This window comes from Callospermophilus lateralis, chromosome 13 (assembly GCF_048772815.1).
Source record: "Callospermophilus lateralis isolate mCalLat2 chromosome 13, mCalLat2.hap1, whole genome shotgun sequence".
In the NCBI taxonomy this organism is placed as follows: Eukaryota; Metazoa; Chordata; class Mammalia; order Rodentia; family Sciuridae; genus Callospermophilus; species Callospermophilus lateralis.
The window spans coordinates 50,641,907-50,703,930 of record NC_135317.1 but is presented as its reverse complement, the minus strand read 5'-3'; the positions used below and the strand labels follow the sequence as shown (position 1 = coordinate 50,703,930).

At 39.8% G+C, this 62,024-nt stretch overlaps 2 protein-coding genes and 2 pseudogenes across 5 annotated transcripts; 2 read left to right on the top strand and 2 right to left on the bottom strand.

Annotated features, from left to right (window-relative positions):
• Positions 1 to 3,476: 3,476 nt before the first annotated feature.
• On the bottom strand, positions 3,477 to 3,728 carry LOC143379307 (small ribosomal subunit protein eS27 pseudogene; annotated as a pseudogene).
• A 3,538-nt stretch (positions 3,729 to 7,266) lies between these two features.
• LOC143379304 (protein MCM10 homolog) lies at positions 7,267 to 34,617 on the top strand. Its single transcript, XM_076831822.1, has 20 exons — positions 7,267 to 7,295; positions 9,054 to 9,131; positions 12,556 to 12,894; positions 13,799 to 13,903; positions 14,043 to 14,177; positions 15,871 to 16,057; positions 17,213 to 17,378; positions 19,446 to 19,613; positions 21,225 to 21,341; positions 22,168 to 22,367; positions 23,742 to 23,842; positions 24,467 to 24,577; positions 24,657 to 24,774; positions 27,351 to 27,579; positions 28,792 to 28,936; positions 29,726 to 29,844; positions 31,592 to 31,705; positions 32,252 to 32,397; positions 33,865 to 33,907; positions 34,369 to 34,617. The coding sequence occupies exons 2-20, from the start codon at positions 9,125 to 9,127 to the stop codon at positions 34,450 to 34,452; spliced, it is 2,634 nt and encodes an 877-aa protein (XP_076687937.1). The 5' UTR covers positions 7,267 to 7,295; positions 9,054 to 9,124; the 3' UTR covers positions 34,453 to 34,617.
• A 4,192-nt stretch (positions 34,618 to 38,809) lies between these two features.
• Positions 38,810 to 38,985, top strand: LOC143412057 (small ribosomal subunit protein eS27-like pseudogene; annotated as a pseudogene).
• A 6,495-nt stretch (positions 38,986 to 45,480) lies between these two features.
• LOC143379619 (putative cartilage matrix-associated protein) lies at positions 45,481 to 54,406 on the bottom strand. Of its 4 annotated transcripts, XM_076832248.1 has the most exons (5): positions 54,349 to 54,406; positions 53,900 to 53,965; positions 53,703 to 53,798; positions 49,432 to 49,530; positions 45,481 to 45,578 (listed from the first exon to the last, which is right to left on the bottom strand). In XM_076832248.1, the coding sequence occupies exons 1-5, from the start codon at positions 54,404 to 54,406 to the stop codon at positions 45,481 to 45,483; spliced, it is 417 nt and encodes a 138-aa protein (XP_076688363.1). The 4 variants fall into 4 exon arrangements, with proteins under 4 accessions (XP_076688363.1, XP_076688365.1, XP_076688364.1 ...); XM_076832250.1 differs by lacking the exon at positions 49,432 to 49,530; XM_076832249.1 differs by lacking the exon at positions 53,900 to 53,965.
• Between the last annotated feature and the right edge of the window lie 7,618 nt (positions 54,407 to 62,024).

Below are 62,024 nucleotides of genomic sequence, written 5' to 3'. Positions count from 1 at the left end.
AAAATCAAACTTACTGTGCCATTATTAAATCAGTGGTGGAAATCTGATATGACAGCTAGTTGCAGCTTTTAAGTGCAACCGGAATCAAGTATATGGACCAATCTTCATATGCTTTAATGAAACAACAAAAAATACCCAAATTACTTTGCTATGAAAGGCAGATGAAATATAAATATAAATTTAGCATTTTCTTTGGCATCCTTTGACTTACGTGGTTCATGGCTTAAAAATTATTGAGATAAATTATGTACTCTTCTCAGGAAAATGTTTTTCATTGTTGAGTGATTTTTTTTTAGCTAAGTAATTAGAAATGTAAAGTATATAATACAAGAAGTACGGATTCCAGAACTCTTAGTGAATTTTCTGTAGCCATTTTGTCTTTTAAATATATGGATCAAGGGTAAAAGTTATTTCATATCTCTCTCTCTCTCTCTCTCTCTCTCTCTCTCTCTCACACACACACACACACACACACAATTATTTATCCAGCAAAACCAAGGAAGAAATATGTTGAATATTCTTATGGATTAATTGGAACACTGAACTTTCTCTCTCTTTTTTTTGGGGGGGGGGTGGTTGTACTGTACAGGGGTGCTCTACCACCAATCCTTTTTTATTTTGAGACAGGGTCTAAGTTTCTAAGGTTGGCCTTAACCTTGGGATTATAAATGCACCATCACACTTGGCAACTAGACATTTTATTGTTTTCCCTTTGCAAAACATCAGTTGAGGTAATAAGATAGAGGGTCCTGCCCTGTTGTTTAAAGTAACTGCTGCATTGGTTGAAGGGAAATAAACATCTATTTGAGCAACAAATAGAATATTCTGTTATGAAAATTAAGGCGATTGGTTTTCTTCTTTCTCAGAAGGGCCACACATCTTTAAGTAGAGGGTCTCTGCTGAGCAAGCATAGCATTTCTCTCAGTACAGCATCTTTGTCCAGTCACTGGACAAATTCAAGTCTGAGATAAGACTGTAGAAAATTCTATACCACAGAGGATGGGAGATGTGAAGTAGATATAAACTGATGCATACAGGGAGGTAGAGGGATGCAGGGCATGGAAACCAGGCTCTTACTTCTAATAGGTCTCATTTTGTATAGCATTCCCTCCTCCTGGGTCAAGGACAGAAGAACTGGTTTCATTATTTGGCTCATTAATTAGGTAAATATACTCAAAGATAATACACCTCTACTCTGTCTACTTAGAGAACTCAACTATGTTCACTAGCCAATACCCCACACTGTATTTGAAACCTTTTAAGTTAAGAGGTTAAACTTAAAAGGTTTCAAATACAGTTTGGGGTATTGGCTATATATCTCCCTGGCTTCAGTCACAAATTTAAAGAACCTGCTGAAATTCACACCACATCTCTGCCTATCCAAAACCAGCTTCTAGTGTATTTCTATCGTTCTGCCAGTATCCCAGGTAGTAACACCCTGACCATTGTCCTCTCCTTTTCCTACCACAGGTGCTTTCCTCTGGTCAGTTACCAAAGCAGATAGGTTTACCTTCATATGCTCCCCATTTGTCTCTGTATTCTCATAGCTATGACTGTCACAACCTTCTAACAAGTTCTCTGCCCCTAGTGTCTTGCATTTTCAATTCCTGAGCACCCATCTTTAATAGGTTTAATCTTCTGAAACAACTCCTTACGGAGTAATGAGAATATAACTTAGTACACGTTTAATGCTTCCATTTACCAGGCACATTGTGTATATTTTCAAGTCTTTCCATTTAAATATCTTCAAATGTCCTATGGAATAACAATTACCATCCCTACTGAACAGAGAAGTAAGTGGAGTCACTGAAGAGTAACTTATCCAAAGTTGCATAATAGTATGTGGCAGTTAAAATCATGCAATCTTCAAGGCTGCAGTCTGAGTACTTAGCCATATCTTTCTTCTGTATATCCACCTTCCTCTTCCATTTGCTCAAACATGTCTTTTTATTATGTATAAAATAAAGGTTTTGGGGGCTGGGTTGTGGCTCAGTGATAGAGCACTTGCCTAGTATGTGTGAGGCACTGGGTTCGATCCTCAGCACCATAAAAAAATAAAAAAGTAAGGATATTGCATCCATGTATAACTAAAAATATTTATGAAAAAGGTTTTGACCTGTGTCCATCATCCTCTAGATAATTAGTTTCTACATACTTCCTTTAATGTTTCTGCCTCCTTTTCTCTATATGTTCCAGCCCCTCTAGCAAAACTGGTAGTCACCTGTTGTTATTTGTCTCTTATGCATTGTCATATCTCCCATATTACACTGTTAAAATCTGGAATAGGAACCACGTGTTTGTCTAACACTTTTCTACATAAGGCAGTGGACTATTATGGCTGTTTTGTGTGAAAACGTACTGGATATTCTCATGTGATCCTCCCTAAAATCTTCTAATCCAGACATTGCCCCAAATGGTCAGTAACTTGTTAAGAAAAAAATGTGCTATTTGGTTTTTCCTTTCCATAAACATTGTGCTCCAATAGCAGTAGCGAGAGAAAATAGAGGATGATGTAGGAAGATGAGTAAGACATGATTCCCTTCTCTCCACATGCTCACGTTATAGTAGGAAGAAAAAGATACAAACAATTAGGGAGCACCATGGCAAGTTCTATGAACAAGACCAGTCTGGAGCTCAAGGAAATACCAAATAGGAATGTTTAGTCCAGGGGATCCAGAGGAGCTCCACAGAGGAGCGATGCTTGACCAGAGCTTAGATGGATGAGTAGAAGTTGACCAGGTAGTTGATGTTGACCCAGTGGTTGAAATCATTCCAAGCAGAGGGATTTACATGTACAATGGCTCTGAGGCATGCCAGTACCTGGAATACTTGAGGAAGAAGGAATAGTTCAGTGTACCTGGAAAAAAAGACTACTTTAGTGGTGAAAGACAGAGTTCAGATTATTGGAAAATTGGGTGGAAGTTGAGTCTATAAGTTTGAAATTTATAGGAACTGAGAGGTGACTGATAGATTTTTTTTCAGGGAAAAGCGATGCCAAGATTGTTTTATAAATGGAGGCAACAAGAGAAATGGACAGGAAACACGTGTGAGACTGGAAATGGATCAGCAATAGCTAAAGATGAAAGATGATGAGAGACTAAAGAGTGAGGATGCAGGGGAGAGAAAAGGTTCAGGAGATATGAGCTAGAGCCTGTGTAACTGGACACAGAGAATGAGAACTTCGGCAGCATAATGGACTCATGGCATTTGTGCCCTTTGGAGACTAACCTTTCTCTTTTGTTTCCCTTTCTTGTTTTGTGATATATTTTAAAAGGCCCTCTCTGTGATTCTGATACACTCTAACCAGTGCTATAGAAAGATATTACAGAGGCTGAACAGAGAAATGTCCAGTCCTATGTTGCATTTCTTATTCAACAGATATGAGGCCCAAGCATGTGATATCTTTTTTCTTTTTTTTTAATATCCAAAATGTGTTTATTGGTATGTTTTCCCAATCATCTTGATTCAGGCTGCTTTTAGTGCTGCTTCCTTCTGAAGGAACATCCTTCTGTAAGTCTTACTTTCCCTCCTGTAGGCTGGCAGAGAACAGTGGAGCAGCCAACACACAAAACTACTCTTTGTGCATGGCTAAAAGCTGTGATGATTTTATAGCATCCTGGGCATTTCACATCCATGAAATAGGAATTGGGGCTCTGCACCAGGCACCACTTCTTGTGTTTCCTCTTCTCTTCTGGAGAGGGATGAAGGAGATTTTTTGCGAGAAGCATGTTCTGGTGGGGAGGTCATCACCGCCGGAAAGGCAAGCATATGATTTCCAATGAGTTCCCAGGTAATACTGATGCTGCTGGTCCAGGGACCAGACTTTAAGAAGCACTGCTTTATAGCACTGACAATGGCCATTTCCTTCCTAAAAATCTCCTTTCTTGGCATTCTATGCCATCATTTTTCTGCAGACCCACCTCTTATACTGGGAAAACCTGGGGACAAGAATATAAACTGAGGCCTATATATTCTATGTGTACTGTTTTAAAATTTATGGTTAAAACTAACCATCTCCTAGGGTTTCACACTGAATTATGGCCCATGAACATTGGGCCTTAGGCCTCCCAACCTTGTTTTGTGCTGCATTTGATGGCCTCTTTCACAAGCAACAAGACACCCAGCCTGCTATTCAAGCTTCCTGCACCCCTACCTCATACACTATCTTAGACAAAAGGATTGGCCCTTGGAAGGACAACCAGAGGCTGAGGCCCAAGTAAGGCCCTTGACACAGGCTTAGATCAATTGATTGGAAATTCCAGGAGCCTAGGACATAAAGCTTTGACTACAGGGGGTTGCCCATGATGCTGGTGGTATATTCCCTTGGTCCTGGGGCTCATCTCCCTGTGGGAAAGGGTACAGCTGGAAGAAGGATGGGAGAGAACAGGGGCATGTGAAGGTCATGGTCAGGGTGCCCTATGGCCTTGAGATAAGAGTAGTTCAATTTTTTTGGTTTGTTTTTTCTCTTTTATAGTAATGAAGGTTGAGCCTAGAGGCACTCTACCACTTAGCTACATCCCCAACCCTTTTTATTTTGAGACAGGTTCTCACTAAGTTGCTTAGGCTGGCCTTGAACTTGGGCTATTCCTGCCTCAGCCTCCCAAATTGCTAAGATTACAGTCATGCACTATCACACCCAAATAGGACCATGAACTTTCCTAACCATTCTGGCTGCTCCTGCTCAGTTTCTGTCTTTGGTTGCTCCTATTTACCTCTGCTTCTTGCCCCTCAAATTCTTGTTCTCCCCAGGATTCTTACCTTCTACACCTGAGGCTCTTAATCTGAGAGGTGTCTATGGATGAACTTCAGTAAAATATGTGAACCCATGAAAAAGTATGCAAAATCTTCAGATTCTGAGTGTATATTTTTCCAAGACGAAAAATCAAATCACTTTCAGTATTTTCTCAAAGGGGTTTGTGATATCAAACACCTCCCAAAAAGATTAAGAACCCCTGTAATAGAGACTCTGTTTAGATTTCATTTTTAGGTATTTTTTTATGATTCTCAAAACTATTGTTCATGGGCCTCTGTTTTTATTCTAAGGAGACATCAACCTCTCCCAAGAACCTCAGACTGGAGATTAAGTTGACTATTTGGCCTTTCTTAATCAGTATCTTAGATACATCTCATTATGAAATTGAAAACTGAATCTATTGTCTCCCCTAAACATGTTATGTTTTTCCTATGTCCCCTATTTCATTGCATTGCCTCAGAAAACACCCAGTTGCATAAATCCAAAATCTATCAGTCATCCTCACCCTCTCTTTCTTTAATATCCCCACTTTCAATGGGTCCAAAATCTACTCTAATTTTTTCTCAAAATCAATCCCATCTCTTTCCTCAAAATTGCCACTATACCAAATTCCATAAGAATGACTTGATCCCTCACTCCAAGAAGATTTGAGGGCTTAAAGATTGGTACTGTTTCCTACTCCTTGCATAGCATGGGATGCAAAGAGGACCTAAAAGTCAAGGTGAAGAAACCAACTTTAGACTACCAATCAGAATTGGTCAAGGATTTTCTACACCATAACTAAAACTAAATCAATGATGAACTTTTATAATTAGATGCAGTGATACATTTAAGCACCTTTCTTCAATTTGATTTTTTGTAGTCTCTTCAATACTGTGAAATTTTCAGCACTCACAGTTCTCAAAAGGTATTGCTCCCAGGTTGAGCTCATAAAAGGAGCATTAATACATGGAGGAAAAAAATCCATGTAGATGATGTCGGGATTGTTTGTTTTTCATCTTAAAGCTGGTTTTAATTGTTCTAAAATGAAGGTAGATGCAGTGGACAAAATAACATCTTATATGAAAAGCTTTGGGGGAATTGTTGGGAAAAGGTATAATGGCAGCTATACCCCAAAAAAACCCCAACATGGCGCCTGAGGAGCTTCTCTTCCTGCCTCTCCCTTTCCTGCAGGCGCCAATTTCAAATCTCACTGGCAGGAAACCTTAGCCCCAATAAGAACTAATTTCGTGGGCTCCAGAACTGACATCTGGAAGAACTTACCAATAAACGAGTGACCGGTCATTTACCTAAGCCCTGTCACCTCTCCTTAGATCTATATAAGCCCACAGCCTTTTGTAATAAAGTGGAACTCTCCCCAGCAAAGTGTCTTGCATGGAGGAATTCTTTCAGGAATACCATGCCTGAATAGTGTCCTCAAGAGAAAAAAAAAGACATGATCATTTTGGTCCATTAAAAACTTGTCTGCTCGGAAGTCTTTGAACTTATGTAGAAGATAAGTCGCACTTAGAAACTGTATTCTTAATATTAGGTACAAATACTATTTTTTAAATTTTTTTTAGTTGTCAATGAACTTAATTTTTTTTATTTTATGCCATTATACGTGTCCTCTTTTTTTGCATTACAATTCTTAATACACATACATACCACAATGCGGTGCTGAGAATCGAACCCAGCCTCACACATGCTAAGCAAGTGCTCTACCACTGAGACCAAATACAACCCCAGCCCCGGACACTATTTTTAGAAGCAACTACACCAAGAGGTCTGAATTTACTACAGAGTGTTCTGTGAAAAATATGGCCTCTTGCCAAGTTATTGTGACACCAGTTACAATTCTCAAAACCTGTGGACCGAGAACTGGTCTGGGAATAGTGGTTTGTAAGTCAAGGAATGTCATCTAGATTTCCCACATTTTACAAATGGTGAAAGGAAACCTAAAAATAAAAGTATTTCCCGAAGGTTGCAGTCAAAAATAGAATTTTTTGTTCATGAGTTCAAATATCAACTGGACACAAGGCCAGCAAAGCTAAGTGAGATAATCAACCAGCTTTTTCGACCTCTATCTACTTACCCCACAGGAAATTTGTGAGCGCAGCAGTAAACGTTTGGCAAATGTCGGGGCTTCTCTGCGGCAATTCTTAGCCTCCACCTCGTGGAAACGAGAAAATGCAGTTATGAAGAACTACATCATTCAGTTCTTACAAAGGTGAAGAACTGAGTTTGGACCGCGAATAAAAATATTGTAAAGGCATCCTGACGCTGGGGGGCGCCAGACTCTGTTTTACAGGGTCCATCGAAGCACTTCACGGAAGTTTCGGTGCCCTCAACAAAGAGGGCGCCCGGTGACGTAGGCAAGTCAGATTGCTCTGCGCCGGGGCCGCGTTTCCTTCGCTCCCCTGGTATTCGCCTAGGAGAGCTCTAGCGTAGCCAATCAGTACGGTTCCGCAGCCGCATGCGTCTGACGTCAGAAGCAGGGGCTGGCCCGAGTTTTAATTTTTGGCGGGTTCCGCGGTAGACTGGGTCTCGTAGCCGGCGCCCGGTGAGAAACGCGGGTTTTGGGCGTGCGGGTGGCCCTCGCGCGTCTGTGGGAGGATTTGGAGGAGTCTGAGCATGAGAGGCGCAGAACCCTGGGCGCTCGGGTGGGCGAGGTCCGGGATCGGGCTGCAGCGGGGGCGAGCTGCTGAGCACCAGCCTGGGGCGGGTGCACTAAGGGTGCGGCACGGCCGGGAAGGCGCCTGGGCTCCGGGTCTCCTACTTAAGAAATCAGTTTTGTTTTGTTTTTTAAAGAGTAATCTTTAAAAATACTTGCCAAATGAATGCCTTTTGTTCATTATTGATTCGTTTCTTTGTTTGTCTAATCAGTAACTTAATTTCCTAACCAGTATTGAAAGCGTGCATTTGCCGGCCTCCGGACACACGATGTCTACCCTTAGGAGGAGGCTTGCGGTCTAAGGAGGAAAAATAGATAACAAACAAGTTCACGGTGATGGATGATGTGCCATAAGATAGTCGAAAGGATATCTTCCTTTCCTCTATGATGAGAAGAATACAGAAGGAAGCTTAGCAGATAGGCTGCTCTGGAAAGACTTAGAAAAATGGAGAGTTAAGTGAGGATGAGAAGCTCTGGTGGAGCTTTCCAAACAAAAGTGCCTGAGGCCTGAAAGCAGGCTAGTCTGGCTGGAGCATAGTTTGGGAGGTGGGTAGAGTTGGATGGGCTATATACAGAAAAGATGAGGAAGTAGAAATACAAGGTGAGACAGTATCCATTGCCTCGCAGGCTTTGTAAATTTAGTTTTTAAGTGCAATGAAAAACCATTAAAGAATTTCAGTTAAGGAAATACTATGATCTTGTATGTGTTCCTAAAAGTTTACTAGGGAAAGATTACGGTGACTGTTTTATGGAAAACAGATTGTAGGAAGCAAAGAAACCAATATAGGAAGCTAACATAATAGTCCAGATAAAAGATTAATGGTGGCTCATATTAGGGTTTTGTCAGTGAGGTTGGAGAGAACTGAAAGATTTGAGCTATAGTTTGGCGATAAAACCCATAATACTTGTTGAATGGCCCTGGATATGAGAGTGAATGAGTATGTTCTGAGAGAAGGCGCGGGCTGGTTATAGCAGTAAACCAAGTTTGCTCCTAACTCTCCACTGGATTCCCTGGTGAATAACATCCTACATTACACACGATGGGGTCCATGGAAATGTTTGTTCAATAAATAAAAAGAAAACACCATGATCAATATCTTGACATTGCACTTGTGAAAGTGACATATATGTAAGTTAAGTCTAAATAGCCTTGCAATTTAATAAGTCACTTTAAATGAAAAACTGGAGAGCACACAGAATGATATATTTTTATCTTCAAAAGCTCCTCTGTGCTTTGCTAACTAGTATTGAATTAAAATTCTGACAAAGGCTGGAACTAAGTAGTTACACACTAAGCTACTATGAATAAAGTCAGCATCGTTTGCATTATAATAATATGGGATACCAGCCCTAATATTTAGACCAGCCTCAATAATTCTCATTCATAGTCTGTCTCATTTCTACCACCTTGTATTACAAACTACTCTACATTTCACCAATGAATGATTTCTGTAATCATAGTGTGAAGACAAGTAAAAGAATATTGTTTACGTGTAAAGAGGAGATCGTGTTGGCTGGGGGCAGAGAAAAGATGAGAAATTGTCAGATTCTAGATGAATTCTAAGGTTATAGCCCATGGGATTTTTTGGATATGCACTGTTAGACCAAAAAGAATCAAAGATGACTTCTTGTGTTGATTTCACACAGCCAAGATTCTACAGTACTATCCTCTTGGCCATCTAATCCTCCTTCAGTTCCTGGTCACAACTTTTGACAGCATGGATGGTAAGACCTGGTTATTTTCTTAATTTCTCTTTGTTTCGTGGAAAACCACTCTTTCCTGCATGGACTTGTTATTCTATTTACAAAATAGTGAAAATGCTTTCCTACTCTGAGCATAATATTATTTCAGTGGTTCAAAAGAGATCTCATTTTAGTCTCTGAATGTTATTTGTTTTCACCAGGTGAGATTTTTCTTTTCCCTCTGGCAACTGTGATTGTCTTTCATAATACTGCTTGCTGAGGTACTTAAAATGTGGCAAGCATTTGCTAAGATCCTTACATATATTAATTTACTTAATTTTCACAGCCACTGTATTGTATAGATAAGAAGTCGGGGATGTTTAGTAACTTATCACAGGTCAAACTGTCAGATCAGGGATTTGAACCAGGAAGTCAGACCTCAGGAGCTTGCATTTGATGTGGAAATATGTTGAAATCGTTTTAGTCTTAGTCTAGATCTGACTTAAAATTCTGACTGTCCTTTCTTCTTTTGAGGGTGATGATAGTGGGGGATTGAACCCAGAGTTGCTTAACCACTGAACCACATCCCCAGGGTACCTCCCACCTCCAAGGACAGCATCTCTCAAAGTTAAAACTTATGTACAGTCTTTTCTGTTGTTGTTTCAATGTTGGAGATTGAACCCAGGTCCTTGTATATACTAGGCAAGCACTGTCCCACTGAGCTACATCCCCAACTCCTTTTTTTTTTTTTTTTTTTTAAAGAGAGAGAGAGAAAGAGAATTTTAATATTTTATTTTTTAGTTTTTGGCGGACACAACATCTTTCTTTGTATGTGGTGCTGAGGATCGAACCCAGGCTGCACGCATGCCAGGCGAGCACACTACCACTTGAGCCACATCCCCAGCCCTACATCCCCAACTCTTAACAGTCCTTTCTAACTTTCATTTTTTCATGGATGTGTACACAGTACTCGTCAGTAAAGAGATATTTCTTTTATTTGCAAAGCTTAGCCTGAAGCAGCATAAAAATGACTATGTTGATTATAAAGGGATCTTGACAAATAAAATGCATTATTTTTCTGGTTGCATATTTGAGGTCATTGTTTGAAACTAGATTTTTTTAAAAATTCAAGATTGTTATACTTTTTAAAGAAAAAAAGATTATAAAACTGAATGTAGAAATTCATTACCCTGTGATATACATGAAACTCATTGCACTATGGTATGATGATAGTTTCTTGTTTTCCTAAAATCATTAAAATTCCTGTAGAATAGTTTATATAACACAAACCATAACTTTTTCTATGAGGAGGTCATGAAAATAAGAGGTGCTTGGATATGTGCTGAGAAATCATAGTATCCAATAGGAAAAACTAATTTGGTTGGCATGGCTTCACAATTTGGCCAAAGTAAAGAGAATAAAAAGTTTACTGGTACTGGGGATACACTGTTGAACATTGTTCCTGCTTACATTTTCATCGAGGGAGTAAGATAATAACAAATTAAAAGTTAAAAACAACAACAACAAACTATCTTACCAGAGTCTTGAGAATGACTTTGTCTGCTGATAAAAATGCTCAGAAGAAAAAGAAAAATTGTTGATGCAGGAGAGTTAGTAATTGTAGAGTGACATTCTTGAAGCTGAAGGAAAGGGAACTAGTATATAAACAGGAGAATTTGCTATAAGTAGGACTGCACACTATCCATTGTCAGGAGGTAAGCGAGAACATAGTTCAGATTTGGTAGTGAAAAATGAGGAAGCTAGTTACTTCTGTTTATTCTGAAAAATATAAATCAAGGTCATCATCCAAGAGTAAAGAGAGGTGGGGGTATAGGTGGTTTGAGGAAGGGCTGTGTGAAGTAGGGAAAGGAAAAGGAAATGTATTAGGGAAGCATTTTTTTGAACATTGTTGAATGCCTGTTTGATATTGCTGGCATAAATTTAAAAGTAGGCCAATTAGCATGATAGCATGTCTTTTCCCAGTAATATTGACCAGGTAGCGTGCTGGCATAGAGGTGGTAGTTGGTTGGACTTATTCATGGTTAAGATTTTGTCAGGGAACTTGAGAACATGTGAGAGAAGCGTGGGAATTAAGAGTCTTTGGGGGCTAGTGATGGAGCCCCCTGGGAGCATTTGCCTAGCATGCACCTGAGTTCATTCTCCAGTACTATGAAAAAAGAAATGAAAAGAAAAAGAGTCAAGCCCTCTTCCTATGATGTACCATCTTTGGCAGCTAGAAATGAGAGGTAGTAGAGGCCTCTCTGCTTTGATTTAGAGATGTTGCAATTTCTCTGAAGCACAGGGAGCTAGGATCACCTCTCTTCTCATGCTCCATGCTGTAGTCTTGAAGTCTTTGTTGACCAAACAATTGAAACCAATTTTTATATGACTTCTGACTCTTAACCATTAGGCTTGTCAGAGCATTCTAGAATATAAGTCTAGCCCTTTGCTCAAGTCATCTTTGGCAAAAAAATTTCAAGATTCTGGTATCCTTCTCCTTTGAGAACAGTTTAGCAGTATCTAGTAAAATAGAAAGTGTACATTCCCAACAAACCAGCAATTCACTTCCAAGAAACACACATGTGCAAGAAGATAAATATATGAATGATTGCTGCATATTTAGAATTGGGAATAACCTAATGTTATTTATTACCAAATGAATTATTGATTCAGCCTTACTATAGAATATGATACAAAAAGTAAAAGAAATAAACTAGAACTATTTTGATTTGGTTTAATTTTACAAGCAATATAGAATGACCAATGGATACCGAGTAATAAATACAGTGTGAAATATTTATGTGACTTTTTAAGACAACAATATCATATATTGACTCTTACTACCTATATATTTATGTAAAAGTATGGAAATGGGCCAGAATGGTACCCCCAAATTATGAAAGTGATTGCTATAGGGAGTGGTAAGAAGTTGGGATAAGATCTGGCATGATAGATCCCTGCTAAGTATTACTTAAAAGGCCAAAAAAAAATGTTAATGATGGCTAATTCTGGATGATGGGACATGAATACTTTTAGTATACTTTTCTGTATTTTTTAAAAAAAAGAAAAAAACCTCAAAAATAGTTAAAAAGTGAGGAAGCAAACACAGCTAAGGCCTGAATCTATGTTTACTGTTTTTTAATTATTCTTTTGTTGGCTGAACCTCATGGAAGTTGTCATGCAGAAAGTTGTCTCATCAATTAAAGTAGCACAGGTAAAAAAGATTTAGCCTAGGGCCTGGGCCGCTGTAGTCACTAAGCAGATCCTAGTCCTTTCTTTCTTAGCCTTATGCCCTCTAAGAAGTATCTGAGGCCAGGAAATGTAGATACAAGGAGAACAACAATGTATCAGGCAAAATGGTGAATCTGTAAATTGATTTAATAGTTTTATTATGTTGAATGTTTAACTATGCTTGTCATGAGCAATTTCTCAGGTAGGCTTAATTTCCCTCCTTTATTTCTTCCAGTGGAGGAAGATGATTTGTCTTTGCTGACGGCTCTGCTGGAGGAAAATGAGTCAGCCTTGGCTTGTAATTCAGAAGAAAGTAACTCCTTGCCCCAGGAAGATGGTAAACCTGACACGTTTGATGAACTCTTTGATGCTGATGGTGATGGTGAATCGTATACTGAAGAGGCTGTTGATGAAATGGGAAAGATGGAAGACCAGAAAGAAAATTTGGCCACTCTCTTTGGGGACATGGGGGACTTAACAGATGAGGAAGAAGTTCCTACATTGCAATCAACTGAAAACAAGGTCCTCCTGGCTCCTGCACCTAGTCAAGAGAAAACCAATCAGGAGTTACAAGGTGCTCTAACCATTTGCCAACAGACTCCAAGACCACAACTATCCAAGAAAACTGATAGTTTTCATCAAAATACTTGCTGATTCAAGGGTAGAGATAAATGACTTTGTAAAAATAAAAATTTTTTCAGTACGTAGTTAAGACAGTAGATACTCAAATCTATGTTTCAGCATCCATAGGCTTCCTTGAATCATTGTCAGCCAGCCATAATTGATCCTCCACAGAATGGCTCTTTTCATGCTTATTACATACTTTATGTGCATTGAAGCCAGGGATAAGACTACAAAGGTACCACACATTCTATGTAAGCAGGGGGCTGTTCCCAAACAGACTTTGAGGCATAACCTTGTCTTATTCTTGGCATATTTTTAAGTCATAACACAGTTCTGTGGTTTACTATCTCTTCTAATACAGGCACTAGCATTTATTATGTTAGCTATGATATTTCAGCTTACAAAATAAATATAATTATTTCTTTTTTTAAATATTTTTTTTATTTGTAGATGGACACAAAACCTTTATTTTATTTGTTTTTATTTTCATGTGGTGCCAGGGATCAAACCCAGTGCCTCACGCATGCTAGGCAAGCACTCTACCACTGAGCCACAACCCCAGCCCTGTATAATTATTTCTTTGCTCCTAAAAATTAACTATACATATGCATCAATAATATCTGTGGTACAAATTCTTAACTGGCTTAGATATGAGAGTCTTAATTGCTTAGAAATGAAAAGTTTATTTCTCTGAGGGACCTCTTTGGAGTAAAAATTAAGCATGAGCTTTAAGTATGTGGTTATATTGAGAGTCTTAAGGTTTTGAGGTGGGGGACAGGCAAAATATTGCCAGCATTTTTCTCATGTATCCATTTTTTTCCTTCCTTGTTCTTAAATCTGTTTTTCTTTCCTAGATGAATTAAGGAAGTTGCAAGAGCAAATGAAATCCTTACAGGAACAGCTAAAAGCAGCATCACTTAAACAACCTGCAAGTCCAGCCCTTCCACATAAATCCCTTGGTAATAAGACTGTAATTCTGATAATAGCATACATTTGTGTCTTTTAGAAATTGTAACATTATCCTTTGAATTCAACTCCTAGCAAAACAGCCTTTGAACCCCTTCCTAAATTGGTTTTTCTAATTTATTTTTAATCAAGAAAGTAAGTCTCCACGGCCCCTTCTTAAGAAGAAAGTTCAGAGAATTCAGGAATCAACATGCTTTTCTGCAGAGCTTGATGTCCCTGCCCTACCAAGAACTAAGCGAGTAGCTCGGAAACCAAAGACTTCTACAGGTGTGATACTCAAGGCCTTACTGGTTGCCACTGCTCTCGCTGTGTTTAAAATGTATTTTGGCATTGTGTGTGTGTGTGTGTGTGTGTTTGTCTATCTATAGTCTTTTGGTCTGTCTTATGTCCCCACTGAGAAAAATAAGTTTCTTGGGAATGGAAACCATATGATATATTTTGTGCCTTTCCTGTACATCTCAAAGTACTTAGAAAACCCTTAGGTATGCAGTAAATGCTTACTGAATAGTTAATAGGTTGAATTATTTTAACCATGTAGTCTTAAAGTTGTACTTCGGACTGAAGTAAGTATAACATGTGGATGAAGTTCTCATGCTGGGAATATGGAAATTTAATCTTCGGGCTTGGGAGAGTAAGGCACATATGCCCTTAAAATGGTCAAACTTTATTTGAAACTGGGTTGTATTAAGCAATGTTCATTCTTTGAGGGGGCTGGGGTTTTGGCTTAGTGGTAGAGAACTTGCCTAGCATGCGTGAGGCACTGGGTTCGATCCTCAGAACCACATATAAATAAAATAAAGGTCCATCGAACTAAAAAAAAAAAAAAAAAAAAAAAAACTTCTTTGCCAGGAGTATAGAATGGTAAGCAAATACATACACACACACACACTGAAAAGAATTTATAGACCCTATATTGGTCTTGGTTTATTGCTTCAGTTTGTCCAAAGTGATTATTCTTCAAAAAACTTGAGACAAAATGGTCTGGAGATAAAGAAGCCTAAATGAAGCAGTATTTATTGGTCATGTTTGTTCAAAAAAGCCCTTTTGAATAGCTTTGACCTGTGATGTGGTAGTGGAGAATAGTTGCAGTCTTGGTGTGGTCATATTAATTTGATAGCAAGTTCTATATTGAGTTTATTCACTCATGAAAATTGTCCATTCTCTTGACCTTTGGCATTACTAGCATGTTTCATTAGGCAGTTTTCAAAGATTTGTTTTGAGGAGGAAGGACATGGACATGGTTTCTAATTCTAAAATTCTAGAGTTGTCACCACTCCTAGCTTGGGAGCAATGATCCAAAGTCCCTTATATAATCTTATATAACAATGGAAATTTTATTATGGAAAATACTCAAGCTTTCTGATCTTTGGGAGCATTACAAATACCTCCAAAATGAAAAAGTAACCACATCAGGGATATTTAATGCAAATAATAATCAGAATACCTTGGTCCCCCTTTTTCTCCCCTGTCTTACAAATGGAATGGAAAGTCAAAAGGGAAATTAACTTAAGATATGCCCAAGTTAGAATTTGATCTGTGCATAGATCTCTTCTAATTATTTATTCCTAAAGGAAGGCTTTCACTTCTGAATGGAATCTATTGAAATCTTGTATATGGTAAACACTCAATAAGTATCATTACATAGAATATAGGTATTTTAGAACTGCACATTCTAATACAGTAACCACTAGCCACATGTGTCTATTTAAATTAGAAACTTATTTCCTTAGAAGCACCAGTCACATTTTAAGTAATCAGTGGCTACCTGTAACTGGTGGCTACCATCATATTGTGTTGGACTGTTTTGCAGAGATTTTGAGGGTAGGTTAGAAACGGTCTTGTGGGCTTCATTTTGTTCTGTCTTTATTTTGTTTGTTTTGCATTAGTTGATTAAAAAAGAAACTGTAAAAACAAATTTTGCATTCATCCATCATAGCTTTCTTTTCACTAAATTTTTAAGGTAACTTTCTAGAGGCCAAGAGCTCATTTTCAAGGATGACAAGTGCACCCTCCCAACCACTCCAAACTGTTCCTGGAAACAAACCCAGTGGGATAACTAGAGAACAGAGCTTGGGGACACCAGGGAATTCTGGGGCATTACCAGCTCAGCAGGTCTCTGTGGAAGCCTTCTCTGGCCTGCGACTCAGGTCAGTATGTATAACAATCCTCTTATTTCCCTCATTTGCACCACTAGGTGGCTCTTCTGCTCAGTAGACAGAAACTTCTAGAAGTAGCATGTTGGTGCAGCAGATTGACAGAATACCAACAACTCTTGAACTGTACAAAACTTGGCAATAAGACCAGCAGTAGCACTGGGTTTGACTCAGGACAGTTGCATATGAAATGTTTAAGGAAGACTACTTATTGTTTTCATGATGAATAAAGAATATCTGTTAAGAAGAAAATGGAATATTCACTGTTTTAAGGGTTTTTTTCATCTTTGTTTAGGTATAATTTAGTCTACTTTTTATTTTTGTGGTACTAGTGGATATAGAATTTTTTAAATATATATAGGCGAATGAGGATAGTAGAGTTCTTTATGAATATATAGTATGGTCAGAGACAGAATAGATCTTCATATTCTATTATAGAAGAACAATTTGAAAATTCACCAGATTTTGACAAATGATTAGGAATAAGAATATATTCATCAAGCTGAGCATGTGATCCATGCTGATAATCCCAAGTACTTGGGAGGCTGAGACAGGAGGAAATAAGAATTCAAAGCCCACCTCATCAACTTTGCAAGACCTTAAGCAACTTAGCAAGACCCTGTCTCTAAATAAAATATTTTAAAAAAGGCTTGGATGTGGTTCAGTGGTTAAGCACCCCTGGGTTTAATCCTCAATACCAAAAAAAAAAAAGAGAATGTATTCATCAAAGCTAAATTCAGAAGCCTTTATTGTTGTGAGAGTATTTGTTTTTTAAAAAGTCTGGTTGGAAATAGTAGAATCTGTAAAATTCTTGAAGAACTGATGAGCTTTAAATATCAATTCAGTTTTATAAAAATTTTAAAAAGAATGTTATAACTTATTAGCACTTAAAGGATTTGTGATTTTTTTTTCTATTCTGTGTAAATCCCAGATCTATATTTGTGGAAAGGCAAACCTCACTTTAAAAATTATCTGATTTTTATTTATTTATCTGCTGTAAAAATGTGTGTATTGTTTATATTATATAACTTAATCCCTTGAGAAACTGTAGAGGTGCGTGCCTGTAACACCTCCTCTTATCACCTGCTTAAGATGCCAGATGTCTCTTTTTAGAATTATATTCTGTTTATTGCTGATTTCTTAACTTAGGCGACCTAGAGTATCCTCCACAGAAATGAACAAGAAAATGACTGGCCGAAAATTAATCAGACTGTCTCAGATAAAGGAAAAGATGGCAAGTGAGAAACTGGAAGAAATGGACTGGGTGACATTTGGGGTTATAGTGAAGAAAGTCACTCCACAGAGTTCTAACAATGTGAGCCATGCTATTGATTTCTGAGCTGCTTCATTGAAAACTGATAATGGAACTTACATCCTTAATTTTTTACTTGTCAGTATTTCACTTTGAAAAACCTAGTTCACTGTCCTTGTGTTGGTACAAAGGGGAATATGTAAAGAATGCCCTATCTTTTAAAAAGCTATTATATAGATTTCTTGGGCTTTTCATTGTTCAAATCATTCTCATAGTATTTTATACATGTGGACATCCATGTGACACTAATCCTTCCTGTGAAGGAGAGAAGGGCAAGTAATCAGAGAGGCTGAATTCACAGATCTTTTGGAGGTCTCTGTAAATGCAAAGTATCAATCATAAAAGTGCTGAAATCTCTGGCCTATGGCAACACCATATGGTATCTTTAAGTTGGTGGCTCTTCCAAAAGATCTCCCAAGTTTCAAAATTGCAGTTGACTGAGGCATAGTGTGAGGAAAAACTCTGTGACCTAGCAAGGCAAAAAACCTGAGTTCTAAGCTTCGTTTTCCCTTAAAATAGTAGTAGGTCCTCAGGTTGACTCAATCTTTCTTGAAAGACTTCCATTTCTTATCCATAAAAGGAAGCCTGGCTTTGGTTATATTGAAAATCCATTCCAGCTTTAAAATATTGTGCTTAATCATGCTCAATCTGTTATTTTCCAATTTAGATTTTTCCAACCATGGATTGTTTATAAGATCTGACACCAAGATTGAGCCCTATTACTATTGGGATAAATGTGAACAAATATGGTTTTCATTTAATTCTTAATTGTTTCACACTGGCTATGATGACATTGAAACAGTAGATGTGAAAGTTTATCTCAGCTCTTCCAAGAAAGATATTGCATGGATCCATGGAAGAATAATTATAATGCTTTATAGTATGGGCACTAACTCACTAATTAGACCTGTCCTAGGACACCCCTGTTGAAATAGTTTATTTCAGTTCTGTTTTTTAAAATGTGTCGTTGGAGGTTATTCATCTTATAAGTGATTCACATTTTGAGTTGTTTTCTCTAAATATTTAATAATACTTCTGAAATTTTAAAGCTCAGCCAATTTTCTTTAACCAGTTAAGTCCCAGGTTTTTAATTCTTGAATATCTCAATGAAATTGACACAGAGGCATTAAAATAGATTGGAAATCATAATCCAGAACTTATTATATAACTTATTATCATTAATAATGTTAATTATGTCAATAATATTAATGGATATTATTACTAAACATTCACCTTCTTTTCTCAAAAGAATGGATCTCCAAAAACAAATATTTGTGTCAAAGTTACCATAAGTAGTATATATGTTGCTCAATTTAGGTTTTCTTTTTTTTTATGTAAGCTTTTTAAAGTTATATATAATAGCAGAATGCATTAGAATTCTTATTACATATATAGAGCACAATTTTTTATATCTCTGGTTATATTCATAGTATATTCACATCAATTCATGTCTTCATACATGTACTTTGGATAATAATGATCATCACATTTCACCATCATTTCAATTTAGGTTTTCTAGGTATTTCATAAATGGGAAAATGTGCATAATAGGTTAATCAGTGATAACTAATAGATACCAAGTTGTTTACATGTATAAGTTTATGTCAGTAAGTTATTAAATGGTAACACTGTAGCTTCTTGTCCTCTTAATGTTGTGTGCCGGGGGCGGTGGTTGAAAAGGCAGTGCTGGCCCACTGCATAGGATTAGCAGACATTTGATGATTGTATTTTTGGGATTCATTATATTTTTGTATTTTCCTACAATGAAAAACTTGAACTGCTGGGCATGGTGGCACACACCTGTAACTCCAGCAGCTTTGGAGGCTGAGGCAGGAGGATTGTGAGTTCAAAGCCAACCTCAGTAATTTAGCAAGGCCCTAAGCAACTTAGTGAGACCCTGTCTCTAAATACAATATATAAAAGGGCTGAGGAACTGGCTCAGTGGTTGAGCACCCCTGGGTTCAATCCCTATTATCAAAAACAGTACTTTAGCACCTGAACCATAAATAGAGACAGGGTAATCAACAATTCAAAAATTCAAATTAAAAATAGAATAAAAATTCTTTTCAGGGGAAAACATTTAGCATTTGGCGACTAAATGATCTTCGTGACCTGACACGATATGTGTCATTATTCTTGTTTGGGGAAGTTCATAAAGGACTCTGGAAAACGGAGCAAGGTACTGTCATAGGATTGCTAAATGCTAATCCCATGAAGCCCAAGGATGGTTCAGAGGAGGTAAGAATGTGTCTGTGATTATATTGATTGATTGTCTTTACAAAATTAGCTGAGTTTTATAAAAAAATGTTTGTATTGGTCTATCCCCCCAAAATGAGTCATGCTTTTATATTATTGTCTCCATTAATCTGGTGTTTGTTAATCATCCACAGTGTTCTGAATTTCTACCTACTCCAAAGTATTTTGTAACAACTACCTTCACTCTATCTTTTCAAATTAGTTCCAAGGTTCCTAGAGTTTTTTGAACTCTTATGCTCAGGTTTCCTTAGATCCCTTACATAAATTTTCATGGTAGCCTCAAGGAATTTTGCTCCATTAATTATTACAGTCATAATTGTAGTTTAGAATCAAAGCCTCTTCTCAAGTCATCCACTGCTTCTCTAATAAATTACAAATCTAGACCCAGTATGAATTAGCACCAAGTAATTTCTTTACCCTCATCCAGCAAGCTTTGTCTTTTTGTCAGATTAAATTCAAAAGTAAGGAAAGGAAAAAAAAAAAAAGTTATTTCACTCCTTGTTTTCATCAGATCTTTATCTGTTTGTTGGGAATGTGTTTGTCTACAGATAATAGGAAAATTTCATTATAGTTTGTTTTTTAAAAAATAAATGGTGGGGTTTGTTTTTCTTACATGATAAAAATCTAAACATGGGCAGTATAGTAATGTCATGGCAATGACTCTGTGAGTCGCTGACTTTCCCCCTTACTTACAAGATGACTGAAGTTCCAGTCATCACTGTGGAGCAGAATACTGTATCAGATACCACTCCCAGTAAAGGACTTGAAACACCTTGCCAAATTCTGCTAGAATTTTAGATCAGGCAAGAGGCTTATGCACAAACCCGGCTGCCAGAGTTTGAGTCCGTTGATGCTGAATGCTCTCACAAGCCAGGCAAAGTAACTTTATTACTTATAGATAGGTTCTAATAATCCATAGAAGCCCATGATCCATAGTGAACTGATCCCCCTAAGACTTAGGAAAACTAGCCAGTTTCCAAAAGTACTCTACTCTAGACTGTATAACACACCAACCTCAAGTATTATAGGACATCCTGTTTTTTAAGAGGGTTGAGGATAAAAATCTAGGCTCTTCAGGACAGTTCCTCCTTATATTAGGACCTGTTTTCATAATACATTCTGCCTGAGAATTACAAGCAAGAAGGGGGAGAACTGGTTGTCCTCTTGCAATCATATCACCATTCAAGGCAGCAAATGAAGAGGAAGGATGAGCCAGCCACTATCTCCTACTAGGAAAGCAAGGGCTTTCCTACCAATTCCTGCTGAAGTCTCATTGACTAAGTCTCGAGACTTATAGCTAGACCATTGCTGGGAAAGCAAAATGGGATTCCTTTTCTGAGGCTGAGCTTTTGCAAGTCCAAACAAAAAAAAAAAAAAAAACAATTCTAACAGCCAAGAGAAAGGAAGAGATCATTACTGAGAAGAAAGCTGAATGTTTTCTCACTTCTAAATCTCTTTTATAGAGCCCCAGTTTTAAATTCCTTTGGACCAATAAGTCTTAAATCAGTACCAACCATTCTTTTATCCATTCTTGATACTAAGAGACCCTGCCTTTGTCTGCTTTTAACTCTTACCTTGCCTTTTTTTCTTTAGGTGTGCTTGTCTATTGATCATCCTCAGAAGGTTTTAATTATGGGTGAAGCTCTTGACTTGGGAACATGTAAAGCCAAGAAGAAAAATGGAGAGCCTTGTACCCAGACTGTTAATTTGGTTGGTTTCAAACTTGTTTAAGATGGCTTCTGCTAAAGAAAAGTAATTAGGAATAGAGTTTAATTATTTTAGCTGAAATGATTAAATTGGAACTGAGTTTCCTACTTAACAGGAATACTCAAAATGAGAAAGTGAAATGTGTGGTTAATAATTGCCAGTTTAAAAAGCTAAGGGTAGGGGGGTTTTTCACTGCCAACAATGATGAAATACACCAGGAAGCTTATTTTAGTCTATACTCTAATATAACTTCCTTATGACTCTTTTAAGAAAACAAAAAATAGCTTCATTGATATATAAATCATATACCATACAACTCACCCTTTTAAATATACAATCAGTAATTTTTTAGTTTATTCAGAATTGTGCAACCATGTAATTCAGAATACCTTCATTACCTCAAAAAAAACCCATACCCATTAGCAGTCATTCCCCAGTCCATCTTCTTCCAGCCCCTGGTTAGCACTAGTCTACTTTCTGTGTCCGCATTTGCCTATTCTAAATATTTCATAGAATGTGATCACAGAATGTGACCTTTTTGACTGATTTCTTTTGCCTACCACATCTTTTAAGTTTCACCCATATTGTAATATTCTTTCATTTCTTTTTATGGTTAAATAATATTCCCTTGCATGAACAGACTGCATTTTGTTTATCCATTCTTCAGTTGCTTGACATTTGAGTTACGTTTGGCAGATATGAATAATACTGCTCTAAACATTTAGGGGACTCTGCATGTAGACAGTGTTGTGAGGCTGAAAAGAGGCTCTTTCTGCCTGCAGCTCCCAGGGCTTCAACCCTACTCCTCATCAACTGCTCTTCTTTGCAGAATGACTGTGAGTACTGTCAGTATCACATCCAGGCTCAGTACAAGAAACTCAGTGCAAAGCGAGCTGATTTGCAATCCACTTTCTCCGGAGGACGTATTCCAAAGAAATTTGCACGCAAAGGTGCCAGTCTAAAAGAGCGCCTGTGTCAAGATGGTTTTTACTATGGAGGAGTGTCTTCTGCATCATATGCAGCTTCCATGTAAGACATTCTCAGGACTTCTTTTGGGGCAAGAGTTTTGTTTGTTTCCTAAGAGTAAACCCAGTGGTTGGACTTTTCTGTAACTGACCTAGGATACTTGTCCAGGTTTTATCTTTCATAGTTTCCTGCCTGCAATGTGGTAGACAAGGACTTCTATTCTTAGAGAGAAAAGCATACAGAAGGGAGTGATTAGGCAGTCATGATCTTTAATCAGAGCCAGTACTTTTTTTTTTTAGCTTCTAACATAAATGGTGTAATTTTGTGGGGGCTGTCGGCATACCATTGAGAGTAAGCTCATCATAGTCTTAATAACCCTGGAGTCAATTCTGTTGTGACTATTTGATCAAGGTTGCAGACCTCTTAGAACCCAATTTAAATTTAGTGAACACAGAAGTCTCACATGAGGGTGGGATGCTGCAGGGCAGACACTCAGACTGTCTGTAGAACTCTATAGAGTTCCTGAAGTAGATGATCGATGGCCCTGTCACTATATTGTAAGAAGCACATCTGAAGATATCACAGGTGGGACTTGGCACAAAGGAGCTTTAGTTGGTTTATCATTAAACAGATTTTGTTCCCAATACAACAGGAATTAAGCAAGAGGATTCACACTTCCTGTTTATTTGATAATATCAAACACATTTTTATGATTTAAATAATTTCAGTATTTTTTCCACATTGCTAAAAAGAAATATTGTGCATTATTTTTAAAATAAGAATATACAATTCAACCAAAAGAAGAAAGTAAAAGTCACCTATAATCCTGCCACCTAGAAAATGATTAGCTGTTTGGTATTTATGCACCCACGTGTTTGGGGGGTTTTGTTCTTGTTGTTTTTTTAAGTTTGAATTTTTGGTAATATTAAGTGAGCCATATTATACATTTCTTTGTGACCCCTTTTTTTTCCTCACAAAATAATGTTTTCCTAGTCAAATATTTAATGTCATTATTTTTAATGGTTACCTGCTATTCTTATTCTTGGCTCTTTTAAACACTTAGAGGAACATTAATGGTGATTCTAATTTATAATATCATAAACTAAGCTATCCTCAATTTTTAGTTACTATCCTCAATTTCTACACAAAGCTTAATCATCTTAAGACAAATTCCTGGACTTCTAGAATGTTGACATATTTTGTATTTCTTTTGCCCTTCCAAAATGGCCTCAGGCAAATTTGTAGGTTGCCTCTTATTCTCCACATAAACCAGTTACACTGCCAGGTCATGACATTAGTAAAGCCTACTTACATGGTACTTTGAGAGACTTCAGCAGTTGGTAGTAAATACATTGAATATTTATTTCTGTGACCTTTACTCGTCAGAGCATTGGAGTTGGTGCTTTTTCTTTCATGATGTGGGTTTTGTCATTTCAGTGCTGCGGCTGTTGCTCCTAAGAAGAAGGTTCAAACTACTCTAAGTAATCTGGTTGTGAAGGGCACAAACTTGATCATTCAGGAAACTCAGCAAAAACTCGGTAACTTAGTTTCTTCATCATAAATTTCTTTCTCCAGTTGAAATATGTTTTATTTGGCTTATACTCTTAGGTGCTGAATATCCAGCCATCACTTGCACTTAATGCGTTATATGGCCTAAGCTAAAGGCATGAAGCTTAGTAGCAGGACATAAAGGAAACGTACATGTTGATCTTAGCTGTGCCTTGGCTTTGTGTGCTTTAAGATTTCCTAATGTATCTGGGTCAGACTCTTAATATCCAGCATTAGAATCAGTGGTTTTAAATTCCTGGTCAGTCCTATCAGTTATCTTTTGTTAAAATAATTCTAAATCAGAGAACGCCAGCCTACTGTGTACTTTTGGTCTTAACATGGCTGAGGCCTAGCATAGAAATAGTGTCTGAAACAACCCCACAGATATTAGTGCCTAGTATTCTAGTCATTACTAAAAATAACATACTTAAAATACCCTTGCAGTCCTAGACAGATGTTAGGGGTCAAGGGCTCTGTATTTTCTCTTGACATTCCATTGCTTTATTTTAAATGATGAAATTGTGATGAGTACAGGGTTTTTAAAGTGACACATCCTATGTCATCAAACCATCTGAATTTTGGATCCTTTCTAAAGCTGATGTTTGCAATCCCAGGAATACCCCAGAAGGCCTTATCTTGCTCTGAGGAGTTCAGGGAACTGATGGACCTGCCAACATTTGGAGCCAGAAACTTAAAAGAACACTTAGCGAAAGCCAAGACTTCAGGTACAGTCAGCTCACAGGCAGCAGTGTGGGTCCTAATTCTTGGCTCTCAGGGAATCCCTAAGATGGACTTGTGTTTCAGGGATCATGGGAAACTCAAAACCTGCCATCCAGTCTATCTCAGCATCAGCCCTCCTGAAGCAGCAGAAGCAGAAAATGTTGGAGATGAGGAAGAGGAAATCAGAAGAAATTCAGAAACGGTAAGAGGAGCAGATTTAACATTCACTGTTTTGGTAACTTATCTTGGGAATCCTTTGAATTTCTTAATCAATTTCAATTTCAAAATGTGACTTCAGATTTTGGTTGGATACCTTTTTGTCATAACCTGAAGAGCACTGAAGGCTCTACATTTCTAACTTAAGCTAGTGACTCCTGAGACCAGATGTAGATTAGTTAGTACCACTGTGGAAAAAGAGAAAGGAGTGAAGCATGAAGAGGATTTTTATAGAAAGGGAAGATATGTTCACTTGTTTGGCTCTCGTTTTTTTTATTTTGTTACAATTAGGTTTTTAAATACAGGCAGAGCCAATGAGTAAATTGTTATACTTAGTTATTCAGATAAATAAGAAAAATGAGGCACTAAAAATAAGGAGTCATTTTTGAAGTAAAATCAAGTGGAAATAGGGAGAGTGGACAAATCAGAGATTCCTAAACTCAGGTTGTCTGGATAGTGATAACAGCCACTGTTTATAGGTGCTTACATGCACCAAGCAGTCACTCCCTGAATACAGCATTGCATTCAGTCCTCAACCTGACAAGGTTTTATGGTCCTGGTTTTACTAATGATGTAACTGAAGGTTACAGCTGAGTTTCAGCCTCCACCCATTCTACTACACTGTTTTAACCAATCTGCTGTCCCAAGTCTGGGCTGCTAAAAAGGTGGATGGTTACATGGAAACTCAATTAAAAGTCAAGGGGAAATTTTTTGGAAAAATAAGAGAAGGGTTTGGTTTCAGGCAGCTTAGTTTGAGATTCTGATAGGATATCTACAGAGGTATTTATCATGTGCCTCCGGGTAACATAAATATATATATGCACATTAAAATATATTGGGATTTGAGCCTATTGGGAAATAAATATTACCTGTCAGCTAGAAGGTATTATAGTATGACATTTTTCAGGATTTTGCTGGCAGAACAAAACATACCTTCAGGCAGGATTTGATAGGCAGTTTGCAAACTAGCCTAGAGCTCATAGGAGTGTTCAATGATAGAGAAAGGAATACTGGCCTGAGATTACCTGCTACCAGTTGTGAGTCTGTCATTGTAAGCAATGTGACCTTGGGCCTCAGTTTCTTCATCTAAAAATGAAGAGTTTGAACGAAATGATTTTTGAGGTTCACTATTTTGTTGTTGTTGTATTTCTTAAATTGTGGGTTTGTTTTTTTTTTAAATATAAGGGCATTTTCCAAAAAGAATTTGAAGACTACCAAAGGGTTTTTGTTTTAATTTTTTTATTTGTTCTAATTAGTTATGTATACATGACAGTAGAATGCATTTTGATACATTGTACACAAATGGAGCATAACTTTTCACTCCTCTGGCTGTACATGGTGCAAAGTCACACCAGTAGTGTAATCATACATGTATATAGGGCAATGATGTCTGTTTCATTCTACTGTCGTTCCTGTCCCTACACTCCCTCCCTTCCCCTCACTCCCCTCTGCACAAGCCGAAGTTCCTTCATTGTTCCCAAACTCCCTTCCCCCCTCATTCCCTCCTGCCCATGTATACACACTGTGGATTAGCATCTGCTTATCAGAGAAAACATTCCATCTTTGGTTTTAAGTCCTCTGGGTATAAACCTAAGAGTGGGATAGCTGGGTCACAAGGTGGTTGCATTCCCAGTTTTCTGAGGAATCTCCATGCTGCTTTCCATAGTTGTTGTACCATTTGCAGTTCCCCCAGCAGTGTGTGAGTGTGCCTTTTTCCCCATAACCTCGCCAACACTTATTATTACTTGTATTCTTGATAATTGTTGTTTTGACTGGAGTGAGAAAAAATCTTAGAGTAGTTTTGATTTGCATTTCTCTAATTGCTAAAGATGATGAACATTTTTTCATGTTTGTTGGTCAATTCTATTTCTTCTGTGAAGTATCTATTCACTTCCTTAGCCCATTTGTTGACTGGATTATTTGTTTTTTTGATGTTAAGTTTTTTGAGTTATTTATATATCCTGGAGATTAGTATTCTGTCTGAGGTGTGTATGGTAAAGATTTTATCCCATTCTGTAGGCTCTCTCTTCATGTTATTGTTACCTTTGCTGAGAAGAAGCTTTTTAGTTTGGAGATTCACTCTTTTTAAATAACTCTTAAAACCATGTATAATCACCATGAAGGTTACAATGCCTCTCTATTAAGAACTTCCAAATGCATCCTATGTTTTTTGTCTTCCCAGTTGAGTAAACTAAAATGCAGAGGGATTCAGTAAGGTCCTGCAGGTCCTAGAGCTGATCACAGGCTGGGTTTCTGTCCACACCTTAGCTTTAGGACTGTGCCCTGCAGAAGATACCCATTGGAAAGACAGTTGGTGGTGAAAGAGTTCATCAGTACTAAAGTATACAACAGTCAGAACTTATTCAATGAAAAGTCATTTAATCAACGTGTTAGAGTTGTTCTTTTGTGTGTAACTTGAATGATTAACCTAGGAAGAAATTATTTACTAACAACTAGTTATCAGCTGGTGGCCTTCTAGAGTCTCTCAGTCCACTTTGAGTTCTGGAGTTTCCATCTGTGTAAAACCCTGTGTATGTTTTATTTCTGCATTTTTCTTTAAAGATTTCTTCAAAGCTCCAGCAAAGTCCAGAGCCCAGCTGTTCCTTGCTCATCTCAACTTCCCACTTTTCAGTCTTCGAGAACAGCGGCTGAGTTCCCAGGGCTGGAAGGCACAGTGGCCACACAGGTGCCTAAGCTTGGCCGAGGCATCTCAGAAGGGGAAGATGTTCTTTTTTTTGATGAGTCACCACCACCAAGACCAAAACTGAGTGCAGTTGCAGAAGCTAAAAAGGTAACTGGTTTCTATTTTCTTTAGTGCTTGATTTTGCATTCCGTAAGACATAGCTTGGGTGTCAAACTATGAACTCATGTTCACTAGATGCCTAGTGGTTATTTACCAATCATGTTATGTAGAGTAAAAGGAACTCTAAATGATAATGGTATCCACATACCATTCATTTAATCTAAGAAAATTGAGCCCTGTATGATACCATTCATTTAATCTTAGAAAACTGAGCCCTGTCTCAACTGTTCTTAATCAGGCTAAAGGAGATAGCCTCCAGGAAAATATTGCTTTATAGCTAGAGACATTGCTGTTAAGGAAAAAATTGGAATTTTTGAGGCAAGACCAAAAACTAGTGGTTTAAAGACTCCTTCTTTAGGGTGAGGGTGAGGGTGTAGCTCAGTGCTACAGTGTGTATTTAGCTCACACAAGGCCCTGGGTTTGATCCCAGCAACCAAAAAAATTCTTCTTTAAAAAAGAACCTTATACAGAAGTCCAGTCTGTCAACAGATGAAAGCTAAAATGCTTTGGCTGAAGTAGGGGTTGGGGGGTATCCAGAATACCATCTGTCAACTGCCCTAGTCCCTTGATTGAACTTCTTTCTGCTTTTCTCTAATCACCAGGAATAACCCAATTAAGGGCGAAAGCTCACTCTAAGCCCAAGCCCCTTACCTATAATAATGTTAACAGTAACATCAATAATAACATCGGTTGCACATATTGAGTAATATTACTCTGCGCGTGCCGTGCTTGTCCTATGTTCAGCTATGTGCCTTGTCTCATTGAATCCAGACAACTAGAACCTTATAATAAGACAGGTCAATGCTATCATCATCCCCTTTTATCAATGTAGAAACTGAGACTGAGAAATAAAGTAATATTACATGCTACTCAGGGCCTGAGCTGGAATTCTACCTGAATTCTGATTCTAAAACTTACAAAATGATCATGTGATCCCGTTTATAGATCTAGAAGCCTGTAGTCTGTGATATTAAACTATTTGTTTCATTTAAGTAAACTGAAATTTCATTTATCAGTTTATAGACCTGTCTCTCTGTTATTAGATTCTAATAATTGTTACTAATTCTAGGTAAGATGAAGAAATACTTTGTCAATTTCCATCAGAAAATAGCCAGACTCTACTGGTTAATAGCTGGAAAGGGGAAGATGCTTTGGGTACCTATTTCATCTTTAGATTCTTAGCTTCTTCTCTTTTTCTAGTTGGCTGCTATCTCCAAATTAAGGGCAAAAGGCCAGATTCTTACAAAAACTGATCCAAACAACATTACAAAGAAACAAAAGGACTCCCAGAATGTCCTGGAAGTGAAGAATCGTGTAGAAAAGAACAATACATTTTCTCCTCAAGGTACTACCATTTTAAAGTTAGCAGTGGGAGAAAGAGAGCATTTATTAGGGAAATGCTCTAACTTCTAAACCATAACCAGTGCTCTGGTGATAAGTATCATTTTTTTTTGGTGGTGTTGGGAATCAACCCCACGAACTCACACATGCTAGGCAAGCGCTCTATTACTGAGCTATGTCCCCAACCCTTTATATTTTGAGATGACTTGAACTTGTGATCTTCCTACCTTGGCCTTCTGAGCAACTGGGATTATAGGCATGCACCACTATGCCCAGCCCAAGTCATTTTTTCACTTGCTTTTCCCCCACATAAGATATAAGATTGAAACTGATTCTGTTTTTATAACCACATTAAATTGGAATGAAATTAATACACAATTTGAACCATCAGGATAAAGGTTCCTCATTGAATCTTTGCAGAATGCATTAGCATGAAGATTTACTTTGAAATAAATAGGATTCCTTTGTTTTAAATTGCGGTTCATTTTTAAAACTCTGTAGTTGGTGATGCCATTTTTTAATTGGTTTATAAATAGGATTTTTCTTGTTATCTGTTATAATCAGCTCCTCATGTTAAAGTGAAAGAGATATTCTAATCCAGCGATTAGGTCACCCCTGTATTCTAGGTTCTACTGCTTGGGTTACTCCCTAAGCTTTCTTTGTGGTCTCAAGGTTGAAAGACCCAATAGAGTCGGAGGAAGCTAAATATCTGAGGCACCATTGGCAGAGGACAGGGATCTATGCTGTCTCAGATTTCTCTGTTATATTTAACATTTTTTTCTTTCTGCTCTAGCTGAGGATGAATTGGAGCCTGCAAAGAAAAAAAGGAGAGAGCAGCTCTCTTACCTAGAATCTGAGGAATTCCAGAAAATTCTAAAAGCAAAATCAAAGCACACAGGCATCCAGAAAGAGGTAAGAACCCCCAAAATCAGAGCAATGTCAGTGTCCTTCCAACCTGAGGTGCTTTGTTGTAGAACAAAGAACTTTCTTGTACATATGTCAAAAAATAACTAGGGCAGTTTGTTTGGGTTTGTTTTGAAAGGCAGGAATATTTTCAAATAATTTTAGCTTTGCTCTTGTCCTTATACTGAAGAATAGCAATTTGTTTTTTATTTAAACAGACTTCAGTATATAAAATTGTTTCCATGTAGTTATGACTATGAGATTATGTATAAATGGCCCGATACTGCTTAATATTTTCTGCCTTGCAATATGGAAAGGTATTATTTCCATTCAAATATTTTAATGTTGACATTTCAAATGCTCTGCATCAGTAGTTAACCTCATTACTCCCAAAGACCGTTTTAATCAGAAGTACTTTTTTATTGCTCTTTATCATAAAATAAAATTCATGAATGATATGTATTACCTATACTTAAAATTTCAAAGATATTAACATGGTATCCTAACTAATATAAAAATTTTAAAAAAGAGGAAAATAACATTTTTTATTAGAAGTGCTTGGGCATAGCTTACCCTAAGAGAAATAATGAAGTAGTTAGAGGCTTGAATCTATAAATGTACATGACACAGCTGGAAATGAGAACTCACGTAGTAGCTATGTTTTCTTGTTAAGTACCATGGGCCTATTTTTTTTTTTTTTTTTTTTAAATAATCTTTGTTTTAAACAGTGAATTATCCTGGAAAACCCTCAGTGTACACAGAAGTTACCTAGTAGTGCTCTTGGAATATTCAATTTATGTTAAAACCATGCACAAATAACTTAGGGTTATATATAAAACAGATTTATATGTAAAACCTATAATTAGGTTTCTCATGCACATGGATGTCCCATAAATACACAGAAGCCAAATGGGATAAGGAACAATCCTTTGTTTTGTAGGGGACTGTGCATTGCAGACAGCATAGCATCCCTTTTCTCTGCCAATGGTGGAGATAGCAGTCATGATGATAACAAAAAAGCACCACACATTCTCAAAATGTCTCTGGGGCTAGTGTTGTTTCCACTTAGTGCTGATATGCCTGGTGATCTTCCCTCTTGATTAACAAGTAACAAGACGGTTATAAACCATCTTTCCACTGGACTTAAAACTCAGGCAATTGAAATGTCAGAGCTGACTCCTATAGGCCGTAGAGATGAGCTCCTTCCTCATGGGTCTTCAGACACTGAATTCTTTTGCCTTGTGCAGCTGTGCCAATTCAAGCTGTGTCCACATTCTATAGTAAACACCTCCCTCCCCTCATCCTTTCTTTTGTAATCAGCACCCAGGAAGTTCTGCCAAGTGCTCAACCTGGGACCAGTGCCTAGTAAATGGGGCTGTCATCACTGGAGATCTCGAGCATGTTCCCCGCTATAGAGTCTGTATTAGAACAGTAGAAATAACTGTCTGCTGGTGCACACTGGACCTAATGACAGTGTTAATATGTTAGCTGTTTTTATTTGTATTTGGTGTTTTATGAATCACCAAATATTTTCATGGTTTTTGGTTCAACCTGATACATATTTTAAGAGCTCATTTCTACTTACCTTCATCTTTGGTTTGAAGTTCTTGAGGTACTACCTAGGGTTCTCTAACATTTAGCCTGTCTCTTCAGTTCTACTTTGATTATTATCCCAACTGATTATTGTTATTATTATCCAACTGCCTGAGCATATGTTGGAATTTGTGCAAATACTCCTGGCTGTTTTGTCATTCAGTTGGAGGCTGAGCTCCAGGAATGCTATTTCGAGCCACTGATAAAAAAAGAACAAATGGAAGAAAAGATGAGAAGCATCAGAGAAGTGAAGTGTCGAGTAGTGACGTGTAAGACAGTGAGTGTACCCATTTCAACTTTCTACCATTTCTTCTCTTCTCTCCTTTCAGGGATCAAAACTAAAGATGAATTATGTTTTGGTTTTGTTGCTTGTAAAATTGGAGTGATAACAAGCTTATATATTTTTCATAGATCTTGTAGGAGAAAGTGAAAAAGCTACCGATCAGCCTTTCTAAATAAGTCCCAAACCTCATTATCTATCATCAGTAGCCTATAAGGAGGAGTCTAAGACAGACCATCCTGAGCTGTTGAGAAATTTACAACACTGTGCTCCTCTGGCCCTCAGTGTTGTCCTAATGTCACAGAAGTTATTGGGTACTTCATGCCTGGCTAGAAGTTCAGGTAGACATTAGAAAAAAATAGTAATCAGTATGAGGGAGAGTTAAGAAATCACTTGATCCACAGAGCTAGAAGATAAGGTGGTAACATTCCCAGCATTGATCTAGGCAGTAAAGGGATGACACTGTGTACTCGGACCAGACGGTGGTTACCCAGTCTCTCCTTAAAAGCTCTTCATGGACATGTGGTCTGTTGATTTGTGCAGTGCGCCTACACCCACTTCAAACCTTTGGAGACCTGTGTCAGCGAGCAACATGACTACCACTGGCATGACGGTGTCAAGAGGTTTTTCAAGTGTCCCTGTGGAAACAGAAGCATCTCCCTTGACAGGCTCCCAAAGAAGCACTGCAGGTATGAGCTTTGCTTGGGGTTTTCTGTCACATGCAGGGCTCCTTAAGTCTTTTGGTGTTACTATGTGATGCTATGTGATAGGACCAGTGTTCCATGTCTTCTTAGAGCTTCTGGATATCCCCAAGACTATAGTTGACAGTTGGAATCCCTGGGGGGCAGGGACATTTCCTTTTCACTGCTATATCCCCAACACTTAATGTGATGTCTGGCCCACAGAGTTCTCAAAAATGTTCATGGAATAAATGAAATATGTGTAGTTTGGGCTGGTGAATGAATATATGTACTTATTAGGGACTAAGATAGAGAACTGTTTTTCTCTCTCTATTCCAAGAATCTGTTCTTTACTTAAAATCTCTTTAACACATGAGAAAGTATACATGTTTTAATGTTCTTTTATTTGTTTTTGTGTTTACTTGTGGGCGGGCTCAGATACAAAGGCAGAGCTGCTGGGTCACATATACTGTGATGTCATCCTCTTGGGGAGGCTGAGGAATCCTTCCTCCATCTATGGTCCACTCACCATCCTCCTCATCTTATTTATTTGTTCTTTTTATCCCCTTCCTCACCCCCTCTTCCCATCTCTTAACATCATAATCAACCATTCTCACATGATTAATATTATGCTTTTGTTTTTTTGTAAAATATTTTTTGTTTTTATGCACTTTTATTTTGCAGAAATGGTACTATGTTAAATGTCTCATCTTAATGTCTCTTTTCACTCAGTGTTTTTAGGATACCTCTGTTTGCTCTCTGTTTGCTCTAGTGTATTCCATCAATTGATAATACTGCTCCATGACCAGCATTCATCACATTCAACCGTGGATTTCCATACCCCTTACTCACCCCTTAGGTCTTCATAGGGTCTGGTATAGGAGATGTTTTGGCATGTACCCAGGATTAGAACTGACCAGGTAGTATTAGGTCGCTCTCCAAAGTGACTAGGCCAGTCTTCCCTCCATCAGGCTTACACAGGGGCCTCCATATCCCCATCTTCAACAACATTTTTACCAGAGTACAAAGTGGCATTCTGATAGTTTGTTAAAATTTTATGTATTTGGTTATTGATATTTTTAATATCAGTTCATATGCTTTTCTTTTTTGTATTTTTTTGTTACTATCTCTTATTATCCTACTGGAGCTTCTTTTTCTTCTTATTTGTAGATGTGTCTTCAGTATTTAAGATCTTAGTCCCATATAATTTTGATCATTGCAAGTATATTCTTCTCAAACTATTGGTTTTTAAGTTAAATCATTAGGGAATTTTTTTTTTAACCTCCCAGCTTTGTACTATTATGGGTTTTGTTGTTTTTCTACTTGTTTTCTTTTTCTCTTACCCCATCCCCACCTTAAAAGTACATAGATAATTTCCTATGGTTTTTTTCTCCTTAATTGCACAGTGAGCCCCATTGTCTTTAAGTGTGTGGGCATATACCCCACCACTGAGTAAATCCATCTTTTCTCTTTCAGTAATTGTGGCCTCTACAAATGGGAACGAGATGGAATGCTAAAGGTAAGTGTGTTTATAAGCTTTTTGTTACTTTAACAAACCACTGAGCTAATCAATTAAAAAAGAGGAAAGATTTATTTCAGCTCAGAGTTTTAGGGATTTGAATCCATGGTTAAACTGGATTTTAGCTGTGGCCCCATTGCTTTGGGGCCTGTGGTAAAGCCACACATTGTAGTGAGAATACATGGCAGAGGAGGCCCATTTACCTCATGGCTAGGAATGAAATAGAAGAGCCCTGGGTTCCACAGTCCCTTCAAAGGCACAACCCCAATGACCTCAGACCTCCTGTTATGCCCCACCTCTTTAAAAGTTCCACACCTCCAGTAGTGCCATGCTGGGAACCAAGCCTTGAACATGTGGGCCTTTGGGGGACATATTAGATCCAAACTATAGAGGTGGAATCACTTCAGTGTTAATTTGTGACCCAGGGAAATAATGTTAAACCAGTACTCTCATTTTTCTAGGAAAAGACTGGTCCAAAGATTGGAGGAGAAACCCTATTGCCAAGAGGAGAAGAACATGCTAAATTTCTGAATAGCTTTAAATGACCCTAACTTCAGACATTTTTTCACAACCTGTCTTGCTTCTTGTGGCTCTGGAAAAGCAAGGGACTGGCTCTGCATTGCCCATGTTTCTGATTGACACCATTAGAAACAAAAACTTGTTAATAGGCCAATCCACTTTTCTTAAATACTTTCTTCTATTGAATTAATTTTACACCAAATATAACTTTGACTTACAAATGGAAAATCAAGATATCCTGGTCTTTCCTATTCTCACTTTAGATGACTGCATTACTGCATTCACATAAATTTTTAGAGTTACTCCTTAGTTACACTAAATCTTGGAGGGCTTTCCTTTGAGGTGTTTTAGAACATTGAGCAATGAGTGGGTGGGCGAGGGGTGCAGCACAGGTGGGGGAACTTACTTGTAGGCCTTGAAAACATTCCTAATGAGATCAGTCTTTTAATCCTATTTATCAACATGTATTAAATGCTTTCATACAAACCAAACAGGTGTTAAATTTTTTTTAACCTGTCATTAGTAGGGTATTGTGTCATCACAGGCCATCGGAGCAGGGTAAATAAGCAGAGTGAGCAGAAGCCGTTTGTCCTTGGTGGAGAACCTGATGTGAAGATTATAATTTTTACAATAGTTTTTGGGGTTTTTTTGGTTTTGTGGGGGGGTTTTGTTTGTTTGGTTTTGGTACTCTTGTTGTGCCTTTTTCTTTTTGGAGGAAAACAAGTATTTTAGGTAAAAATCATTCAGAATAGCAAATAAGGAACTTCTGAATGGCTGGTGTAGAATTTTCCCCAAAGGGGAAATATGAAAAGCTTCACATTGGTCAAGGAAGAGAGGGCATGGACCGGGTTTCTGTGGAAAAGTTCATGATAAAAGAAAAGCTTAATGCTGTTTATAGCAGGTTAATTAATGTCTAATGACGTTTGTTTGTTCTATCTGGAGCATAGATCTGTTTGCTTAAGTACGTCACTAGTAGCAACCCATCAGAGCTTTTGCTCTGCCAGGAAGATAAGCATTTCTGACCCATGCCAGTATTGGGGAAGAATTGGGTAACATCTAAAAAAACAAAAAAGATCAAGTGACATTAAAGGTAGAAGAGATCAGTTAGCTTATTAGGTTGACAACAATTTGTGAAAAAGGTCTAGAAATTTTGAAAATTAAAAGAATGGCTACACTGTTGGACTATCCTCAATGAGGAAAATTACTCTGCATGCAAGTCATCACAAAAGCACTTCAAGAACTGATTTAGAAGCTATAAATCAAATTAGGTGAATTTGCAAACATTGAACCACATATAACCAATTACTATATAGTATTTCCCCAAATAGTTCCAGATCAGGTATACTCTATTTTGCAGATTAGAAATTGGTTAAGTAGTTTAGAAATAAAGGCTGAGACTTATTTGAAACAAGTTTAGTAAGGTTTCTTTTTTTTTTTTTTTAATTTTTTTTTAGTTGTAGATGAATACAATATCTTTATTTTTATTTATTTATTTTTATGTAGTGCTGAGGATTGAACTCGGGGCCTCATGCATGTGATGCAAGCACTCTACCACTGAGGTACAACCCCAGCCCTAGTAAGGTTTCTTAAGCAAAGCCTTAGCTAACAATAGTTTTTAAAATCAATTCTATTAAGGTATAGATTACATACAGTAAAAGGCACATGCCTTAGTGTATAGTTGGAAAATTTGAACAACTGTTTATACACCATGTAGTCACACCACAAACGTGAAGCAAGATGTTGCTTTCTCCTGCAAAAGGTGGCCTTGAACCACTTGCCAGTCAATCTGCACCCCAGCCCCTACAGACTTATATTCTAGTTTCAGATAAATGGAATCATACAGGGCATACTTTGATATCTGGCTTCTTTCACGTAGCATAATTTTTTAAATTTATTCACATTTTAGTGTGTTATCAATGTTTTTTTTTTTATTATTCTTTTTTATTGCTGGCTTCCCTGTAAATGGTTTGTTTATTCACCTGTTGATAGACATTGGATTGGATTGTCCCTAGTTTGGGGCTGTCATGAATAAAGCTGCTAAAATTATTTTAGCAGTAGAAGTATTTTTGTGTCTCAGGCAAACACTTAGGAGTGGAATTTCTGGGTTATATGGGAAGCTTCATAAGAAACTGCCAAGTTGTTTTCCAAAGTGGTTGTACCATTTTACACACCAACTGGTAATGTGCAAGGGTTCTGTTTGCTCCATAGTCCCAATACCTGATATTGTCTTTTTAGCCATTTTGATGGGTGTGTAGTGGCATCTTATTATGGTTTAGTTTGTAATTCCTTTGTAACCAATACTATTTGAGCATCTTTTCATGTACTGTCCATTCATGTCCTTTTTTTGGTTTTTGTTTTTAACTCAGGGCTACTTAGCTAAATCCCTACACCTTTTTATTTTGAGACAGAGTCTTGCTAAGTTGCTCAGGGCCTTCCTAAGTTGCTCAGGCTGGTTTTGAACTTGCAGTCCCTCTGCCTTGGCTTCCCAAGCTGCTGGAATCATAGGCTTTTGCTACCACGCCCAGCTTCATGTGTCTTTATAACATATGTCTTCTCATCCACTTATATTTTTTTAATTATTGTATTGAGTTATGTATATTCTGGATACGAGTGCTTTCTTTCACCAGTAAGTATCATGAAAGTATTTTGAGTAATGTTGGGCAGAAGATCTATGAAAATAGTCTAGTTTTTGTCTTCTCTTTATTCCCCAGAGTGATGTTATTAGCTGAGCACAAGTGGGTTTGACCTTGAGAGAGAACAATTCAAGTACTGGATTTGGTAAATTCCTGGGTTTTTGATTCTAGCTTTATTTTTACATAATTAGCAAATATATCAAAATGGAAGTAATGTCTAGTTGTATATTATTCAGGTACTGTGTTAGTTTTCCATCATTATAACAAATACCTGGGATATTCAATTTATAAAGAAGGGTTTATTTTTGGTTCAGTTTTGGAGGATGGTTGGACCTGTTCCTTTTGGGCCTGTGGCAAGGCAGTGTATCATGTTGGGATTGCATGATATGGAGCAAAACCACCTCATGGCTGAGAAGCAAAAAAAGAGGAAGAAGAAACCCACAGTCCTCTTCAGTGCCACAACCCCAGTGACCCAAGACCTCCCACCAGTTCCACATCTGAAAATTTATACCTCCCAATCACACCAGGCTGGGAACCAAGTCTTTAACACAGGGACCTTTAGGGGACACTCAAGATCCAAACTATGACAGGTACTTGTGTGCTAAAGGCATAAAAAAGGTTGTCCTCACTAAAAGTTGTACAATTTTTTTTTTCAATAATGACTTCAGGAGAGCAATCTAATGGTGTAATGAGATTGTTTCTCATGTAAATCAATTTACAAAATATTAAATATCTTGCCTCTTGGTGCTGTAATTCTGCTGAGTGCATGATAAATGATCAGCCATGAGCTGATAACATCACAAGCTTGCTGGACATGGTGGTGCACACCTCTAATCCCAGCTTCTAGGGAGGCTGATGTAGGAGGATTACAAGTTCAAAACTTATCTCAGCAATTTAGCATGCCCCTGCCTGAGAATTAACTAGATGGGATTGGGAAGGTAGCTCAGTGATAGAGCACTTGCCTGGCATGTGTGAGACCCTGGGTTCAATCACAAGTATTACAAAAAAATTAAAAAATGTTTTGCAAGGCCTGTGCTTTATAATAATGAGATTATTGTTATCGTTTTTACTTGGGGAAAGATTTAAGGTCAGGGGTCTATACAATGAATGATTCAGAATCACTAGTGTAATATTTAAGACCCCAAAGTATTATGGTGTCTAAATCAATGAGGAGTTGTCTAGAAAAAATATTCACTTTAGTTTTCATATGGAAAACCAGCCATATCCCAAACCTCAAAAAAAATTGCCATTCCTGTAGGAAACTTTTTGAAAACTGCTTAACTATAAATTAACTATACCATCTTTTTTATATGATAAAAATGGTTCAATAGGTAAAGTAGGCATTACTGGACAAAAATGAATTTTAATGTTTAAAAAATAAAAACAAAAAGTTTCCGTAGATTCTTAGGTGTACACGGATGGTACCTTCAGGATCCTCAAGATGTGGGAACGGTGGTTTCCTTTGGCACGAGGGATGTTGTTTCTACTATGTTCCTTTCTGTCCCTTGTAAGTTTGAAAGCATGTATGTAGATTACCTGTTCATATTGTGTGTCTGTATGTGGTGCTAGGGCTTGAACCCAAGGGCCTCACATGCTAGGTATTCAAACTTTAATTTTTTAAAAAAGGCAATGTGGAAAGGGGCAAAGCTTTCCAGCAGTGACAAACGATATCATGCCTCAGGAAGGATCTCCTTCAACCCTCTCCAGAGGAAACGTGAGGAAACCTGGCGCAGAGCCCCGTTCTCCCTCCATGGATACGAAAGGCCCAGGATGCTCGAAGATCACCAGTCTTCAGCCACACAAAGGGTAGTTTTGTGTGTTGCCCGTTTCACTGTCCTTTGCCAACCCACAGGAGGAAAGGCCAGGCTTCCTGGAGGATGGTCCTTCAAGAGGAAGCAGCACCCAAAGCACCCTGAGTTGAAGTGAGCCGGAAAACATCTCAGTAGGCATCTTTTGGATTTTTTTTTTTTTTTTTTTTTTTTTTTTTAAGTCTTGATTTGTTATAGTGTCCAGCTCCGGCAGGGGGTCTCAGGAGATGAATGGATGGTGAGGAGTTAGCAAAAGGGGGCGGAGAAACAACAGACACAAGAGTGAAGGTGCTGAATCCCAATCTTTACTTGTAAAGTTAATCATATATACTTTTCATTTTGGCAGGCTCACAGTATTCTGTGGTTACAAAACAGGAAACATTATTCAAGGAAAGAAAATTTTGCGTAGCTACAATTGGATAAGAAGAATGTATCTTGGCTTGTGCATAAGCAAGCATTTTTACTTTCAGTTCGCATTTTACTTTGAGCTGTTTCCGCTTAGTTAGCTTTTAATAATATTTAGAAATGTCCCAGACTATTGGCCTATACCTTGATGATTCTTTCTTGACTTACAGACTAGAACCTGCGCCATAGTTATGACAAATGGTTAACTTGAAAAGAAAGGTTACTAATTTTAATCAGTCAAGAGTAAGAGCATCAAACTATTGTGCACAGGAATGAGAACAAGTTGCCCAGTACTTTAATATTGATTAATTTGTCTTAATATTAATTTTTCTTCTCTAGATTTTTATTTAATTTCTCAAAAACTTCCTTGACTGTTTTTCCTACGGGGGTTTCTCATTAAACATTAACAATTTACGTTCCACAGCTGAATCATTGCATTTAGAGCAAACAGATTTATTCTTTAGAAATAGTTGCATTAATTGGGAAAGTCATGTTTTTTTTCCTTTATGCTTAATGGTCATAAGAGAAGTCACAACTATACTTATTAACAGGAATACAAAAACAAACCAGCCCATTCCCAGAAACATGCTGCACTCCTCCAGAGTATGGACACCTTGCGCCATCCACCTCAGTAGGGCCCTGCCTTTGCCTGAGTTAGGGGAGGGGAGCAGCATTATAGAATCACAGAGTATGCCAAAGTTATCAACTATGAACTAGAACATTAATATTTAACCCATTTGCTTTTATACAAATCTTTTACAAGCTTGAAACAGAACTTCTAAATTATAGAAAACTTGTGAGAGCATTAGAATATCATTGAAAATAAACTAGAAATGAAACTTTCTCCTAACAAGACTTCAAAAACTAAAAATCATTCTGGGACTCAGAAAAATGATCATCTCTTTTCAAAAAATCTTAAATAAATAAAGGCATATGATAAGAAGTTGCAAAATTTCCCCTGGAATGCACCAAACACACACTAGCACACATGCACAATTTGTTTGTTTTCAGTTCTGGGAATCAAACCTAAGAGCATTATTTGGGGGGTCAGGGGGGGCACTCTGCAAAACTGGCGATAAAAAATTAACAAAATTAATCTTTAACAAATTTGTTTTCAACCACTTACCTGGAAGCCCTTAAGAACAACAGGATAGTAGTAAAAGAACAGAAAAGTAAGCAAAAGAATGTCCAAAGGCCACACTTTGGACAAGGTCAGTGTCCAAAAATACAAATTGTTCTGTCATTAATTTCCTATTAAATGTGGCTGCTCAAATTCCTGGTCATGTTACCTTTGGCATCCTTCCACCAGCCAAGGAAATGACTTCGCTTGGATTTTAGCAAAAGAATTCTGAGCCACATTTGAAAACCCTGAAGTATAATGGAGGCCTTGTTAGGGATGGGAGTGAACGAGTAATCAAATTCTTATTTAGGCCCTTTGTGCTAGAATTCTTTATTTAGAGCCAACATGCCAACCTTGCTCATTGAAGAGGCAAGGACAAACTTACTTTGTTCTGTTTTAAACGATCTCTCCTCCAAACCATTCTGGTTTTGACATCTGTATGGCCCCAACATTCCTTCCTGCAGACACAACAGGCAGGTGGCTGTGTGGTGTGGCCCTGAGTCAGAATTTATTTGCTGCCATCCCCCTGCTTACTAACACGAGGGAGAGGCAGGTGGCTTACCAGAAGGCATGGGCTGTTTTATCCTGACTGAAATGGACCAGATTGTGGCTCCTTTTGATTTGCAGCTGAAATAAGAACAGCCCTTTGCTTTTTTTCTATTATACAGATGGGTAGGTAATAAAAGTACTGTTGGCCTACGGTATGCACAAATTCTGTATTCACAGATTGAGCCAACTATAGACCAAAAAATTGTGTCTATATTAGCAATTATTCCCCAAACAATACAGTGTAGGTTTTGACATGGCATTTACATTGTGTTTGATATTTTAATAAACCTAGAGATGATTCAAAGTATACCAGAGGATATGTGCAAGTTACATGTAAATTCATGCCATATACCTAAAGGACTTGAATACATGCCGCACAATTCAGGAGCCACTTGTCAAAAGAAACGAACTTTATTTTTAGAACCACACACGCCAAACAAAACAGCTCCTCAGGAAAAACCTTCAGAGCCCAACTGCCACCACCGGCTTCCCACAGGTCTCTCCACCTCCCCCACTCCTCCTGCTCTTGAGGCTGATTGGCTGGGTCGCGTGGGCAGAGCCAAAAAAAAGTCCCCCAATGAGAAGCTCCGTGGTCTGAAAGGGTGGGGAAACAGCCCAATGAGCATCACCACAGAGGAGCCAGTCAGTTGGCAGCTAGAAGTTTGCTGGGGCCGCTGTGCGCCAATCATCAACTGGCAGCTGGAAGTTTGCTGGGGCCCCTTCGGCTGTGGCTCTCAACAAATACATCTGTAGATTTTGGTATCCAGGGAGGTCCTAGAATTGATCCCTCTCAGATTTCAAGGAACAACTATAATTCATTTAAGAAACACCTTGTCATCCGAGATTACCAGCCTTAGGGGAGTAGGGTCCTCAAGGCCCATCGGGCTCCTCAACAGCCAGAAGGGCAACTGCATGTGGCCAGAGTCCATCCTTGCTTGTACCACGGGCCAGAAAATCTGCAATTCGAACTCGGAATCTGAGATCACCTGAGCTAAACCCACACCAGTGCCCACTTGCCAACCTGAGGACTCACCATTGCCCACTTCGCTTGCTAGCCAATCTAGAATAGGCACATGCTGCTTTAGAATTTCTAATCTAGGTGTGGATTAAGTGCTGAGGAGCTCCAGCCCCAAAAGAACAGACTAGAATATCCTTGAGCTGGCAGTGTATTTCACTAACTTGCTAATGCTCCAGTTCTGTCTCATTTGGGGGGATGGGATAGGAAGCAAATAAAATTCATGTGTGGCTCTTGACCAGTAGTTCAGGCAGGAACATCTCTCATCTTGGTTGTGCTCAAACTGATTGCTCTCTCCAGTTTGGATCAGAGACTGGGGCAATGGAAGGCAAGCAGCAGAGCTCTTTCCTATTGAGATTTATGCTTCGAAACATTGAAATCCTTGTCTCTCTCAAGTAATACCAGTCTCACCAGGTAACAGAGTAAAAAATCGCAATGAAAAGCTGAGGCATTTCCAAGTTTTTATTTTATTTCAGTTTCTTCCAGAATGACACTCTCCAGGAGAGTGGAGAGAAATGAGGTGTCAGTTTTCCATCTCTATAACAAATACCTGAGATAAGCAACTTATAAGGAGAAAAAGGTTATGTTGGCTCACAGTCATGTTTCAGTCCATGACTGATTGGCCCCATTGCTTTGGGCAAGGAGCACACCATGGCAGACATGCAATAGAGCAAAACTGCCTACATTGTAGCTGGAAAGTGAAAGGAAGAGGAAGGGACCAGGATCCTACAATCCCCTTCAAGGACACATCCACAACTGAAGATCTCCCACTAGGCTCCACCTCTTAGAGTTTCTACCATCTTCCAATAGCACCAAGCTGAGGACATGTCCTTTACCACATGGGCTTTTTGAGGACTTTCCAACTCCAAACTATAGCAATTATAATTCCTAAACAAACTTTCTGTTGTACCAGGTCCAAAGGTGTTAGGGTAGAAATACACAGATCATGCAGAGAGGTGAGCGCTAGTTACCTGTTTAGGTCTGACTTGATTAAGTCTAACAGCAGTGGTCCAAGGAGATCCATAAATAGTTAATAATTCAAGGGCCCCCAACCATGAGGTTTTCTGCAAATACTCTCAATTTGCTTGCTTTATAAAAAGACTAGCAAAGATGTCCCAGTGATAGTAAGCACTTAACCTCTTCACAGGGAAGTTTGATACAGCCAGTTTGAAATGCATAGAAGTTGCAACTCACATTTCATCTATCTTACCAATGAAGAAATGGGTGAACAAAGTGTAGCCTGTTCAATGACATGTGGAGGGAGCATTCACACCCCAGTACCGCCACTAATGGTGTAAATATAAAATAGTCCTTAGAGGGAAAACAGGAGCACGGATAATTCCTGAGCACCTGATACCCAACAGAGAAGTATCTGGAAGGTACACCTGGGCCACAGGTAAAGAAGACTAACTCAAAATATTCTCCTTAGTTATGCCACTAAAATCATGCCACTAAAAACAGTGCCATTTGCCCTTTGTTGTGCTTGGAAACTTAACACTAGTTTCCAAATTGTGAACCCTAGTGTTCCTTCTATCTTCCTGCACAACAAACAGCATTTAATGATAGGACTGGGGGTAAAGGTCAGTGGTGGAGCATGTATTTAGCATGACCAAGGTCCAATATTCAGTCCCCAGCACTGAAAAAAGATAAAACTATATTTAGTAGTAGAGTTTGTCCACTGCCCACCTCATCTTCCCAAGGTCATGTCAGCTCTTGCTTGGAGTTTGTGGGAAGAAAATGATAGCACTGATTGTTAAATATGAGGTGATCTGGCACATAATCACTTAATAACTGGAGTATTTTTAAAGACTTTTTTTAAAAAAACTAACTTAAAAATACATGTATTTGTTACAAAGTCTCCTGGCCTGGGACTGGGGTTGTGGCTCAGCAGTAGGGCACTTGCCTAGCATGTGCAAGGCCCTGGGTTTGATTCTCAGAACCACATAAAAATAAGTAAACAAAATAAAGGTATTGTGTCCAACTACAACTAAAAAAATTTAAAATATTTTTTTAAAAAAGTCTCCTGACTGATTGATCACCCTAGCTCTGGCGTAATATTTTGCGACCAGGAAGGTAAAATTTCCTGATAGCAACCCTTATATAAAATCACCCTATATTGCCCTGGAAGCCCAACCTCAAAGGCAGGTGGGGGCTAGCTGGCCAGGGACCCCAGGTATGAGGGAAGCAAGGGCCCACAGGTGAGATGGGAATCTGGGGAAGAGTGGGTGCCTGTTCTTCACCTTTAGTCCTCTTTATCTTCTAGAGCCCACTTAAGTTGTTTTGACTCCTTGCCATTCTTAGTGTGCAATTTCTGGAGGTCAGTGGGGAGCAATAGTGGGAGTAGGGGTGATAAGCCTGGGACCAGAAAGCAAAGTGGTTGAGAGGAAAGGAAGGGATAGAATTGTGTGCCCCTCAAAAGATACTTTGAAGTCCTAACCTTCAGTCCCTGTGAATGGGACCTTATTGGAAATAGGGTCTTTAGGTCCTAATCAAGTTAGGACAAGGTTAGCAGAGTGAGGCCTTGATTAAATATGACTGGTGTCCTTAGAAGAAGAGACTTGAGACACACATGAGAGGGATGGTGATGTGAAAGCACACACGGAGGCAGCCATATGATGATGAGGTTAGGTGGCATCATGCCGCCATATGCCAAGGAATGCCTGGTGCTCTTGGATGCAGGAAGAGCAAGGAAGGAAACCTCTAGAGCTCTGGAGGGAACGTGGCCCTGCCAACACCAAGGTTCCAGACTTTTCGGCTCCAGAACTGTGAGAGGATAAATTTCCATTGATTCATGTCACCTGGTTTGTGGTACTCTGTTAATGGCAACAGTGGGAAATAAATATAAGACACTATAAAGAAAAGTGAGATGATGCCAACCAAGGGTTTCTCATTTTGTTTATACAACTGGCCTTACTGTAACTGTGGCTTCTGAAGGGTGCAATTAAGAATCAGGAATGAATCTTAACACTCTGAAGGAATGAAGAAGGAAGTCCCTGGACTCGGCAATCTTTTCAAGGCTTTTACCAAAACAAATGTATTAGTATTTTTTTCTAACAACAAAGTCAGCAGCATTAACATTGTCATTGGGGGCTGGGGGGTGGGGGGGTCAACTCTATACCTTGCTCAACTGGAGACTTGAGATGATAATACATATGGTTAAGTCAGCGTTTTTATTTGTAAGCTGTAAGCAAACACAAAATTTATCTCTTTACTGTGATTCTCCTGTCCAATCAGACAGGAGATCTGCTTTGGGGACAATGACTAAGTGAGGGAAACCAATGAAGATTAGGGATTAGGATGAGCCACAGGTGGTTGCTCATCTTGGAAAATCATCCACAAAAAAGCAAAAGCCAGGACATTTAATGCATCAGAATGAAAGGCATGTGTATTTACCAGAGTTGTTGACCACAGCACACCCTAAGCTGAGGTCCCTATTAGGGCATTTGTGTGGAAAGAAGTGCTGGTACACCTGGGTGAGCAGCTATGGTTCATGCTCTGTCTTCCTGGGTTGCTTCAGGGTGGGGTCAGATGCGGTGGCGGTTGTAGAGATAGGAAGGGTACAGCCCATCATAATGCCACTGCCGCCACTGCTCCACGGCCTCCCGGCTCCTCTCTTCCTGCTCTGATGAGGAAAGATGAAGTCACATGAGGTTGAAGGGGACTCTGACCTGAAAACAAGCAGTCATCAGCCCACATGGCCCACCCTGAGGTGACATGAGTCAAGTGTGCCTATGAGCCCTGGAGACATCCGAGATCAGAGCTGGAAGGGGCCTGAGAATGTGAGTTCAGCAGCCTCCATTTGTGGATCAGAGCCACACAGCTGGCTGCTGGTAGAACTGAGACCAGGGTCTGGCATCTGAACTCTTTTGCCTACAAACCTGTCAAGTGGGGAAGAGCCTATGCAGTCACTGGCTCAAAGAGATGACAACTGAAGCACTAAAAGTAACAACATGGTAGCACAGAGACCAAACACTGTGCCTTGAAAAGTTCCTGAATGGAAATCATTGTGGATCTGGAATGACAGAATTATGACAGCTTTTCTCCTCTATACCATTCTGCATTTTCTAAGCTTCAAAAATAAATTTCCATTTTTAAAACTAACTGGAAAAAAGGATGGATGAACTAAAAGTAGGAAAACTTAGATAATTGGCTCTATGGGGCTCATTAACCTGATCCTTTTCCATATGTTTGAAGTATTTCATAATTTAAAAAAGGGACGAAGGAAGTTTTTAATGAGTTAAGAAAGCTGTGATTTTACTTGTGTTTGGTCAGACATGTTTCCAAACAACACCTTTGTGTAATTGTAGAATTAGGCTCCTGGTGCCAATTCAAGATGCCTGCTACCATTAATTGCAATTAAGGCACTGGCAGATGTCATAAGACCTCCAATATTTGAAAAGGGTGAGTGAGACTCCTCCAAAAGTTAATAAAATTACCATATTATCCAGCAATTCTATTCCTAGACATATACTGAAGAGAACTAAAAACAGAGACTCAGATACTTGTACACAGGAATGCTCACAGCAACAACATTTATAGTCACTCAAAAGTGGAAATGACCCAAATGTCCACCCACAGATGAATGGATAAACAAAATGTGTTATTTATGGGGATATATAAACAAATACATATGCAAATATACATAAGAGAAATTATTCAGCTATAAAAATAAATTAATGGATACATGTCACAACATGGATAAACTTTGAAAACATTGTGCTAAATGAAATAGACCATGCATAATGAGACAAATAGTGTGGTCCTCCATTTATATGAAATATCTAGAACAGGAAAATTCATGAATACAAAAAATATAATGGAGGTTACCAAGATTAGGGGGAAGGAAGAATGGACAGTTATTATGTAATGGGTACAGAGTTCTTGTTTGGAATAATGAAACCATTTGGAACTAGTGGTAATAGTTGCACAACAGTATGAATGTACTGAATGTCACTAACCTGAATACTTAGCAATGGTTTAAATGGCAAATTTTCCCTTATCTCTATTTTACCACAAGGTTGTTTTTGTTTGTTTGTTTTTTGTTTTGGTACTGGGGATTGAACCCAGGGCGTTTAACCACTAGCCACATCCCCATCCCTTTTTACATTTCCTTTGAAACAGGGCTTTGCTAAGTTGCTAAGGCTAGCTTTGAACATGTGTTCCTCCTGCCTCAGCCTCTGGAGCCACTAGGATTATAGACATGTGCCACCATGCCTAGTTGTTTGTTTGTTTGTTTGTTTGTTTTTTAAGAAAAGAATTTGTGAAAAATGTTGGGAGGATGGAAATACTGACAGAAGATGATGTCAAGGATTAAAAACCTAAAATGTCTTCCTTGCCTCTATTATCTCAAATGTGAACTTCTCCAAAAAGTTTATGAACTTGATTCTGGTGCAATTGAAAGTGGCATTCTCTATGGCCTTGGGCTAATAGGACAAACTGGTGGTATGGACAAAATGGATGTCCCTCTGGTCCTTAGTGTCTGTGGGAGCCATATGCCTGGACCAAGGAGGAAGGGCTCTGTTACCACTGCACATTGAGGCACCACGGTCCTTCCATAGGACCCTGGAGATGGTGCTCCCCTTGAAAAATATCCTTAGGTACTTGGGACCCCAGAGATAGACTGGAACTCCTGGACTAGAGCTCATTCATTAGTCTTCAGACATTGCTCAAGCTCAGTGGACCAACTCCTCTTTGAGAGTGTGATTTTGCCATAGAAATTGATTGGCTATCCCTTTTATGAAGTAAGTACCTTGAAAAAGGTTGAACATTCAACTGCTGTTAATTATTCTTAGAATAGGTGGCTTTGTCAGATAAGACAGCTTACTAAAACCAGGGTTATGAAAGGGAAATGTCACGGGTCTCATAGAAGGGCCCAGAAGATGGAGGCTTTGAATATGGCCCCAGGTAACCAAGCCATGGCAACAGTTGTTCCAGAACAGAGGCAAGGGAAAGGACAGTTATTATTTAATGGGTTCAGAGTTCCTGTTTGGTATAATGAGACCATTAATAAAAATGTTGAGATGAGTTCCACCTTTTTCAGAACTTTATTGTCAAACAGGCTAGACCTGCTCCTGTTATGTTAGTTAGCCTGTTAGTATGTCACCTTGGGTATTCATGTGTCCTTTCTATGCCTGTTTTCCAATCCCTAAAATGGAACTCACAAGTCCTCTCTCAGATGCAGCTTGTAGGGATTACATGGTTCAGCACAGAACCTGGCAGAAAAGTGCTCTGCGCCAACATCTGCTACAACTCCAGTTCCCAAAGACGTGTGGCCTACTCTAAAAATGGCCTCTCCATCTCTGTGGATGAAGCCTGAGGATCCTGATCTTAGCATCCTCCAAAAAGTCACATCATCCTATAGGTACCTAACCTCCTTCATAATTCATCATGAAAAGGAAAATAGCAAATTATTTCCACCCATAGTGCTAGAGATTTGGACCTGAAACTTTTTAAACACACACACACACACACACACACACACACACACACACCAAAAAAATTTTAAAAAAACATTATTATGAGTAGTATGAGTAAAAATCACATTCTCATTTCTTAAAACTAAGACAGCTCTCCCCAAGCTGTCCATCAAGGTAACAAGCATTGGCCCCTAAGCTAGGACAGCCTGAATTTTTCACAATATCTTCCTAAAAAAATTTGATTTGGAGGATGGGGCTGGGGCTCGGGCTCAGTTGTAGTGCACTTGCCTGGCATGTTTGAGGCACTGGGTTTGATTCTCAGCATCACATATAAATAAATTTTTAAAAAATAAAGGTCTATCAACAACTAAAAAAAAAATTTTTTTTAAGTTTGATTTGCCAGGATCTGAGCCCAACACTGGCTTGTGGGGCTCAGCCAGATACCACCTGAAGGGTTATAGTCACAGCCTGTAGCCCGTGGGACCTGGTGGCCATAGTCTTTCCACTGGAGGATGCCCTTAAAGGATCATACTTCCTCTGTTCATCAAAGTCAAGAGTCAGGATAACCAAAAGAGCTGGTTCTAACAAAAGTACCCCAAACCAGGATCCTGCATCCAAGCACAAATGCACCAGGAGGTACCAAGTGAGCTTGCTCAGGACCATTTCTATCTTGAAGTTAGAGAAAGACCAAAAAAGAAAGAAACCAACACATAATGAGAATCAAGCCTACTGGTCTGATCCTCATTAAATGTTTCTACAGATGTCTGCTGTGGATGACGCTAGTCAGCAAGATCAAATCCCACTGGTGGAATGCATTGGCTTAGAGATATAGCCTCTCTCTATCTCATCCCCATCCATACCCACTCCCCACTGAAGCCCTGGTGCAACCAGCAAGGCTGGAGGGCAAAAAGTAGCCCTGAGGGCAGGAGCATGGTGCATCAATTGCTTGGTCAGAGACACTTGCCCCCTTGCCTTTTCTACTGTTTATCTATTGACAAGAACAGAAAGGTCAAGACTCAGCAAACAGGGCATAAATGGCAGATGAGCAAGAACTCTTACCATCCTTCTGTTCCTCCACAAAGTTCTCAAATTCGTTCCTTTGTTCCTCATAATATTCTCTCCGTAGCTCATCAGCCCGCAACTTCTGCCTGTTTTCCACTGTGGAAGGAAAAGAAGTAGTTTCCCCCAAGAGAGGGGCATTGAGAGGACACATTTAGGGGGACACCAACACATTACCTGAGAAGCTAAAAGTGGTTTGGGAGATATTGAGGTTGGGAGACTCCACTGAAATGGTTTATTCCTGACCGAGGCTTTAAACTGGAAGAACCTGGGAGATGATCCCACCCAGTTACCTACCCCCATCACCTCTCTTTTAACAGAACTAGAGATTGAATCCAGGAGCACTCTACTGCTGAGCTCCATCCCTGGCCCCTTTTTTGTTTTGTTTTGTTTTCTGGTTTTTGGTTTTTGAGACAGGGTCTCACTAAGTTGCACACACTGTCCTCAAATTTGCCATCTTCCAGCCTCAGCCTCCTAAGTCACTGAGATTACAGATGTGCACCATCATGCAGGCCACATCACCTCATTTTGCAGGTGAAGAGATTGAAGCCCCAAGAGGAAAAGTGAGTTAGCTCCAGTTATCAAGTTAGTGGTATAATCCAAGTACAGCAGGCCACTTAGACACTTGAAATCAGAGATATCCACAAGCAGGGTACGGTGACACACATCTGTCATCCCAGAGATCCAGAGTCCCAGGCAGTAAGATCACTAGTTCTACACCAGCCTGGATGACTTAGTGAGACCCTGTCTCTGAAAGGAAAGTGACCACAACACTCGGAGCAACCAAGAGATCTTTATTATAGCAGTGCAAAAGAGGAGAAAAAGAGAGAGAAAGAAAGAGCGGGAAAGAGAGGAGATAGAGGGGGAGAGCAAAGACAGAGAGGAAAAAAAAGAGGAGAGGAGAGAGAAGAGAGCGAAAGCAAGAGAAGAAAGAGAGATCAAGAGCAAGAAGGAGACAGCAAGAGCAAGAGCGAGGGGCCCCCGGCAGGAGGGAGATTTTATAGCCCAAATCTAATGGGGTCTCTGGGTCTGCAAGCTGCCTTGTTGGCTACAGTGATTGGATCATCTTAGTAGTGTCATCTTCTGCCTTCAGGCAGATGGGGTGGGGCAGGGGCTAGATGTGGGGTTGAGTGCATGGGTTATCCTGCAGCTAAAATTCGTTCAGCCTGTCCTGCAGACAATTAGTTCAGCCTGCCCTGCACCTAACAGTCTCAAAATAAAAACTAAAAAGGACTGGTGATGCAGCTCAGTGGTAGAGGACTCCTCAGTATTAAAAAAAAAAAAGAAGAAGAAGAAGAAGAAAAGAAATAAAGAAAGGAAAGAGAAGAAAATGAAAAATAAATGAATAAACAAACTTCACGAAGGACTTATCCAGTTTAAAGTTGACCTCACGTTGATTAATACCTTCAAGTCTAGTCAACTGTTTTGAGCACCTGTCACACCAGGATATAGACTGAATGCTGGAATTACAAAGGTAAGTAAGAAAGATGCTGTCCCTCCTCTTAAGATGCCTGTAATCCAGGTGAGAAGAGAACCCTCAAAGCAAGTTTCAGGGACTGGGAGTGTTGCTCAGTGGTAGAGTGCTTTCCAGTGTGCATAAAGACCTGACTTTAATCCCCAGCACCATGGAAAAAAACAACAACAACAAGTTTCACTGAGCTTTTGGCTGTGAAATTAAACTCTATGAGAGCCGTGGTCCTCTGGAGAACATGACTTCTTGGGAGGACAGTATCTAGAAGTCTACTTTCAAGGACTTCTGGTGCGTTCTTCAACTAGAAAAATCAACAAAGACTTGCAGGTCATGTCTGCTGGAGGAAGAACAGGCCCCTCAGAAACCTCACATTCTCCTGGGGGACTGAGGCGCTCTTGTTGTCCCCACAACTCTGATGTACAAGAGCAGGTGGGGAGGTGAGAGAAGCAGAGGAACCAAGGGAAGCCATGGCCACCCCACATTCAGGAAATGACAAGTTCTCCTGTGCACAATGGTAACATCAGAAACCACCTCGAATCCCTCTTGGAACCAAGGAGACTACACTGATAAGTAAATTCTATAAATATGAGTTATTTATGTTGAAATTATAATATTTAACTCAGTTTAAAAATCACTATATCTGTAAATTGGTCTTAGAGTCCCTGAGGTAAGTCCTCTGTTTCTCCCAGATTCCTGCCTTTTTGCCTATACAGTTGAAGGCCTTAGTCTGACAGAAGGGGTTTATGGTCCAATTCATCTCTATATCCCACATATTTCTCAAGAGAGGATCCAGGCTCAGAGAAGTGCATTGACATCATTGAAGTCACAGCTACACAGCCGGTTGTGGTGGAGCTGAGGCTAGAGCCAGAACACCAGATTCCTAGTACTGGCCCAGAGCACCCCCTAGTTCCTTGGTTCCTCAAGTGGACACAACATCTTTATTTTATTTTATGTGGTGCTGAGGATCGAACCCAGTGCCCCGCACATGCCAGGCGAGCGTGTTACTGCTTGAGCCACATCCCCAGCCCAATTGTTTGTTTGTTTTTAGGTACTAAGGATTGGCAAGGGCTCTACCACTGAGCTACATCCCTACCCTTTTTATTTTATTTTGAAACAGGGTCTCCCTAAGTTGTCCAGGCTGACCTGGAACTTGTAATCCTCCTGCTTCAGCTTCCAGAGTGGCAAGGATTGCAGGCTATGTCACCAGGCCCAGTTAAGATGGTGTTTCTGTGCTAGGTATCACCTTCTGTATTACATGCATTTCTGCCAAGGACATGCATCCCTCAGATTCTGTTTCCCCTAAAGTAAATTGAGCCTGGATCTCAGAAGCTTAAAGAAGTCAGGTATCCATCTCTTTGGCTTCCAATACAAATTGCTTCAAAGTACCACCTTCCTTGTTCCCAACTTAAGGACCACTGGAAAGATTCTCCAGAAGTTTGTTTATTTATCTTTTTTTTTTTTTTTTTTTTGTACTGAGGAGTCCTCTACCACTGAGTTGCGTCACCGGTCCTTTTTAGTCTTTAAGACAGGGTCTCACTAAGTCATCCAGGCTGGTGTAGAACTTGCGACCTTACTGCTTGGGCCTCTGGATCGCTGTCAGCTCTGTCCATTCATCTACAGGAGTCGACCAGGTATCCTCAGATGCATTTACATGCAGTCCTGGGGTTCACCTGGCTGTCCTGGACCTCCCACGACTGTCTGATGCACTGAGCTCCTGCCTAAGGTCAAGGAACTCAGCTTAATCATGGATCTTATAGTTCTGAATCAGCTTCAGAGGACAGATATATTTGTCTGTCCTAAAGTTGCCTGTTTTCCCCTGGAAATTTGCAGAAAGCTGCTTCTCTGATTTCAGACAAGAATGGCCCAACCTCCATCACAGCCTTTCAGTGTTTTTTGATTTTGCCAAATTTAAATCCCAAGTTGTGTGAGATCTAGAGATTTCACTAATCTGGCTATACTTATCCAATTTTTTTTTTTTTTAAATTTTTTTAAAGATTATCATCTCCAAGCATTTCCACCTCTGATCTTCCCCATCATTTGAAAATAATCCTGTTATTTTCACTGAGAAAGTCACCTCACGGCGTATGCTCAATGATACAAAGAGTTCATTCATCTACACACCCAAGGAAAGAATCAAGCAGTCAACTTGGCCAGGACAGCCTGAGCTCAGAGTCTAAGAAGAATCAAATTTAGGGGTAGGAAACTCAAATGCCTTCAAGGGCCATAGGTTAAGAACATGAGGGTCCTGCAGTGTGGACCCCAGGCCTCTAACAGGATGTTAGGGAGATGTGCTCACCAACTGCACTGCAAATTAAAGCTTCAAAAAAGCACAGCTGGCTAAACACAGCTTTTTTGGAGGCTTATAAGTAAGGAAATTAGGACCACAGACAGGAAGTGGCTGAGGCCACTTAGCAGCAGAGCTGTCACTAAGCCCACATTTCTCAGCACTCCTGTCCCCTGGGATCTTTTTGGGCATGTGATTCTGTTGCTCTACTGTGCACCTTGTCAGTACTCCAAAACACCCACTGAAGTGCTAGGTGCTTTCTAAACTAGAGAACATTTCCTCCTTTACATTTTTCACTTTCTGAAGCAGGGAAGCATCTCATAATTGTTAGGTGCATTTGATGCAGCACTGTTCCTTTTTGGTCCTCACGCTAGGAATGCATTTGCCCCAACATGTGACCCACAATCAAGGAAACAGTATAATTTCTGCTTCAGAGCTACAGTCATCCTGATGCTCAAGGGCTTTTCTGCAACCCTTAATCCTCTGCTGTGGTAAGAGTCCACTCAGCATCCTTACCATTAACCTCGGCTCGGGATTTGGGGGACCGCTTGCTGCGCCTCTTGAGGAAATTTGAGGCATCTGATTCCTGCATGAAAATCTTCGGTTTCACACCTGAAACCCAAGAGAGGCCTGTCACAACCAGCACTGGGGGCAGGGATATTGGGGGAGTGGGCTCCACCTGCCCTGCACCCAGGGGTTGTCTCCAGACTCACCTTCCTGGGCTTCTTCTCCTGCTTCCTGAGGGCTGCCCACTGATGCACTGGTCACCTCCTGCAGCACTGTAGGACAAGGTCACAAAGGGAAGGCTCCAGCATTGGAGGGGAGCCCACGCCCTGAGCAAGGCCTCAATAGTCCTTCTAGGCTTAGTGGCTTGCCAGACCTCATGTGGGGTCCTCTGTCCATCACATACCAGGTATAGGACCAATCTCCCCAGAAACCCAGCAGGCAAACTGCAGTGTTTCCTGGTTTTTTTCTTTCTTTGCTATATTTCGCTGTATTTCTCTCTCTCTCTCTCTCTCTCTCACACACACACACACACACACACACACACACACACACCAAGAATGGCCTCTCTGTCCAGCTGAGAACACTTACCTGTGGAAGGTAAGTCTTACCCATTATGTAGATAACACAGCCCCCCTTAACCTTCCCGTATACTCACTAGACAGGAGCACCATGGCTGAGAGGCAGGACAGGAGAAGGACCTGTTGCCAAGTCATCTTTGTAGAGGCTGAGTCTCTCTGCAGTTCCCAATGCTGCTGATGCTGTCTCCCGCCTGGTCCTCACTCTGAGTCAGGCAGAACAGGCAAGAGGGAAGGAAGAGAAAGGCAGGAGGCCAGGAGGCCACTGGGGGAGGGTGGGAGGGGTCCTGGCTACAGTTTCCTTTGGCTGTTTGTTCTTGACTGGAGCACCGGAGATGTTTTTGGCGCCTGGCAAACCTCTACAGAAGCAAAGTTTGTAGTCAGGGGCCCTGGATAGGACAGTTTTGAAGTGGCCTGTCCAACATCCCAAAGAGTTGCTATTGAGAAGGCTCAGCCTAAGAGTCAGGACTCCAGCCACCAAGGGCATGTTTCGAAGAACTCCTGGCATCTGCTTCAGGAAGGTTGGGACCCCAGTCCCCAAGTCCTGAGCATACGAGAGCAGGGAGGAAGAGGGTATCACTGGGAAATCCTTATTCAAATGCCAGGCAAGGAGGGACCATAGTGTCCAAAACAGCCCTTCAGGTAACCCTCACACAGACACGTGGGTCATTCTGGTGATAATCAGAGAACCCCCCAGCTTGTCCCCAGCTGGTGATTGCTGCCAAGCAAAACAAGGAACCCTAGCCTTGAGAGTCCTAGAACCCCTTGGAGACATGCAGGAAGAGAGTGGGTCAAGCTTCCACTGCAGAGAAGGAGGGGTACAGCATTTGAAAAGAACCACTTTTAGGCACACTTCTTCAGAACCACACAAACCACACTCACCATGCCCATGTCGGAAGGATTTGGTCCCTAGAAATGGGAGCAATGAGGCAATCAGAGCTCTGTGGAGCATTGGAGCCCAGCCCCTGTGGTGGCTTGTTCCTGCCATTGCCATTTATTATGACCTTCATCAGTACTTTGTTACCTGCTGAAGAATTATTCCCTGGGCATTGTGGAGAATCTTTCCAATGGCAACCATCACTAGACCCAAAACCCAGCCCACACCCATCGGAGGCTCCCTTTCCATAGACTGTATGTGACCATCCTGCATGAACTTGATCATTGGTCAGGAAATACGAGTTAGTAGCAGAGAAATAATGGAGGCAGAGTAAATAAAATAAACAGGATAGCTTCCAATGGAGGAAAATGTGGCCAGTGGCAGTGCTGGCTCTATGTGGGCTCCCCCTGTGCCGCAGTTCCTCTGGGCAAAATAACCGAGAGGTGGCAAGCAACTTGAAGGTTGAAGCAGGAACTACTTTATTGCAATGAACTCAGCAGGAACTGAGTGAGAACTAGCAGGAGCCGCTTCTCTGCTGGACAGCAGAGGTACATATACCCAACTAATTACACACAGATTAACTTAATTAACATAATCTAGATAAGCAGTCAGTCATTAAGTAATCCTCATCATCTTAATGGCTCGATAGCGTCACTTCACAAACCATTCCTCCTGGCAAAGTGCCAGGCGCCATCTTGACTTGATTTGCATCCCCAACACCCCTGGACACTGTCTGGACTGGACTTAGCCAGTGGGGACAGGCTGTGGGTGCAACCTGTGCAAGGATACATCAGCAAGGACTCATCTATCAGATGAATAGATGTCCTGGGAGAGGGAAGGGCCACAGAATGCTTTTGATGGGATTCCTAGGTGAGAAAATGGGTGTGAAAAACACCTCTGACATTCTTGATATCTTAAATCCACCTGTGTCTTATTTCAGTTACATGCACTTTAACTACGTTTATTGAGCACCTCCTTTACCCAAGATCCCCTAGTCACTGGCCAATCAGCTTTGAGTAAATCTGTCTAGTTTCCCGGAAATTGTTTCTGCTCCCCATTGAACACTGTACTTACCATGGTCACCATGCACAAAGGCTTCAGAGAATAATCTCAAACCATGTGCAGTGTGTTCAAAGTCAGCCAGGAGAAGGTGGCAGGAGATCCAGAATTCACAGGTTCAAGGAATGGAGACTGGAAATTTATAGGTAATTAAGCTCAGTTCTGGAAAAATAAGTTTGCATTTCTTATATAACTAAGCTGGTGATATGATTCTCCAGGCTACACTGATCTGTTCCAAGTAATGGTCTGACCAGAGCTTGTCTCAATAGTCTCAGTTCCTTCAGAATTTTCTAGATCATTAGCACTTGGCTTTCCATTGTCAGGTATGCTGCAGAGCTGGCCTCCTCATGACATGATGCCTCCAAGTATAACAAACCATATCACCTGAAAGCAGGGCACAGTTCTGATGGCTGGGGGAAGACAAGAAGGGTACTGAATCTGACATCAGAAGATAAGTGCCACATAGTGGATTTGTCCAGAGACACATCCTTTGAGCTTTCTCTTCCTTCTGTTTCCTCCATCTTAGTGAATGATCTCACCATCTGTCCACCCAGTTACCCAATTAGAAACTCAGGGAGCATCACAATGCACACTTCCCATCCCCTCACTGTCCCGAGCTTATTGGTCATTGCATCCTATTGATTCTCTTTCTTAACTCTTTGTGAATGTTCTCTGTCCTTCCCACTCCTGCTGTTTCTGCCCTCTCCAGACATCATGTCTCTCTTGGACAATTGCAACAGTCTTCTCTAAGACCCAATCACTTTTCACCTAATTCACACTGAACTCCTCCTGCCTTCCATGTCACTGGGAGGGTATTGTTCCTGCAAAACCCTCCTATGGTCGCTGCTTTAAGTCATCCAGTGGTTTTGTGATTGTGTCACATGATAAGTATGCATACAGTGCTCAGAACCTCTCTGCACCATTCCAAGGACTTTGGGTGCATTAATTCTAATTTTGTCATTCATCTATATGATAGAGGAGGGTATTAAGGCACAGAGAAGTAAAGTGACTTGCCCAAGGCCCTGCAGCTTCTGTAAGTCCAGAACTGGAATTGAGCCCATAGAGCCTGGCCTCAGGGTCTTGCTTATCACTGTCATCCTGTACTGCTTCACAGGCAGGAAGGATAAACCCCTCACAGTGCCCAGGCCCTGCCTACCTCCAGACCCTCCACATGCTCCTGGGCTCTGGGGATCTCTGAACTGTCTGTGGGTCCTCAGAAGGGCCTTGCTGCTCTGGGCTTTCATTCTGGTGGGGCTTTGGGAAACCTTATTCTTCAAGTTCCATCTCAGCTTTCACCTCCTCTTTGAAGTCTTTCTGATTTCACCTTCTTCCCCTTGACTCCTATAGATGAGCATTCTCACGTTTTTTTCACATCATGTAACAAATAGGTATGTATATGTTTATATTCACATCTTGTTTACACAGCATTTTTAAGGATTCATTCACACACCCTACAATTCACCCTTTGAAAGTATGTAATCCGATGATTTTTAGTATATTCACAAAGTTGTGCCTCCACCACAAAAATCAATTTTAGGACACTTTTATTGGCCCCCAAGAGAAGCCTTACACCTACTAAGAGTCATTGGTCATTTTCCCTATCCCAGGGCCTTATGTAGCCTCTCATTTCTGATCTGTCTCTGGATTTATCTATTCTAGATCTTTCATCTAAATGGAATCAGTCAATATGTGACATTTTGTCTGGCTTCTTTCAACTGGCAGACTGTTTTCAGGGTTTATCCTTGATGCACCATGCATCAGCCCCTCATTCCTTCTTATTGCTGAATATTAATGACTAATATGGAGCTGCAGGATTTTGCTTATCCACCAGCAGTCAATGGACATTGGTTTGCTTCCATCTTTTGGCTATCATTAATTATGATGCTGTAGACATTTGTGTACGAGAGTTTGCAGAGGCATGTGCTTTCATTTCTGTTGGCCAGACACCTGGGTCTTATATTTAATATTCTGAGAAACGCTCATATCTCAAATATTTACTTATTTAGCTATCTCCTTCAGTGTTGTGAGATCTCTCTGGAGGCACGTTTTCTCCTTGTCATGATTAATATGGTGAGTGACATTGACTAGATGCTTTCTGAATATTTATTGATCAATCAAAATGGCCTTTCATGAAAGTATTAAAAGGAAACACTTATGTGCTCATTTCAATGGGCTATTCATGAAAATGTACCTGTACTAAGACATGAAATTTCCAAATTTATGTACTACTGGGTTTAAGATCCTTCTCAAGTGGCAGGAATGAATTTTTCAGTAAATTTTTGAAGAATTGCCTTAGAGAGTGGCCAAGATGGCCTCAACATTTACCCCAGTTTAGTTAAATGTTAGACAAGTTTCTTCCTGACTAGGTCCCTGACCTCCTTTTTCTTAGAGGGTTTGATCTAAAACTTGGGATTGTAAATTCTTTATCTGACCCTTTGAAATAGATGCAGCTACTTCCAGTTGCACAACCCAAGAAATGTCCTTTTTTTTTTTTTATTTGCAGGAGGAGGGATGCTGGACCTTTTGCACACTAAGTACACACTGTGCCACTGAGTTACACCCCCAGTCCCTCAGGAAATTCTTAAGGACCTGACAATCATTTTTCTGAAACATGAACATGGAGGGAGCGAGCACCCCTGCCTCCCTGTCTCTGAGGAAGGGTATGTGCTTATTTTAGAGTCATGAAGACCAATTAGCACCCACAGATGGACTGAAATTCCTCTTCTTGATCTGTCAACCCATCCAGTCCTTTGGGTCAATGGAGTTGGTTCAGGCCCTCTCCCCATCGCAATAATCTTGAACAAAGTCTTCCCTGACTGTTTTATTAGGCAGGTGCAATTTTAACTTTGGACAATGGCATTGACTCAGTACACAGGCTGATCCTCCAGGGACGTGGGCATAAATCACATTAAGTGGAAATGACCTTTGGGAAGAGGGTGTCCATGCAAATGAGGTCCTTAGATGCCAAGGCCTATCTGTGAGTGTTATCCCCAAAAACATATGAAAAGCTATTGTCTGTACTTCATTTTAAGAATACATTGTCTACTGGGTTGGGGATGTAGCCTGGTGGTAGAGTGCTTACTACTATGCATGAGGCTCTAGTTTCAATTCCAGGCACCATGGGGGTGGGGAGATATACTGTGTTCTTTCATTTCACTTCTTTCTCAGTGGACCAATTGTGTTCCTGAGAGCCCCCTACTGGGAAGGAGTGAGAAACATAGGTTGTACTCAAAGGGGAACTCATGACTCTTGGAACCAAGTGTCCCCAGAACTCAACCCCCGGGCCCCTGCAAGGCAATATAAATTAACACCTTTCCCCTCCTTACATCTCAAAAAAAAAAAAAAAAAAAAAAAAAACCACCACCTTAGATTGAATGAAAAAGCTTGTTTGTTGTTTAAGAGAGTGACAGTTGGAAATTTTTTTAAAAGTCAACTTCTTTGAGGTCCTTCTGAAGCAAATATGTTGACACAGGTGGGTGTGGAAAATGAGAGCTTGTGAGTCAGGACAATATTTCTAAATCCTTCCTGGCTTCTTGTTTTCTTGGGAAAACCATCCATTTCTCTAAGTGTTAAGTGCTGAGCCAGAGTGTCATGGAGCATCTATATAGCATTTTCCCCCTTGTGCCACAGAAAAATGAGAGGTCTCTTATGAAATGGTGTTTAGAAACCCCTGGTGGAACTCTGCCAGAAGAGGCTCATTCAGAAGAGAGCAGCACTAACCTCTTGTCCTACTCCCAGTGACCAATGCCTTCCTTGAATCTATATGCAAAGTCATAAACACTTCCCTTCTTTCAATGTCTCTGCTTGCCATAGAAGGAATTCAAGAAACGCTTGTCCTCCACTATCAGAACCAGGATATATAAGGTGTTAGACAGAAAAGGTTTGGTAAAGTCATAGGCCATTCTACAAGTACATGGACTGTTGTCATCAGCTCACCCATGGCTGGTGTTTAGCTCTGTTAAAATAATACAAGATATTACAACATTGGATATTTCAGTCTATAAATAGCCACTTGCCTGAGTCTTCTCCCAACCCCCTCTACTGCTGTAGGCTTCCTCCAACTTCCACAATCCATTATCTAGAGGGTTGATGCTTGGCCCAGCAGAAACCTTCCAGAACTCTGCCAGCCTTGATTCTGATTGCTAAATGTCTGTCTTATGCTAATTCAATATTTTTACTTTTCTCTCTGACTTCAGGGATTTCTTATTATTTATTGATCCCCCAACTTGACTTATATTTTTTCTATTTCTTCTCTTTGTCACCTCTGTTCTTATTTCCCACATTGTGTTATAACCTTTGGTCCCATCAAAATCCCTCATTTATCACAAAAATTTTTATCAAGGATATTTAAAACATCCTTATTTACAAAAGTGCAAAATTGGAAACAATCTAAATGAATCAGCAGGGGACACATTATGATCTACCCGTGTAAGAGAAGAGTTCAGTCTCCACCTCTGAGATTTGCTTTGCCAATATGGTGGTCTGTGTCCCATCTCAGCTCTGTAGCCTAAGTGAAGAAGACCTACTTGCTTCCATGATCCTCAGCAAGCTCTTTCCTTTTGATCAAATAACCTAGTGAAGAGCTGATTTTCTGAGTTGCCCCAGGCCCTTGGAATGGCACTCTAGTGCCCAAGATTAGTGGTTGACTGCAACCTTAATCTCCACAGTTTGGACAAAGAACATCCTGGTCAGGGTGGCCTGAAGCTCCTCTCTTGAGGATAACACTTGGAGGTAAGCAGTCCATAATGGATCCAGGGCAAACTCCATTCCCACTACTACCCATTCCTAAGAACAATCTCTAAGGAAGGCAGATGGAACTCCTGCCCTCCAGATCCCATCACTGAGAGACACACTGAACTTATGGACCCTTTGCTGAGATCATTAGATGGGGCCTTGAACAGTTTCACTCTTGGGATAAACAGGGGTGCGTTATCTTTACTCAAGACAGTACAGGAATGTGGTTGTCGTTCAAATCTCCCTAGTACCTTAAAAGCACCAATACCTGGGCCCCAACCTCTAAGATTCTCATTCAGTTTGTTTGTGAACTCGGCACCAGGATTTGTTGCAAACATGCGAGGGGGTTGTAATGAACAGTTAAGGTTAATAGCTACTGGTATCACTGTATATACACACCATCTAGAGTTTATATGTTTATATATACACACATATATATGCATACACACACATATATGCACAAAATATATGTACACACATATAAAAATTGTAAACACACATATTGTGTGTGTATGTGTAATTCCCACATATATGAATATTGGAACCACTTGCAATAAGGATGGTCTTTATTTACTTCTGTTATGGTTTGGATGTGAAGTGTCCTCCAAAAGCTCCAGTGTTGGTGCAAGAATGTTTAGAGGTGAAGCAATTGGATTGTAACCTCATCAGTCTCTCCTAGTTTGATGGAAATGACTAGGTGGAGACTGTAGGCAGGTGGGGCATGGCTAGAAGGTGAGTCACTGGGGATGTGCCCTGAAAGGGTACATCTTCCCTGTGGCCTCTTCTTAGCTTCTTCTCTGCTTCCTGACCCCACCGTGAGCTGAGCAGCTTTCCTCTGCTGGGCTCTCTGAAACCAGGAACCCTAAACAAATTTTTCTCCTCTAAGTTGTTCTTAGTTTTAGTCTTGGTGATGAAAAAGCTAACTAAAACATCTTCCTTCAATTTTTTTTTTTTTTTTTAGGGTGTGGAGGAGTTTACCAGAGATTTGTTATAGTTAAAGCTTCGTCCCAGGGTTTCATAAACTGACTTCCAGACCACTCACGTATAATCGAATCAGGCCTTTATTGAAGCACACTGGTGGCGGCT

What these genes read in the sequence shown, in the direction of transcription:
- LOC143379304 (XM_076831822.1), top strand. An exon ending in AGCGAAAGCCAAGACTTCAG is followed by an intron (nt 24,578 to 24,656) that starts GTACAGTCAGCT and finishes CTTGTGTTTCAG; the next exon opens with GGATCATGGGAAACTCAAAA. An exon ending in CTCCCAAAGAAGCACTGCAG is followed by an intron (nt 32,398 to 33,864) that starts GTATGAGCTTTG and finishes TTTCTCTTTCAG; the next exon opens with TAATTGTGGCCTCTACAAAT.
- LOC143379619 (XM_076832248.1), bottom strand. Translation starts at nt 54,406, where the DNA reads ATGACTTGGCAACAGGTCCTTCTCCTGTCCTGCCTCTCAGCCATGGTG. An exon ending in ATCCCGAGCCGAGGTTAATG is followed by an intron (nt 49,531 to 53,702) that starts GTAAGGATGCTG and finishes TTCCTTCCACAG; the next exon opens with TGGAAAACAGGCAGAAGTTG. An exon ending in TGTGGAGGAACAGAAGGATG is followed by an intron (nt 45,579 to 49,431) that starts GTAAGAGTTCTT and finishes TTTCCTCATCAG; the next exon opens with AGCAGGAAGAGAGGAGCCGG.